This window comes from Sceloporus occidentalis, unplaced genomic scaffold (assembly GCF_023333645.1).
Source record: "Sceloporus occidentalis isolate IW3139 unplaced genomic scaffold, rSceOcc1.0.p SCAF_11, whole genome shotgun sequence".
In the NCBI taxonomy this organism is placed as follows: Eukaryota; Metazoa; Chordata; class Lepidosauria; order Squamata; family Phrynosomatidae; genus Sceloporus; species Sceloporus occidentalis.
Genome location: NW_028316991.1, coordinates 4,861,582 through 4,933,670, shown reverse-complemented (window position 1 = coordinate 4,933,670; position 72,089 = coordinate 4,861,582). Strand labels below are relative to the sequence as shown.

The window sequence follows — 72,089 nt, the reverse complement described above, 5'->3', positions numbered from 1 at the left end:
TACTACCTGCCTCTATTCACACCCTCTCTGCAGCTTTTGCCTGCCTATCCTCTTTCCCAGTTTGTTCCCAGCTGTCTCCCACCCCTGTATTTTGCAGCAGCATTCCTGTTTCCCCATGTGCTGGTGCCTTCTATTTTCCCCACATAGTCTGTTGCCGCCTGCTTGTTCCCCCCTACTATACTGCCACCTGACTGTTCCCCTCTGTCTGTTGCTACCATCTGCCTGTTCTCTTTTCCAGTCTGCTACTTGCTTGAACCCCCCCCCAGTCTTTGCTACCGCGTGTCTGAGTTCTTTACCAGTTTGCTGCCGACGACCTACCCCCCTCCCCCGGTCTACTGCCATCTAGATTTTTCCACAATTTCTGCTAAAAAAGCCTCCCTAGTCTATTATGCAGTCTGTTGCCCTCCCTGTCTGTTCCCCACCTTTCTACTTCTATGACCTGCCTGATCTCCTACCGAATCTGCTACAGTTTGCCTGCTCTACCTCTTTATTCTGCTGCCTGTCTGTTTCCTCCCCGTATGCTTCCTGCCAATTCCTTCCTACTTGTTCCTCCATCTGCTGTTGCCTGACTGTTCTCCTGCCAAGACTGCTACAGCCTGCCTGTTCCCCCCATTATTCTGCTGTCTGCCAGTTCCTCCCTCCATTTTGGTTCCCAGTCTGATGTGTGCCAGTCCCCCATCCAATTTTGCTGTCTGACAGCCTCCCTCAGTTTGCTGCTGGCTATTCACCTAATCCGCTGCTGCCCGCCTCTTCTCTCTCTCAATCCACAGCCGCCTGCATCTTCACCCTCCCAGACTACAGTCGCCTGCATGATCTCCCTCATCACTCTGCTGTTGAATGCCTGTTTCCCCCATGTCTGGTGCTTGCCTATTCCTTCTTGTACTCCCTCCTCATTCTGTTTCTTGCCCCCCCATGCCTATGTATTCCCACCTACCCCGTCGACTTCTCGTCTGTTCACCTTCCTAGTCTGCTACTGCCTCCCACCTTCACTTTCCCCTCTTAGTCTACTGTCCTCTGCCTATTTCCCCCTCCTAGTGTGCTGCCTATAACCCCCTCTTAGACTATTGCTGCTACTATTCCTGCCTACTCATGACCTGGTCTCATCCCTGAGTGTTTCTATACCCAGTTTACCATTGCCTGCCTCTTCCTTCTCCCAGTCTGCTGCCTGCCTATGCCCCCCTAGTAATTTGCCACCTTCCTTTTTCCATAGTCTGTTAATGATTGACTGTTCTATCCAGTCTAATACTACACCTCTCTCCCACTACCAGTCTGCTGCCCCCTGTCTGATTCTCCCTTGTCTGCTGCCTGCTTTTTTCTTTCTGTATGTTCTTCCAGTCTGCTGCCTTCTTGTCTCCCCTCCACAATGCTGCCTGCTTATTCCTGCTTTCCATGTTTCCTCCTGGTCTGCTGCTGTCTGCCTGCTTGCCCTTCTAGTCTGCTATCAACTGCGTTTTCCCCTTCCTACAGTTGCTGTCTGCCTTTCCCGCTTGCATGTTTCCCCAACTTTTGCCTGTTCTCCCCATTCTACTGCTAACTGCCTGTTCCTCACCTTTCTGCTGCTTCAACCCGCCTGTTCCCCCTACCAGTCTAATGCTGCGTGTCACCTACAGTTGCTGTCTGCCTTTCCCCCTTGCATGTTCCCAATCTTTTGCTGTCTGCTTTCACCCCAAAAGTGCTGCCTGCTTGTTCCTCTCCCTTGTCTGCTAACACCTGCCTATTCCCACATGCCATTCCCCCAGTTTGCTGTCTGCCCATTGCACCCCGTCTACTTCTCGTCTGTTCACCTTCCTAGTCTGCTACTGCCTGTTCACTGTCCAGTCTGGGGCAGCCTATTCCCATCTATTCCCACCACCTAGTCTGTTGCCACTTGCCAGTTTCCCCATCAGTATGCTGGTGTCTGATCCCCCAATCTTATAACACTTGCCTGTTCCTCCCAATCTGATACAGCCTTCTCTTCCCCCATATGCAGCCATCTGCCTCCCCTACTAAGTCAGCTGTTGCCTACGTCTTCCACTAACCAGTCTGCTGCTTTTTTCCCAACCATTTTACACCTTGGATGTTCTCCTCCCTTGTCTACTACCACCTGCATATTCCTACCTGCCATTCCCTCCATTTTTCTGTCTGACTGTTCTCCCTCCTAGTCTGCTTTCTCGTTCTTCCCATCTACTGCCATCTATTTTTGGTGCTACTGCCCGCTTTTTTATTTTCCTAGTCTACTACTGCCAGCCATTTCACTGCTTACTCTACTGCCAACTGTCTCTGTCTGCTTCCATCTGCCTGTTCACCGCCTAGTCTGTTGCAGCGCGCGCATTTCCTCCTGCCTGTTCACCCCTAGTCTGCTGTTTCTTGTCTTCTACTCTCTCCAAGTCTGCTACCAGCCTTTCCTCCCTCTCTTGTCTATTGCGGCTTTTCTGTCCCTCTACTCTGTTGTCAACTTCCTATACTCTAGAATGCTGCTGGCTGCATGTTCCCTCACCGACTCTGCTGCAGCCTGTTTGATCACCGCCTCTCTGTTCCCTCCAGTCATGCCATGCCATCTCCCTGTTCCCTTGTTTCTGCTGCTACCGCCTGCGTGCCACCTGCTTCTTCTCCCCAATCTATTGTCACCTGTCGGTTCCCTATCTTTTCACAATCCAATCCCGTCTTTCACCCTTAGTCTGTGCCTGCCTCCCTTACCCCCTTCCATAGTTTCCCGTCTGTTCCAGCCTGGCTGTTCACCCACAGTCTAGAGCCATCTGTCTGTTTCCTCTACCAGTGTTCTAACGCCTAGCTGTTCTCTTCCTGGTCTGCGTCTTGCCTGCCTGCCTGTCCCCTCAGTCTGATCTCGCTTGCCTGTGCGCCTCAGTTTGATACAGCCTGCCCTCTTCCCAGTATGCACCCATCTGCCTGCCTCTTTCCCGTCTCAGTCTGCTACCTGCCTGTTCTTGTCAGTCTGCTATCGCCTGCCTGTTTGTCCTAGTCTACTGCCAACAGCTTGTTCCCCCTTTTCTGCTGCTATTGCCTGTCTGCCCCCTCCCAGTCTGTTACCAACTGTTTTTTCTCCCCCTCTGATTCTGCCTAGTAGTTCTGCTACATAGTCTCCTGACACCTGCCTCTTCCCGCTTTCCAGTCTCCTACCATCCGCCTGTCCTCCCCCTTCCCTCTGCTGCCTTCCTGATTCCTCTCTGTCAGTTCCCTGCCTACTCCTTCCTATTTGTTCCGTGTGTTGTTGCCTCACTGTTCTTCCGCCTGCCGATTTATTCCTGCATATTTCCCCCTGTCTGCTGCCTGCCCCCCCACAGTATTTTTCTTGCCAGTTTCCCCCAGTTTGTTCTCAGCCTATTCCTGCCTTCCTTTTACACTCTTAGTTTGTTGCTGTCTGGTTTTCCCCACTTTCATTCTGCTGCCAACTGCCCCTTCCCTCTCCAATTTACAGCTGCCTGAGTGTTGCCTTACTCAGTCTACTATCGCCTGCCTTATCTTCCTCCCAGTCTTCTGCAGGCTATCTCTTCCCCTGTACCTTGGTACCGCCTGCCTGTTCCCCCAATCTTCTGCAGCCTGACTGTTCTCTAACTCAATGTAATGCCACCTATCTTTTCATCTTCCCAGTCTGCTGCAACCTGCCCAATTTCCCCTGTCTGCTGCCTGCCGGACTTAAAGTTTGCGCCTGTCTATTCCTGCCTTCCCTTTTCCTTACTGGTCTTCTGTTGTCTTCCCCCCCATTCCAACCTTCCATTTACCCTCTTAGTCTGCTGTTCTCTGCCTATTCCTCCTCGTGTGCTGCTACCTGGCTACCACCGTCTCTTGGCCTATTGCCATTTGTCCCGTACCTTGGTGCCACTTGCCTGTTCTCCCTGACTGTTCTCCTACTTACTTTAATGCTACATATCACTGCCTCTTCACATTCTACTGCTATCTGCCTAGTTCACACCAGTCTACTGCCGCCCGTCTGTTCCACACCTTCCTGCTTCTACAACTTCCCTGTTCAGTCTTCCTCATTAGTCTTGTGCTGCCTGCCTCTCACCCCCAACTACGTCTATTGCCGCCTACCTGTACCCCCCAAGACTGTTGCTGTCTGCTAGAAACCTGTTCCCCTACCCAGTCTGCTGCTGTCTATCTGCACCCCTACTCCTGCTGCCACCTGTCTGTTCCCATCCTACTCTGCTACAGCTGTCAGTTCTCCCCCTTTACTCTGCTGCTTGCTATTCCTTCCTGCATGTTCCACCCCGTCTGCTGTCTGCCAACCCTTTCCCCGTTCTGCTCCCTGCCAGTTCCTCCCAGTTTGCTGCCTGCGTATTAGTGCCTTCCTTATCCCCTGCCTATTCCTGCCCCACTTTATTTTCTGAGTGTTCTCCTACCTAATATACTAAATTGTCCTCCTCCCAGTCTGTTAAAGGCTATATATTTCCCATACCTTGGGAAGTGAACACCTTCCTGTTCACTCCCAGTCTGCTGCTTGACTGTTTTCCTACCGAGTCTAATGGCACCAATCTCTTACCCATCCCAGTATGCTGCCACCTGCCTGATTCGCCACAGACTGCTGCCTGAATATACATTCATGCATGCCTAGTCTGCTGCCCGCTGGCCACACCATTTCCTCTCTGCTAATTCCCACCTTCCCTTTTCCCACCTAGTCTGCTGCCTGCTTAATGACCCACGTCCCAGTCTGATGCCATCTGCCTGCTCCCACCAGTCTAGTACCACCTGCTTGTTACATACTTTTTTGCTGTTACTGCTTGCTTGTTCTCCCTTCCAGTCTAATGCCCGTTGTCACACCTAGTCTGCTGCCTGTCTTTTCTTTAATGCCTGTTTCCCCACCTGCTGCCTGCCTGTTCCCTCACAGTCTGATAACGCCTGCCTGTTTTCCTTCCAGTCTGTTCCCTGAGTTGTCGCTTGTCTGAGCCAATGAGACTATTTCTACCTTCTTATCTGTCACCAGTCTCACACCGCCTACCTTTCCCCGTATACAGACACCTGCCTGCTCCCCTAGCCAGTCTGTTGTCATCTGCCCCTTCTACTACCCAGTCTGCTCCTGACACCTGCTTCTTTCCTATCCCAGTTTGCTGCTGACCTGCTCTCCTCTACCTATTTCTTCCTGCATATTCCTCCCAAGTCTGCTGGCTACCTAATCCAGCCTGCCATTCCCCTACAGTTTGCTCCCTGACTGTTCCTTCTCCAAGTCTACATCGTCATTTATGATGCTACTGCCTGCCCCCCCCCCCACTGTGTCTGCTCTAATCTGCCACATTTCTTTCCCAGGTGGCTATTACCTGTATGTTTTCACCCTAGTCTGGTACTACCTGCCTCTATTCACACCCTCTCTGCAGCTTTTGCCTGCCTATCCTCTTTCCCAGTTTGTTCCCAGCTGTCTCCCACCCCTGTATTTTGCAGCAGCATTCCTGTTTCCCCATGTGCTGGTGCCTTCTATTTTCCCCACATAGTCTGTTGCCGCCTGCTTGTTCCCCCCTACTATACTGCCACCTGACTGTTCCCCTCTGTCTGTTGCTACCATCTGCCTGTTCCCTTTTCCAGTCTGCTACTTGCTTGAACCCCCCCCCACAGTCTTTGCTACCGCGTGTCTGAGTTCTTTACCAGTTTGCTGCCGACGACCACCCCCCTCCCCCGGTCTACTGCCATCTAGATTTTTCCACAATTTCTGCTAAAAAAGCCTCCCTAGTCTATTAAGCAGTCTGTTGCCCTCCCTGTCTGTTCCCCACCTTTCTACTTCTATAACCTGCCTGATCTCCTACCGAATCTGCTACAGTTTGCCTGCTCTACCTCTTTATTCTGCTGCCTGTCTGTTTCCTCCCCGTATGCTTCCTGCCAATTCCTTCCTACTTGTTCCTCCATCTGCTGTTGCCTGACTGTTCTCCTGCCAAGACTGCTACAGCCTGCCTGTTCCCCCCATTATTTTGCTGTCTGCCAGTTCCTCCCTCCATTTTGGTTCCCAGTCTGATGTGTGCCAGTCCCCCATCCAATTTTGCTGTCTGACAGCCTCCCTCAGTTTGCTGCTGGCTACAGACTACAGTCGCCTGCATGATCTCCCTCATCACTCTGCTGTTGAATGCCTGTTTCCCCCATGTCTGGTGCCTGCCTATTCCTTCTTGTACTCCCTCCCCATTCTGTTTCTTGCCCCCCCCCATGCCTATGTATTCCCACCTTCACTTTCCCCTCTTAGTCTACTGTCCTCTGCCTATTTCCCCCTCCTAGTGTGCTGCCTATAACCCCCTCTTAGACTATTCCTGCCTACTCATGACCTGGTCTCATCCCTGAGTGTTTCCATACCCAGTTTACCATTGCCTGCCTCTTCCTTCTCCCAGTCTGCTGCCTGCCTATGCCCCCCTAGTAATTTGCCACCTTCCTTTTTCCATAGTCTGTTAATGATTGACTGTTCTATCCAGTCTAATATACACCTCTCTCCCCCTACCAGTCTGCTGCCCCCTGTCTGATTCTCCCTTGTCTGCTGCCTACTTTTTTCTTTCTGTATGTTCTTCCAGTCTGCTGCCTTCTTGTCTCCCCTCCACAATGCTGCCTGCTTATTCCTGCTTTCCATGTTTCCTCCTGGTCTGCTGCTGTCTGCCTGCTTGCCCTTCTAGTCTGCTATCAACTGCGTTTTCCCCATCTTACAGTTGCTGTCTGCCTTTCCCCCTTGCATGTTTCCCCAACTTTTGCCTGTTCTCCCCATTCTACTGCTAACTGCCTGTTCCTCACCTTTCTGCTGCTTCAACCCGCCTGTTCCCCCTACCAGTCTAATGCCGCGTGTCACCTACAGTTGCTGTCTGCCTTTCCCCCTTGCATGTTCCCAATCTTTTGCTGTCTGCTTTCACCCCAAAAGTGCTGCCTGCTTGTTCCTCTCCCTTGTCTGCTAACACCTGCCTATTCCCACATGCCATTCCCCCAGTTTGCTGTCTGCCCATTGCACCCCGTCTACTTCTCGTCTGTTCACCTTCCTAGTCTGCTACTGCCTGTTCACTGTCCAGTCTGGTGCAGCCTATTCCCATCTATTCCCACCACCTAGTCTGTTGCCACTTGCCAGTTTCCCCATCAGTATGCTGGTGTCTGATCCCCCAATCTTATAACACTTGCCTGTTCCTCCCAATCTGATACAGCCTTCTCTTCCCCCATATGCAGCCATCTGCAGCCATCTGCCTGCCCTACTAAGTCAGCTGTTGCCTACGTCTTCCACAAACTAGTCTGCTGCTTTTTTCCCAACCATCTTACACCTTGGATGTTCTCCTCCCTTGTCTACAACCACCTACTTATTCCTACCTGCCATTCCCCCCCCATTTTTCTGCCTGACTGTTCTCCCTCCTAGTCTGCTTTCTCGTTCTTCCCATCTACTGCCACACCTTTTTGGTGCTACTTTTTTCCTAGTCTACTACTGCCAGTCATTTCACTGCATAGTCTACTTCCAACTGTCTCTGTCTGCTTCTATCTGCCTGTTCACCGCCTAGTCTGCTGCAGCGCGCGCATTTCCTCCTGCCTGTTCACCCCTAGTCTGCTGTTTCTTGTCTTTTACCTCCTCCAAGTCTGCTACCAGCCTTTCCTCCCTCTCTTGTCTATTGCTGCTTTTCTGTCTCTCCACTCTGTTGTCAACTTCCTATATTCTAGAATTCTGCTGGCTTCATGTCCCCTTACCGACTCTGCTGCAGCCTGTTTGATCACCGCCTCTCTGTTCCCTCCAGTCATGCCATGCCATCTCCCAGTTCCCTTGTTTCTGCTGCTACCGCCTGCGTGCTTCTCCCCAATCTATTGTCACCTGTCGGTTCCCTAACTTTTCTGCTGCTACAGCCTGCCCTATCTTCACAATCCAATCCCGTCTGTCACCCTTAGTCTTTGCCTGCCTTCCTTTCCCCCCCAGCCATCTGTCTGTTTCCTCTACCAGTGTGCTACCGCCTAGCTGTTCTCTTCCTGGTCTGCCTCTTACCTGCCTGTCCCCTCAGTCTGATCTCGCTTGCCTGTGCACCTCAGTTTGATACAGCCTCCACCCATCTGCCTGCCTCTTTCCCCTCTCAGTCTGCTACCTGCCTGTTCTTGTCAGTCTGCTATCGCTTGCCTGTTTGTCCTAGTCTACTGCCAACAGCGTGTTCCCCCTTTTCTGCTGCTATTGCCTGTCTGCCCCCTCCCAGTCTGTTACCAACTGCCTTTTCTCCCCCCCTCGGATTCTGCCTAGTAGTTCTGCTACCCAGTCTACTTACACCTGCCTCTTCCCCTTTTCCAGTCTCCTACCATCCCCCTTATCTCCCCCTTCCCTCTGCTGCCTTCCTGATTCCTTTCTGTCAGTTCCTGCCTACTCCTTCCTGTTTGTTCCCTGTCTGTTGTTGCCTGACTGTTCTTCCGCCTGCCGATTCATTCCTGCATGTTTCCCCCATTCTGCTGCCTGCAAGTACCCCCCACAGTATTTTTCTTGCCAGTTCCCCCCAGTTTGTTCTCAGCCTATTCCTGCCTTCCTTTTACACTCTTAGTTTGTTTTTGTCTGCTTGTCCCTATTTCCATTCTGCTGCCACCTGCTTCTTCCCTCTCCAATTGACAGCTGTGTTGCCTTACACCGTCTACTATCGCCTGCCTTATCTTACTCCCTGTCTGCTGCAGGCTAGCTCTTCCCCTTTACCTTGGTGCCGCCTGCCTGTCCCCCCAATCTTCTGCAGCCTGACTGTTCTCCTACTCAATGTAATGCCACCTATCTCTTCCCAGTCTGCTGCAACCTGCCGGACTTAAAGTTTGTGCCTCTCTATTCCTACCTTCCATTTACCCTTTTAGTCTGCTGTTCTCTGCCTATTCCTCCTACTGTGCTGCCACCTGCCTACCACCTTCTCTTGGCCTATTGCCATCTGTCTATTCCTGCCTCCATTTCCTCCCGGAATATTCCCTTATTATTGCCTCCATTATCCTCCTCCCGTACCTTGGTGCCACTTGCCTTTTGTCCCTAACTGTTCTACTTCTACTGCCATCTGCCTGATCCCCCCAAACCCTGTGTGCTGACTGCCTAATCCTTCCTGTATGTTTCTTCAAGTCTGCCACCTGCTCCCGTTTCTACTGCTACCTCCTGTGTGTTCTCCTTCCCGGTCTGGTTCTTCCTGCTAGTTCACACCAGCCTTCTGCCGCCAGTCTGTTCCCTGATTTGTCGCTCGCCTGAGCCCCTGAAACTATTTCTACCTTCTTATCTGTCACTAGTCTGATACTGCCTACCTTTCCCCATATACAGCCACTTGCCTGCTCCCCTAGCCAGTCTGTTGCCATCTGCTCCTTATGCTACCCAGTCTGCTCCTGACGCCTGCTTCTTACCCATCCCAGTTTGCTGCATACCTGTTCTCCCCGTCTACCTATTTCTTCCTGCATATTCCACCTAAATCTGCTGGCTACCTATTCCAGCCTGCCATTCCCCTACAGTATGCTCCCTGACTGTTCCCTCTACATGTCTCCACCCTCATTTATGATGGTACTGCCTCCCCCACTACTGTGTCTGCTCCAATCTGCTATAGTCTGTCACATTTCTTTCCCAGGTGGCTACTACCTGTTTGTTTTCACCCTAGTCTGGTACCACCTGCCTATTCACACCTTCTCTGCAGCTTTTGCCTGCCTATTCTTCTTCCCAGTTTGCTCCCAACTGCCTCCCACCCCCGAACTTTGCAGCAGCATTCCTGTGCTAGCGCCTTCTATTTTTCCCTATATATAGTCTGTTGCCGCCTGCCTGTTCCCCTTACTATACTGCCACCTGACTGTTCACCTCTGTCTGTTGCTACCATCAGCCTGTTCTCTTTTCCAGTCTACTACTTGCCTGTCCCCACCCCCGGTCTACTGCAACCGCCTGTCTGAGTTCTTTACCAGTTTGCTCCTCCAGTCTACTGCCGTCTAGATTTTTCCACCATTTCTGCTGATAAAGCCTCCCTAGTCTATTTAGCAGTCTGTTGCCCCTTGTCTATTCCCCACCTTTCTACTTTTATGACCTGCCTGTTCTCCTTCCTAGTCTTCTGCCTTCCTGTCAGTCTTGTGCCTCCTGCCTCTCCTCCACAAGACTGTTCCCACCTGCTATGAACCCCAGTCTGCTGCCACCTGTGTGTTTCCCACACTACTCTGCTTCAGCCCACATCCTTCAGTCTATAAACCCTTTGCCTGTTCCCCTACCAAGTCTGCTGCCTGTTCTCCTGCTTTCACTTTGATGCCTGCCTGTTTTCCTCCATCTGCCTATTTCTTCTTGCATGGTCCTCCCACTTCTGCCGCCTGCCTATTCTAGCAAGCATTTTCCTCCACAGTCTGCCGCCTGTCTATTCCAGCAAAAAAATCCCCCCACAATCTGCTGCCTGACTATTACTTCTCTTTTTATTATGCTGCTGCCTGCATGTCTTTCCCCCTCCTCGGTGTGTCTGGTGCAGTCTGCCACTATTGCCTGCCTCATCTCCTTCCCAGTCGGCTGCTACCCGTCTGTTCCTATCCTTGTCTGCTACCACCTGCCTATTCACACCCTCTCTGCAGCTATGGCCTGTTCTCCATCCACGTATGTGTTCCGTGTCGTCTTATACCCCTGTACTTTGCTGCCCCATTCCTGTTCCCCCATGTGCTAACGGCTTCTATTTGCTCGACATTTGTTCCTCCTACTCTACTGCCACCTGCCTGTTACCCATTATCGGTTGTTGTCTTTTGCCTGTTCTCATTTCCAGTCTGCTAGCTGCCTGTTCCCCCTGTCTACTGCCACTACCTGCCTGGGTTCTTTATCAGTTTCCTGCCGACTACCTACCGCCCTACTACAGTTTACTGCCATCTAGATTTTTTCACCATTTCTGCTGATAAAGCCTCCCTGGTCTCCTTAGCAGTCTGTTGCTCCCTGTCTGTTCCCCACCATTCCTCTTATATGACCTGCCAGTTCTCCTTCCTAGTCTGTTGTCTTCCTGTTCCCTGTCAGTTTTGTGCCACCTGCCTGTCTGCTCCCATTTTGTCTACTGCCACCTGTCTTCCCACCCTAGACTGCTTTCACCTACATCCCCCAGTTTCCTACCACTAGCCAGGTTCCTCCAGTCTGCTGCAGCCTGCCTATGCCCCCCTTGCTTCTTTCCCAACCTGCTGCCTGCCTGTTCCCCCACTTGCCTGTGCCCCTGAGACAGATTAATCCTCCCTATCTCTCACCAGTCGGATACTGCCTGCCTTCTCCCCTGTATACAGCAGCTTGCCTGCTCCCCTAGCCAGTCTGTTGCTGTCTGCCTTTTCCACTACCCAGTCTGATGCTGCCATCTGCTTCTTTCCTCTCCCAGCCTGCTGCCTGCCTGTTCTCCCCATTTACTTTGCTCTGTCTGTTTCCCCATCTGCTTATTTCTTCCTGCATCTTCCTCTCCAGTCTACTGAGCAGTCAGTTGCCCCATGCCTGTTCCCAACATTTCTGCTTCAATGACCTGAATGTTCTCTTTCCTAGTCTGCTGCCTTCCTGTTCCCTGTCAGTTTTGTGCTGCCGTCTGTCTGCTCCCTGTCTGTTCCCACCCTAGATTCCTTCAACCCACATCGCCATGTGTGCTACCACTTGCCGTGCCTGCCTGTTCCCCCAAAAACCTGAATCCAACAGCCTGTTTTCCTGCTAGCCTGTTACCGCTTGCCTCTCCTCCTGAGGCTGATTCTACCTGCCTATCTCTCACCAGTCTGATAACGCCTGCCTTTCCCCCCATATATCAGCCGCCTTCCTGCTCCGCTAACCAGTCTGTTGCTGTCTGCCTCTTCCACTACCTAGTCTGCTCCTGCCACCTGCGTTTTTTCCTTTCCCAGTCTGCTGCCTGACTGTTCAACCGCTTCAATTTGCTGCCTGTTTTCGTCATCTGCCTATTTATTACTGTATCTTCCTCCCCAGTCCGTTGCCTGCTTGCTCCCCCTGCTGTTTGCCTGTTTCTCCCCATCTGCTGCAGCCTGACTATTCCCCCCCACGCCTATTTCCCCCATCTGCCTATTTCTTCCTGAATGCCACCTGTCTGTCCACCTCCACCTTGTCTAGTGACCTCCTGGCTGTCCTCCATAAGACTGTTACCACCGGAAATAAATCCTTTGTCTGTTCCCCTAACTAGTCTGTTGCGACCTGCCTGTTCCCCACCTTTCTGCTACTACAACAAGCTTGTTCAACTTCCTAGTCTGATGCCTCCTTGTTCCCTGTCTTGTTCTGTCTGCTTGTCTGCCCCAGTTTGTCTACTGCTGTCTGCCTGTCCTTCACAAAACTGTTACCACCTGCTATAAGCTCCTTGCCTGCTCCCCTACACAATCTGCTACTGTCTGCCTGCTCCCTCAGTCAGCTGCCACCTGTCTGTTCCCATCCTAGTCTGCTTCCACCCACATCCCCTAGTCTGCTGCCACTTGCGAGTTCCCCTCCATTCTGCTGCAGCCTACCTATTTCTGCCATGCCTGTTTCCCAACTCGCGGCCTACCTATTCCCCCATAGTCTGATGCTTCCTGTCTGATTTTTTCCAAGTCTGTTATTGATTGCCTGTTTCCCTGAGGCTTAGTCTACATCCCTAACCCCCACCAGTCTGATACTGCCTGCTTTTTCCCCATATACAGCAGCCTGCCTGCTCCCTTAGCCAGTCTGTTGCTGTCTGCCACTTCCACTACCCAGTCTGATGCTGCCACCTGCTTTTCTCTCCCAGTCTGCCTCCTGCCTGTTCTGATGGTCTACCATCACTGAGATTGTTTCCCATTTCTGCTGATAACGCTTCCCTAGTCTCCTGAGCAGTCTTTTGACACCTGTCTACTGCCACCTTTCTGCTTCCACAACCTGCCTGTTCTCCTTCCTAGGTTGCTGCCTCCCTGTTCCCTGTCAGACTAGTGCCGCCTGCCTGTTTGCCCCTGTTTGTTCCCACCCTAGACTGCTTCCACCTGCATCCCTCAATTTGCTACCACTTTCCAGTTCCCCTCCAGTCTGCTACAGCCTCCCTAGTTCCCCACCTGCTGCCTGCCTATTCTCCCAGTCTGATGCCACCTGCTTGTTTTCCTCCCAGTTTGTTACCGCTTTCTTGTGCTACTGAAGTTGCCTATGTCTCAACAGTCTGATACCACCTGCCTTTCCCCCCATATATCAGCCACCTGCCTGCTCTCCAAGCCAGTCTGCTGCTGTTTGTCTCTTCCACTACCTAGTCTGTTGCTGCTGCCTGCTTCTTTCCTTTTCCAGTCTGCTGCCTGTCTGTCCCCCCTTCACTTTGCTGCATGCCTGTTTTTCCATCTGCATATTTCTTCCTGCGTGTTCCTCCCAAGTCTGCCTGTTCCCGCATGCTATTCCCCTAGTCTGCTGCCTCCCTCTCCTGGGCTGCCCCTCTATGCCCCTACCGGTCTTCTCCACCTCAGTGTGTCTGCTGCAATCTGCTGATGTCACCTGCATCATCTCCTTTCCAGTTGTCTGCTACCTATCTGTTCCCACCCTAGTCTGTTACCACCTGCCTATTCACACCCTCTCTGCAGGACGGCAACAGAGCCTACCTGTTCTCCTTCCCACTTTGTTCCCAGGAGTCTCCTAGCACTGTACTTCTATTTCCCCTTCATAGTCTGTTGCCGTCTGCTGCTGCCTGGCTGTTCCCAGTCGGTTGCTACCATCTGCCTGTTCTCTTTCCCAGACTGCTAACTGCTTGTTCCACCATGTCTACTGCCACCTAGCAACTCTGCTACCGCCTGCCTAGTTTATTAACAGTCTGTTACTGACTGACTGCCCTCCCAGTCTACCGCCACCTTCCCCCATTTATGCTGATAATGCCTTTCACTTTTTTTTACTTTAACAGCATACCTGTTCTGGTTCCTAGTTTGGTGCCTACTTGTTTCCTGACAATTTTGTGCTATCTGCCTGTCTACACCCTTTGTCTACTGCCAAATTACTGTCACCCACACGCCTGCTCCCCTACCCAGTATGCTGCTTTCTGACGGCTACTTCACAGTCTCCACAAAAGGTTACCCCTGGACTCACGAAGAGTCATCCTTCAGCACTCAGGAGAGGAAAAACCCCCTGTGGAGGAAACCTCTGAGGGACCATGGCATGAAGGACTGCCCTCCCTCTGGGCTTAAAGAGGCAAATTAAAATTAAAATAAAACTATTTTGTTTCCGTACCTGTCGAAGCAGCATTCACGAGGAGGGTAGTCATCCTCTTTGTGGAGTCACCAATCTTCAAGAAAGGGTACAGGAGTAGCTGCAATTTTTTCATAGCGAAAACCTCCAAAGCTCAAGGTCAGATTTCAGGTATTCAAGCTCCAAGTCTGCAGACAGATCCAAGTAAAAGCATTTGCCATTGTGACACCATATTATCCCATTATGATATTCAGTGTCCTATTTTCTGTTACTATGCCTGAGATTATTTTAATATACTTAAAAGGCATACTTATAATTCACAGTCTACATTTAGATCAAATGTATATCATTTTACTGTAGAAAGATTTTGCAGTACAATGCCAGGGTCTAACAACTCTCATGATGCATTTTGTATTATGAGTATTTTTTATCATATGTTCTAAATCAATGCAAAAACCATAATGTGACTTAAGATCTGAGTTACATTTTATATTTGACTAGAAAAGTACACGTCATGTAATAAGTTTACTGGTTGGTAGAAAGATGGCTATAATACAGACAATTACAAACAGAATAACCACAACGATATTTGCATAAAGTACAGCTTCTATCCAGGAGTGTAACACAATATGTTGCCCCCCCCAAAACAATTGTTTGAATGCTTGCTAAAGGATAATATTCAAGGATAAATGTGTTATGCGATTCTGGGTGTGTGTGTTCTAAAAAAGGAACATTATGGTATACTTAAAATGACAATATTAATAAGGCGAATGGAACACATTAGCGATGAGGAAAGGCTAGAAAAGCTGCATTTGTTTAGACTAGAAAAAAGGCATCCTAGAAGAGCTATGATATTATACCAATATATATACGGGGACAAGTCAAACTGCTCTCTGGTGATCTGCTTTACCTTTAACATTTAAATTACGTTTGAGCCCGTCTCAAAGCAGCATGCACGTGGAGGGTTGTCGTCTCCTTTCTGGAAGCACCAATCTTCAAGAAATGGTACAGGAGTAGCTGGACTCAGTTTCTTTCAAACCCCAATGTTAGATTTCAGGTATTCAAGGTCCAAGTCTGCATACACATCCTAGTAAGACTCTTTTTGTAATGATATGAATATCAAAACCGTTGTGCAGGTAAAGCTCTGTCACAGGCTTGGGCGTATCTGGGAGCAAATAGAACATTGCAGCAGTTATGAGTTTGCCAATGTGACATCACAATATTATTTCTTTATGATAGTCAATGTGCTATTTTTCATTACTATTCCTTAAACTATTTCAATATGCTTTAAAAGGCAAAATTATGATATTACTTGGCATAGTAAAAACTATATCACTATACTGTATTAACTGCTTTTGTTTCACACTACCAAATAAAACAGTTTTGCCTGGATTTGACTTGATTGAATTTTTTGTGTTGGCTGGATTTTGCAAACAGTACAATGTTAGGGTACAACAACTCATGATCATGATGCATTCTATATTAGCATATATAGTCTTCTCTTTGACCGTTATCATCTGTTCTAAATCAATGCAAAAACATAATGTAATTTAAGATCAGGGCAGTTTTAGATTTGAATAGAATAGTACACACAGCATGTAGTTTACTGGTTGGTAGAAAGATTCATGAAAACAGACAATTAATCCAGGTGTGCAACCCCAAAACAATTAAAATATTCAAGGATAAAACTTCATGAACAGTGTGAGATTAATTTAACTGCATTGTATGGAGAGGTGAAGAACAGCTCTGTGGAACACGATGGTACTTAACCCACCCACCACTCTGTGTAAATCAGTGGTTAAGACCGAAGTTTTCGATGCAATCATGGTTGCATGTTCCACAAAAAAACAACATTATGGTATACATTACAAAATTAATAAGGGTAACGGAACACATTAGCGATAAGGAAAAGCTGCATTTGTTGAGATTTGTGAAAAAAAGGCATCCTAGAAGAGATATGATCTTATACAATATATATGGGCGGGGGGGGTCCCTGATGACCTGTTCCTTAATATACAACCAACAAGAGGTCATCCATTCCCGTTCGAGAAAGAGAAATTTCGCCTAAAGCAGCAAAAATTGCTCTTTACAGTAAGACCTACACAGATCGTGCCGAGTGAGTTTTAGCAGAATATGCTGGGGTATAAACGGACAAACAATACAGTAGAGGCTGCATCAGCTGTGACGAAGTGCATATTGTGACATTAGGGGCTGCGTCACTACTTGTGGTGAATGGCGACCATCAGGGCTTGTGTTGAGGAGGTTCATATTGTTACATTATCGGCTGCATTCGTTGCAGGAATGCAGCCCCTGCTGGTTACCGGCAGTGTGCGCCGTTACGATGGTTACATGTGGGATAGTTTTAAATTAACAATAATCACGACTCGGAGTAAACCTCATAGACAATTCTGTCGGCAGACAGGCATCCATCTAACGTCTCTCTAAAAGTGCGCGCAGTATTACTCCAAGGGGAGGAGTTATGACCTGGCGGGATCTTGCGTCAACCCTACAAACCGGAAGTATGGTTGACGGGCTCTCGAATTAGAGGCTGCTAGTCGGTGCGAGTGCCGGTTATGGAGGGGTTAGTTCCACGTCATGGTTAACGAGTGTCGCTTATATGCTTGCAATTAATCCTCGAATGAAAGGAAGCAGGTGACCTGCTTTCTGCGCCAAGAGTGTGATCGGTGAAAAGCCTCTGGTAATGTCCCTACATATGCTGGGGCTCTGCATTTCTGGAAGCTCGTCAGTGGTCTGCCCCTGCTGCTAAGTCTCCTTTAGCCGCTGGATTAGTGTGGTAGGGGTTGGGGTAAACGGCATTCTAACTAAAATCCCGTTGAGCTTCTCTGGGACACCCCGCTTCATGTCCATTTGTGCTAACGAAAGAAAAGGACGAGTTACAGTGGTGTTAAATAAGTTTTAAGTTAAAATTGGCAGTTTTGGGTTAAAGATGTTACTGCAGATGGTGTGCTGACCCTGGAAAAAAAGGACAGTCGGCATGGAGCATCACGCGTATGAGGAGGAAAAACTCCAAAAATTACAGCAGCTTATTTTATGCCGGGATGCTCAGGTTTCCACACTCTTGTCGATATTTGGAGAGGTAAGAGATTTATCAAAATGTGACTTTTTGTGTTTAGAAATTATTAATCATTTAAAATACTGCAGTTCAAAAGTTTGGGTCACTTAGAAATTTCCTTGTTTTTGAATGAAAAGCAAATTCTGTCCATTAAAATAACATGAAATGGATGAGGAATCCAGCGCAGATGGGGTTAATGACTCACTGTTCCAATGGCACGTTGTGTTCGCTAATCCAAGTTTGCATTTAAAAAGTTAATTGGGCATTAGAAAACCATTTTGCAGATATGTTACTGTTAGAAATATCCCCAAAGAAGTGACCCCAAACTTTTGGAAGGTAATGTATATTGGGGGGGGGGGAATCTGCTTAAAGAAGCACAATATTGCCATCATAGTTGAGAATTCTCACAAACATCCGTGTTCGCTGCTTTCTTGTTAAACTGCAATCCGCTTTCTCCTTTACCCTTCGCGTTTAGTCACTCACCAAATATCTCTCGGATTCTCCTCAACCCTCATCTCCTGTTCTGTACTTTTTCTCTGTAACTCCATGCTTGGTCCTGTCGGATTCTCCTCCGCTTGTTCTAGCTATTAACACTCCCTGAAAACCCACCTGTTCAGTGTAGCATACAGTCCTTCCAAAACGTGCATTTTGGAAATAGATCTATTTTCCACACCATTAAGGGCTCCAAGCCACCGTTTTCTTCTTGTGACCTTTGCTGCAATAATGTTTTCCCTCTCCCAAGCAACCTCACCTTCTGTCCCATCCCTCCTCAACCTCCTAATAGACAAAAGCAGGGCCGGCTTCTCTCCCGTACCCATGTGTTTATACATGTTCATCTTTAATTACCGTATTTGCTCGATTATAAGACGACCCTGATTATAAGACGACCCCCCAAAATCTGAATATTAACTTAGGAAAAAAAGAAAAAGCCTGAATATAAGACGACCCTAAAGGAAAAAAGTTTTACCAGTAAATGTTAATTCATGTAAACTATTTTTTTAATAAAAGCTATGATTGAGAAAAATATTTTTTTTGTTTTTATTTCTTGTATTTTCCAACCTGTCCCCCAGTTACGCACATCTGCCCCCAGGCTTGCCACTCCAATATGGCACTGTGGCCCATGATATGCCTTTTAACCCTCTATATGCCACTGTGCCCCATGGTATGCCTTTTGACCCCCTATGTGCCACTCTGCCTCCAGAAATGCCTTATACCCCTATATGCCACTCTGCCTCCAGAAATGCCTTATACCCCTATATCCCATTCTGGCATTTAGGGGGTTAAAATGCATATTATGGGGCAGAGTGGCATATAGGGAGGTATAAGGCATTTCAGGAGGCAGAGTGGCATTAAGGGAGTTAAAAGGCATTGTATAGAGCACTCTGCCTCCAGAAATGCCTTATACCCCTATATGCCACTCTGGCATTTAGGGGGTTAAAATGCATATTATGGGGCAGAGTGGCATATAGGTGTATAAGGCATTTCAGGAGGCAGAGTGCTCTATTAAATGCCCCCTTAACGCCACTCCAGAAATGCCCTATGCCCCCATTTAACACACACACACACACACACACACACACACACACACACACACACACACACACACACACACACACACACACACACCCCCACACACACACACACACACACCCCCACACCCTATACCCCCATTTAACTAACACACACACACACACACACACTCTCCCCTCCCCTCCCCTCTCAGCCCCTCTCTTACCGGTGCTTCCAGCCGGGGCAGCGGGTTGACGTTGCCTTCTGCTGCAGCCGGAAGGAGGTGGAGTTGGCAGCGGGGGTTTGTATCCGTCCGTCGCGTATACTTTCCCCGGCTGTCAGAGATCAGAGTTCCCCGCACCGGTGCGGGGAACTCTGATCTCTGACAGTCGGGGAAGGTTTGCGCGACGGACGCAGACAACCCCCGCTGCTAGCCACACCTCCTTCCGGCTGCAGCGGACGTTGTCTACGCGGATCGCGTAGACGTCAACCCGCTGCCCCGGCAATACAGCAGGAAGCACCGGTAAGTGTGTATGATGGGGATGGGGATGGGGGGTGAGACAGGAGGATCCAGGTCCCCTGCAGCGGTGCGGGGGATCTGGATCTTAGTCTCCTAATCAGACTCTATTTGAGGTCTGATTAGAAGACGACCCCGATTAGAAGACGAGGGGTATTTTTCAGAGCATTTGCTCTGAAAAAAACCTCGTCTTATAATCGAGCAAATACGGTATGTATTCTTTAATATAGTAGTATTGTGCAATCTGCTGGTGCTGTATGAATGTCTAGTAATGATAATAAAAATGCTCTTCCACTTGACAGTACGTGCAATGAGTGTGATGCTGTACTGACTGACACTAAGATGAAATTTGCATGAGCGTTTTCTTTTCTGTCTACAGCGTCAGCACCTTAGCTTTCCCTCCATCTTTATTTATGGTCACACTGGCACTGGGAAGACGTACATCCTGGAGACTCTGCTGAGCACACTAGAGGTAAGTTCACAGACTTATTTAAAAATACTTTCTGCCTTGTTATGTATTATCACTGTTATTTACATGTTAACAGATATCAACATTGCATCATGTATTATTATTTATTGTTTTATATAGCGCCGTCAAATTCCGTAGCGCTGTACAGTGGGTAGACAGGACCTAACAAGTAGTATGTAACATAACAAATTGACTAACAGAGACAGGTGAGGAGGGCCCTGCTCAAACGAGATTACAGTCTAGAGGGCCATTTGATCTTATCACGTGTAATACATGTGCTTCTACGTATTGTAAAATGGGTATACAATTTGTTTTTGCTTTTTTCAGTTCTTTTCTCTTAGCTTTGCGTAGTATTTAACCCATTAACTACTACTATTGTGCCAGTCAGGTCACAGAAAAACAAGCAGTTAAGGACGATTAATATGCCAGTGGAGTTAATGGCACTCAGTAGGTGTTATAGCAATGCCTCAATACAGATATGGGTAACGCTCCAGGGTGATCACATTCACCATAATGAAAGGCTGCCTTTCAAATAGAGCGGTGCTGCCAGAAGGATCAATGCATTTAGCAAAACCACACAAAAAAACCCCCAGTGTGCCGTGTGATCACTCTCCAGAGAGATCCCAAGCCCCATAATGTAAGGAAGTGTGCCCTTAAAATATGACACTGTCCTTCTCCTGGCAAGAGCTTCAGAAGCGATCACTGATCTCTTCCATAGCTCAGGGGGTGTTGCTTCATCATGAACATTCAGTGAAATTGATTAGCATAGTCACTGATTAGGAAGAGAGGGTTTTTAACCCCTTCCTTGCCATTAATCACAGCATAGGCATTGATCTTGTTCAGTGGCAATTTTTAGGGGTGTATTTTTTTTATGTAACTTTTAATTCATTATTGTTTTTCGAATTAAATAATTTCAGATGCGCATTTCAGTTTTTCCACCCATGTCCTATTTGGGGCATATTTGAAGACCGCTAATTCGATTTACCTCCATTAAACCACTTTTTTATTATTAAACTAGACACCTTAAGGTATTTTAAATGGTATTTTAACACCAGCTGTTTAAATGTAGCAGACATGTTGACCTTGTTGGTGTTTTAATTTATGTGGAAGAGAATATCATGTTCTTTGTGCTTTAATTATATATTTTTTTCTTCTGTCATGTTTCTCCAGCTTCCCAGCGCTGTCATAAATTGCATTGAGTGTTTTTCACCAAGGCTGCTGTTCGAAGAAATACTGAATAAGCTCCACAACCACTGCCCTGCTCCAGAAAATGACTTTTCTTCTTATGAAAGATGTGATACTTTGAATGATTTTGTCAGATTGTTTAAAAAGGCTATTTCGTGTCAAGGTTTCGAAAAAGAGACAGTTTACATTGTGAGTATAAAACACATGATGTTACGAGGATGTTTACTTGTCACATTTATTACTGCTGTTAAATATGAGATTCCATAGATTTGTAATTAAGTTTTTAATTAACTGTAGTTTTAAATCCTATTGCAGCCCCCAATAAGTGACATGCATAACTGCACTAAATGTAAATATGGCCCTGCAGATAGTGCCAAAACTGGTGTGATATAGTTAGCTAAAATGATGCACATTTCTGGCTTAACCTTTGACAGAATCCATAACTAAAAAAAATAATACATATTTTGTTCCTTTTTTGGTGCAGCTGGTGCTAATCTATTTCTAGCAGGAACTGATCAGTTTACACATAGTGCAGACACTAATTGTGTTTTGCAGTTGTGCTGTTTTATGACAAGCATTATATATATATATATATATATATATATATATATATATATATATATATATATCCTATACATCCCTCAATGTGTGGATTTCAAACAAAGCCACACTGGCTGAAGCATGGTATAACCTGTACTGATGTAGAAACATGCTCTTAATTATTAGGTCTTGGATAAGGCTGAAATGCTTCGTGAAATGGATGCAAACCTCTTGCCTGGCTTTCTCAGGTTACAGGAACTGGTGAGTTCTGGTATTAAAGTGCATCACTAGTGCAATCAAGTTTTTATTAATATTGGAATACTAAAACAGGCACTGATTTCAACTGCAGTAAATCTTCATTTAAATGGAAAATAAATCGTCATAATTGCTATTTTCTGTCACTTGCTGACTAGTAAATACCAGGTCAGTGTGAATAAAATGTAAATCTATGTATTTTGTCCGTTCATGTTTTCAAAGCTGCTTCAGAGCAGTTCTTGCCTATTTTAAGCTTTATACTGTGATATCTTGATTCCCTTTGGGATGCGATCTTCAGATATGCATTAAAATGTATTCATGCTTTTTTTCCTTTTATATTTTAGACAGAGAGTTATGTGACAGTGATATTTCTAAGTGAAATTGTTTGGGAAACATTCCAGCCCAGCACTGGGTGCCTTGAACCACTGACCTTTTATTTTGCTGACTACAGTAAAGGTATTGATTTTATTATAAATATAATACTGTTTAATCATACTGTACCTTTTGAGATTCAGTTGCTTCATGTTAACAAAATTTCTATGCTGTAAACTGTGCCAGCCATGATACTAATGTGCTCACAGTGGGACCCGCACAGGGAAATATTAGTTATTCTCTACCAGCTCATCCTAGGGTTCTGGGTCGGCCACACTACCTTCAAAAACGCAAATATGAGTGCTGTCTAAACCGCTTGACGTTCCTTACCCCCCCCCCCCTTAATGTGGCAATTACATTTTTTATGTTTCTACAAATGTAGACACATTGAAGACTTTGTCTTCATTTTGAATGTTTATTGTGTTAGCCACAGCCCATACAACCTAAAGAAAATCCACTGTAGCCTGTAGTGAATGTAAAACCTTTTGGAGAGCTTGCCATGCATTGGAAGATTGGTGTTGTTTGCTATGGGATAAGCCACATTTGTAAAGCGTGTGCCATAGTGTGTATATTCAGCGATCTTGGTGGCAGCCTGGAATGAGGCTCCATTGTTGATGTTGGTGGTCTGCGTAATGTGAGACGCCCCCTTTTTGTTTTGCAGCGGAACTTCAAAGGATCCTAGCCAGCGACTATCCTCCAGAGTACTCTCCAGAATTCTATGCTTCATATATTAATATCCTCCTTGGCGTATTTTACACTGTCTGTAGAGACATAAAAGAGCTTAGGCATTTGGTAATGACATTATTTTTAAAATATATATTTTTAACTTTTTTTCCTGCATTCTGTATTGACTTTCATAGCTTCACAATTACATTGGGGTTGATTCACTAAAAGGGGGACTTTGCGGGAGGGTTGTGGTTTCAACTTTTATCTTCACGTTTTCTCCGCCTTTAGTGAATGAACCCTATTTGTGATGATGTAACATATTCATTTTTTTCACACAGGCTGCCCTGAATTTCCCAAAATACTGTGAACCTATAATTAAAGGGGAAGGTAGGTTTCAAGCATCAATTTTGTGTATGTGATGCACAGCAAAACATTGAGAAAACTTGAAACAATGCTATTAAGGCAACTTATCTGGTTTAAAAGTAAAAACACAAATATTGTATATAGAATGGTAGAATGTCTATCTGGTCAACCCTAAAAAGATGTTGTTCCATTGGTCCCAGAGGACATGGGAGATGTGCAGTACTATAATGGCTCAAACAATTAGTCTCTGAAGCCTGCACTGCGGAGGTTTTGTGAGCGTAAAAATCAACTGGCCCACTAAAATAAATGTAAAACTTCTAATGAAATAAAAGAAATCATGTCGGAAAAGAGCCCCGCAAAAAAACCTTGGATGACCTCGTCCTACCTGTCGTATTCTCTAAAAAAAAAAAAATTCAAAACTCTGCCACTTGAAAAACGGTTGGGCCTGGTGAACTGGCCACGGTTTAGTACGTCTTTAAAACTTCCACTACTGTTTGCAAAACTTCAGATGATATTTAAATGTATACATTTTTGTGATTTTGCTGGAGCAAAGTATATTTATAAGAGTTGCACTACTTTCATGAAGTGGACCCTTTTAAATACATTATTGTGTATGATAAACCGTTTGCAATATTATAATATACTTTGTTTGGTTTACATAATTTGTAACAATGCATAGGACTCTTATTAAGTGGAGCAATTGCAAGAAATATAAGTAACTTGGAATCTGCACAAGCCATGATTTTTATGTGTGTGTTGGACACAATTTCAAAAAAGATTTTTGGTCCTTGATTGCAAAGCCATTGTGTGCGTGTGTGTATGGGTACATGTATGTGTAATATGTGTATTTTTTTTTCTCTCTTCTATGTTTAGTAAAAGAAAATGACTCTCACAAACTGTTTAGAAACATTGAACCTCATTTGAAGAGAGCCATGCAGACTGTTTATCTCAGAGAGATATCGAGGTAAAATAATTATTTTCTGTTCTTTTGGATTATATTTTCTATATAATATATACGAATAATTGATTTCCCATTATTATGTAGTTTGTGTTTAATCTTCGTAGAAGCATTTTTTTTATTATTTTAATTCCTTATTGATATAAGTTGATCTCAAGACAAACTTGAATTTTTAATTTTTCCTAAAGTAATATTTTGATTAGTTAAGCACCTTATCACCGACGACATTCATGCTTGGAGGCCATCTTCACAAAGTAAAATACAGGAATATGTATTAAGCTACCATTTTGTGCAAGGATCTGAAATATTGCTGGGGGGTGAGAAATTTCTGAATGGCTACTCTGATTGTCCAGCCCTGGTCTTGCATTCTTGTTTATAACAATCTGTCCTCAGCTCACAGTGGGAGAAGATGCAGAATGAAGACCGAGAAGCCGCGCAACTCAAAGGTAGATCTCAAGTGACTTATTTTTCTCAAATATTCTAAAGCACACTTGACAAAAATCTTTATTAAATATATCTGTTCAATGTTTAATACGTGTTTGGTGTGTAATTATTGTTTAAAGCAAGGTATATTGATTGGGTCACAGGACCTTTGCAACATTATTTTAATGTTAAACAAGAAGCTGCAGTGAAATGACACTTTTGGTATTTAAGAGTAGAACGTTTTCTTTGCTCTTTAAAAAGTACAAGTTGGACCCAACAGACCTCTAGAATGTATTTTAATAATGCTTTCAGGATAAATTAAGTAGTTTAAAAACTGTGGGGTTCCTAAGTGGATATTGCTCATGTCCTACTTAATGTTGTCACTTGTTTTCGTCCATTGTTTTAGATATTTTGGGTATAGGGTAGCAATTTAACCCCTTGATGACAATTGCCGGTCCGGGCACGTCACGGAAATTCAAGTCGATAACGACAAATGATGTGCCAGGACCGGCACGTCATTAAACGGGTGCAGAAAGCGATCTATTTTCGTTTTCTGCACCGAAACGGCGTTGCTGTAATGCCTCGACCTTGAGGCATTCAGCAACGCCATTATCGGCAAAAAGGGGCCATCTCTGGCCCCTCCCCGGGCCGTCAACATCCGCCATACTTTGTATGGCGGCGGACCCAAGTTTTAAAAGCGTTTAGGAGGCGATCAGGAGGCATCCAGCGACACTAAACACTTACCTGGGGATGGACTGTGACCGCTCCGGAGAGCGGTCACAGCCGCAGCTGCCGGTGATCTTCGCCAGCAGCAAGATGGCGGCGGCCCGGGAAAATTCAATAAAGAAAAACAATAAAGTCTAAAAAGTTCGCTAGACGGTCTCCTGACCCACTAGAGAACTCTGGCTCTACTTGCAGGTTGAGTATAGGTACTGCATTCAACCATGCAAGTCAATGGAGCTCAGCTTTCTAATCACAGTGTGATTAGAAAAAATAAATTAAAAATAAAATAAAATTAATAATAATTAGAAAAAAAATAGTAAAAAAACAGTAAAATGTAAAAATTTCCCACTGATGTCACTATCAGGGGAACCTTCAAGTTGAAAAAAAATGTTAAAAAAATTAAAAAAAAAAAAAGCAAAAAAAAAATATATATAAAAAATATTTTTGTGAGCAAGTCCTAAAATTAGCATATTAGCTTAAAACAATTCTCGCATGGAAAGAGTTAAAATACTGGCATATTAAATGCCCATGGGGTGTCTACTTTTAAAAAATGTATGATTTGATGGGGTAAATTGAATTGGCCGGGTTCAACAAGGTCCCAATTAACACGGGGGGAAGGATTGCCACACATCTAATTTCCAATTAGAAAAATGCACACGTACCAAATGTGGCCTTTTAGTTCCCCCCAAAAATGACAAACCCATGCATGTGGGGTATCACTGTACTCAGGAGATGTTGCTGAACACATATTGGGGTGTCGTGTGACAGTGGCATATACCAGGAGCTGTAAATTCATACATAAAGTAGGTGTGTGTGGGAAAAATACACACACAAAAATACTACTGCAAAAATGCTGGTGGTAAAATGTGTGCATGCAAAGAGTTAAAATGCCAGCATTTAAAATACCCTGGGGTGTCTAGTTTTCAAAAATATATGGTTTTGTTGGGCACACTGAAATGGCCCGGCTCAAAGATGTATCAAATAGGGCATGGGCAGTGGATCCCCAAATGCCAAAGTTCAACATTGAAAAATGTGCACACTCCAAATGTGGCCCTTTTGCCCCCGAACAGCCAGGCAAAATCATTCATGTGGGGTATCACTGCGCTCAGGAGATGTTGCTGAACACATATTGGGGTGTTTTGTGATAGTGACATATACGAGAAATTTTTAATTCATACCTGAAGTAAAATGTGTGTGACAAAACAAATGCAAAAAAATGACTACCACAAAGTTTGACAAAGACTGGTAGTAGATATGGTGCATGGAAAGAGTTAAAATGCCAGCATTTAAAATACCCTGGGGTGTCTGGTTTTCAAAAATATATAGCTTTATTGGGCACACTGAAATGGCCCGGCTCAAAGATGTACCAAATAAGGCATGGGCAGTGGATCCCCAAATGCCAAAGTTCAACATTGAAAAATGTGCATGGCCCAAATGTGGCCCTTTTGCCCCCAAACAGCAAGGCAAAATCATTCATGTGAGGTATCGCTGTACTCAGGAGATGTTGCTAAACACATATTGGGGTGTTTTTTGATAGTGACATATACCAGAACCTGTTTTTCATACCTAAAGTAAAATGTGTGTGAAAAAACAAATGCAAAAAAATTACTACCATAAAGTTTGACAAAGGCTGATGGTAGAATTAGTGCTTGAAAAGGGTTAAAATACCAGCATTTGGAATACCCTGGGCTGTCTAGTTTTCAAAAATATATGATTTGATGGGGTAAATTGCATTGGCCGGCTTCAAAGATACCCGAAATGGCACATGGGGGGAAGAATTACCAGATTTGGAAAAAATGGCTTTGAAATAGCAAAACGCTACCTGTACTTATTGCTCCATAACGTGCAGAAAAAAGCAAAAAAACATAAAAACATTGGGTATTTCTAAACTCAGGACAAATAGTAGAATCTATTTAGCAGGTTTTTTTATTACCTTTTATAGATGAGTAAAAGATTTTTCAACTAAAAGTTAGAAACAGTCTTTTTTTTTTATTTTTTCACCATATTTTATACTTTTTTTAATAGTAAATAATATGATACAATCAAAACAATGTCATCTAAAGAAAGCCCTTCTTGTCCTGAAAAAAACAATATCTAATGTGTGTGGGTTCAGTAAACGGGAAAGAAGAAAATTACAGCTAAACACGAGCAGCGCAGAAATGTTAAAACGGCCATTGTCACGAAGGGTACAAAAAGTAAAATCAGCCTTTGTCACGAAGGGGTTAATGAAATATTCTTGTTTCACAGGATTATCTGCACACGCTCATGTAGAATTGCCATACTACTCCAAATTCCTGCTCATTGCGGCATACTTAGCCTCCTTCAATCCTGCGAGAACAGACAAACGATTCTTCCTAAAGGTACAAAGTCTGGTGTAGAGTAGTGTTTGAAATCTGTTTCAGAAGCTGCTTGATATGTTCTCCACGTGTGAATTGACAGAGGTTGGCACAGTAGGAAAGAAGCGAATTGTGGGACAACAAATACGGCATTAAGAGCAGGGATACAGGAAAACGCAGTTCTGTTGCGGACACTACACACACTGGCTGTAATAATGACATCACACCACGTTTCCTGAAACACTCAATTTGTCACATCTGTGACATTTACTAAGCACCAGCTGATTGTCCCTTTAACACCTCTATGTATAGGTACATAAAAAAGGTGGCAGCATGTACTGTACCTTAAGTCATTCCTCTATGGCATGATGTTCAGTAGTGGCAGTCACTGTCGGGCAGTCTGGCTTACTGCTGACAGATGTGTAATGGGGTGCTGATCCACAACTAGAATACGACTTCCCCGTCGCAGTAAGTAATGCTGACCCCTTGCGCAAGGTCTTTGGAGTAGAGAAAAGACCCACCAGAGTCTGTACCAACTTTGCTGGGATCTATGATTGCTCCTTTTGCTAGCTAATTGGGCACATTGCAATTGGCATTGCAGGGCTATATATCCATACCTGCTGATGAGTGTGATTAGGGCAGGGGAGATCAGATGGAGAAGCAAAGGTTCTCACCATTCCAAATTATGGGATTTTTTAAATGAAATTAAAATAAAATAAACTTAATATTGAACTGTGATGTCATTGGCATCCCTAAAGTATACCAGAGATCCCCAAAGGATAATTAGTAAGGGTACATCAAAAATGAATTATGGCTGAGCAAACACACTCCTGTCTTAGGGTATGAACAGGGCCGGCCCAAGGCAAAATGCCGCCTGGGGCGAATTTTAAAATGCCGCCCCCCTCCTTATGTACCCTTCCTCTCCCTCCATCCGTGCTGCCCCCCCTTCTTGCACTTACCTTTCAGCAGTCCTGCGGCGAGTCTCCCTGTTCGGTCTCGGTGCCGGCTTGTAATGCTGAGCGCCGGAAATCTTCCGGCACTCAGCATTACAAGCCGGCACCGAGACAGAACAGGGAGACTCGCCGCAGAGGAGAGAGCGAGGGGCACCGAGCGGGTACTGACACTGGCGCCCCTTTCTCTCTCTTTCGCTTTTTAAAAAAAAGGCTTGGGGCGGCGAAGTGCCGCCCCTTCAAGAGTGCCGCCTGGAGCGGTTGACCCACTCGGCTCCATTGTCGGGCCGGCCCTGGGTATGAAAAACGCCAGTCCTGAAAAGTGGAAGATGAGGCCCTGATGGGAATATGTGTTTCTCTGGCATTGTTTTTGTCTTGAATGACTTCTTAGAAACAATAATTGCTTTGTTATAAGGGGATTTTAATATATAAGACAAAAATTTTGTATTTCTATTTTCTTTTAGCACCATGGCAAAATTAAGAAGACAGATTTTCTGAAAAAGCATGAAAAGGTATGAAAAGTGAAAAATTTAATGTGAAGAAGGCAAACACCAGCATCCATTGCTCATGAAAGAGCAATGATTCACTCATGCCACACATAAGTGTTTCTGTTTTGAAAAAAATAAGTAGTGATCATTTAGACTAACTCGGTTTGCTTTCCTAATCCATGGTAAGAAAAGCATATGACATCCCTTTAGATGAGTTGCCATAACAGACAACAAATGTTAGCCTTTTATTGATTCAGTATGCATACTTTATCTATTTTTAATATGTTTACAATCCTTACTTGCAGACTACCAATCACCTACTTGGTCCCAAGCCGTTCCCCTTGGACAGACTGTTGGCCATTTTGTACAGCATCGTGGATAGTAGGGTAGCACCCACTGCAAATATCTTCTCCCAGGTAAACTTGATAAATGTACATACAAAAAAAATAGTTAAAGTAGCAACAGGATTCCACTGTGTACTGAAACTTAGTAACTAACTGAAAAGAGCATCCTATCTAATAAATCTTCAATTTTTAATAGGATCTGGCTAAAATTTGGATTATAGCTTGATAAACCTTCAAACTACTCCCACTTTAACCCTCACACTAAATAGTGACCATTATCGATGAACCCTCAACACGTTTAGTAAAACCGTTGTGGTCCTGTCCTCCTCGATATATCTGCCTAAGAACAGCCTAATATTCCTTCATGGATCAAAAAATAAAACCCAAACTATACTAACATAGACACGACACACGTCTCTTTGTAGTCATCCCTATGGCATCACCAGGGGATATACTATGAGCACAGAGAAGAACACTGGACACGCAGGGTCCTAATTGGCTAAACCGTTTACAGGAAAGGAGAAAAAAAAATCCAGATACATACATAATGTATACACACTCAAACTGATGTATATTACCTGTCCCTTCGAGTGTGTCACCAAAATATGGTTGGCCTGGATTATTCCAATTATGATCACTTCACAGGGGACTCCCACAGGATGGTCATATCTATGAACACACCTCGTGATCTAGAGCATGAATGTAGCTTATATATCCAACCATAAAATGTATCTTGGGTAATTTATGTCAGTTTGACTGCTATGACACTATATGTATCTAGCTTTCTTTTTTTTTTTATTTTTTTTTTGTCTCCACTTAACTGTTAAAACTATCGCGATCCACTAGTTTAGCCTTATGATCAGATGATGCAATGAATGCTTTTTAAAGCCCAGCATTCTTCTCTCTGTGCTCATAATACATCCCTTGGTGATACTGGGTATATGTTAGTTTTAGTTTTTTGGGGTTTTTTTTTTTTTTATATTATACATATCTTTGTCCCAGAAGGACTATTAGACAGTGGTTAGGCAAATATGTCAAAACAAAATCGGTCCTAATCAGTAGAGCATACTTATTGTGTTTGGTCTGTTTATCAGTTTACACGTTATGCGTAAGACAATTTAGCCGGTCTCTGAAGATTGTTTTAATGGTATGTCAATACTTGTTTGTGCAAAGTATCTGAAGATGCATAATCAGAAATAAGCTTCATATGGAATTCAGAAACGTATGTTTAGTGCAATTTAACAGCTTGTAGTGATAAATGCACCATTTAGAAATTATAAGGTGGTTGCAACATTGGATAAGTTTTTCATAAAACTGTCCTTTACGTGACTTAAATTGTCCAAATAGTGAATCGCCAGTCGCAAGGGTTGACCGTGTTGTTCATATAAGTTTATGGTAGCATACACAAACCTTATCCTGCCATTTGCATTATCTGCAGATGGTAATGGACATTCTAGATTTGTTTCCTTTTTTTCTTTTTTCTTTTTTTATTTTACAGTTAACAATAATGTATAACTAAAGGAGCCGTTATTTGCAATTTACATCCACTTCCAAGTCCTTTGGAGACTGAGCTAATGCTCTTGGGGATTAATAGGTTCAAAATTTAAACCCACATTTTCAGCTGAGCCAATGGTGTACAAATTGCTCTTTCTGAATACATTGTGGGCATTCTGTTCATCTTGCTGTAACTGTGTTAACCAATAATCTAATTCCTTTTTTTGATAGATTTCTTCTCTTGTGACACTGCAGCTTCTGACCACAGTTGGCCACGATGATCAACTTGATGCCCCAAAGTACAAATGTACAGTGTCATTAGATTTTATCAGAGCCATATCAAGGTTTGTTAAACTGTTCTATGGATATCAGAGATGTTGTCACACCCCTAAATCCTTCAAAGTTAACTGCCTGAGGTACAGCAATCATCCACAAATTATAGTACCGTATTGGCTCGAATATAGGCCGCACTTTTTTCCCCCCACTTTAAGTCTTTAAAGTGGGGGTGCGGCCTATATTCGGGGTCTAGCGCCCGACGCCCAGGACATGCAGTCCCAGGCGCCGGGCAGGCAGCGGGGTTAGGATACAGATCCCCCGCAGCGGTGCAGGGGACCTGCATCCTACTCCCCAATACGCTCAGACAGCCTCCCCTGCCAGCACTTTCCACGGGGGGGGGGGTGCCGGCACGGGAGGTTGTCTAAGCGCATCGTGCGGATGGTCACCGGCTGCGGAGGTTGTTTACCCGCATCGCCGCAGCCGGTGACCGTCCGCACGATGCGTTTTACCTCTGCCCCCAAGACTTACCAGAGGAGACTCCCGGGTGTCTTGTGGGGCCGGCGGGGGACATCTACGCAATACGCGTATACAACTTCCGGTGCCGGCACATCAGCTGAGTGCCTTCACCGGAAGTTGTGTACGCGTATTGCGTAGATGTCCCCCGCCGGCCCCGCAAGACACCCGGGAGTCTCCTCTGGTAAGTCGGGGGGGGGGGGGCAGAGTGGCAGCATATCTCGAGGGGGGAGGAGGACAGTGGCAGCATATCTCGGGCGGGGGGAGAGACAGAGTGGCAGCATATCTCGGGGGGGGGGGAGACAGAGTGGCAGCATGTTTTTTGGTGCTTTTTTTTAAAGAAAAAAACTTTCTTTAAAAAAAGCACCAAACTTTTAGGGTGCGGCCTATATACGGGGGCGGCCTATATCCAAGCCAATACGGTAATTGTAGCAGCCCTCTGCCTAGTACGTAGGCTCAATCCCTTCTTCTGATGTGTAAAACCCATTCTTGTATATATCCTCTTATCTTGTCGGACTCCTAGTTTCAGTCCTGCTCTCACATGGTGCCATATACCTTGCAACTACTGCAGGGTCACGTTATATATGGCTCTGCCTCCCTGAGCGTGACGGCCCTTTTGGACTGGTCCACAGGGTATAGTCAACTGCCCACCCCTGTTTTTAAGGAATTTCATTTTAAATTGTTTCACTGTAATGCATTTATTTTTGTTTCAGGACTGTGAATTTCGACATAATAAGGTATTTGTATGATTTTCTTTGAAAAAATTTTTGTGTCAACTTTGCAAGCACTTCATCTTTCAAGGATGTCAAGAATCCAAACTGAAAACAGACACGGAATGTTTTAAAAGGCAAGGCCTTTTCGGACACTGTCCCATCCTCATACCAATTATATGTAATAAAATAGTATCTTTGTAAGATGTGGCTGTTTTGTGTCCTACTTGGTTACTAATTCACTGAAATCTCCAACAGCAGTTTGTGTTATTTTAAGCATAAATCTGGGATTGACAATTTCCCCAAGCTATCATGGCATGTTGTTCAGTTGCCTACATATGTTTGCATTGAAGATTTCATTAATTTTGTGTATGTGGTTTCTGGAATCTCTGGGTTATTTTGGGCTCTTGTTTTCTCTGTATTTCCTATACTATAATAGAAATAAGGCATAGCAAATAGTGGCATCACGGTTTAGGGAGACACGGCTTTGCCTTGTATGAGTCTTTCCAGGTATCGTGGAGTGATGGGGGTTTCCAACATTTGAAGAGCAAAAAGCCTGTTTCAATAACATGTCACCTATTAGGTGACACCTTGTCATCTCTGTATGATAACACATACTTATTGTCTGCATAAAATCACACTACAGGTGCTGCTAATCAAATGCCCTTAATTATTTGGTCATCAGAGTGTGACCACCTCTTTAAATGCTGACATTTTATCATCATGCCAAGGGGGAAAGACATCAGCAATGATGTTAGAGAAGCAATTGTTGCTGCCCATCAAGCTGGGAAGGGTTATAAGGCCATTTCCAGACAATTTGAAGTCCATTATTCTACAGCGGGAAAAATTATTCAGAAGTGGACATTCAGGACAGTTGCCAATCTTCCCAGCAGTGGACGTCCCAGCAAATTCACCCCAAGGTCAGGCCATACAATTCATAGAGGAAATGCAAAAAAAACCCAAGGGTTATATTTCAGACTTTACAGGCTTACTCTAGAATGTTAAGTGTTAAAATTCATGAAAGTACAAAAAAGACTGAACAAGTATGGTTTGTTTGGAAGGGATGCCAGGAGGAAGCCTCTGAAGAAACCACAAGACTTCTGAAAAAATGTCCTTTGGACAGATGAGCCCAAAGTGGAGATGTTTGGTCATAATGCACAGCCCCGTGTTTGATGAAAACCAAACACAGCATATCAACACAAACACCTCATGCCAACTGTCAAGCATGGTGGTGGAGGGGTGATGATTTGGGCTTGTTTTGCAGCCGGAGGTCCTGGGAACCTTGGAGTCATTGAGTGTACCATGAACGCCTCTGTATGCCAAAGTATTCTAGAGTCAAATGTGAGGCCATCTGTCCGACAACTAAAGCTTGGTTAAAATTGGGTCATGTAACAGGACAATGGTCCCAAGAGCACCAGCAAATCTACAACAGAATGGCTGAAAAAAAAAAAAAGAGAAGAATCAAGGTGTTGTGGTGGCCATGTCAAAGTCCAGACCAATTGAAATGTTTGCTAGTGTACTTTCACATGACTGTATAGTGCGCAGTTTAATCTGTTAGCACTATTACATGAGCTTTGTTAAGTAGATTTGGGAAATTATGAGGGCCACTTTAAAGTTATGTCTGCAAATCATTATCCACAACCAGCCAAAAGAGGGAGACCAAAGACAACAGTTGAAGTACCAAGACATGAGTAAAAAATTGGTTGGACTTTTCAGCAAGCTGCTTTCACTGCTATCCAGCCAAGCAGTGATACACATGATCTTACTGGAGTATAAAATGTATCTGGGAAAAATGTTTGTATTAAGAATACGTTGGTATATGTCATAATACATCTGAAGGGTAAGAGGACATACATACATTGTTATTGCCTTATTCCTTGGCTATGGTTATAATATGTGACAGCAAATCTTGATTTCCCTTATTGTGACCAACCTCCAACATTGGAAAACCCAAACAAGATATAAACATAACAGTTCTTCTCTGTATTACATACCACCCAGCCCAGCTTTTGCAGTAGAGTCCTGAATATTAGGTGCTCATTATGCCGTCACCTGAGTTGGTCTTTCAAGACCATTTTTTGGAATATATTTAATCATTAGAAATACTGAAAACCGCATGCAAGGCTACCAAATCACACCAGCAAATCTAGTTCAATTGTTACATGGACTATACATATCCCCCTAATACCAATATCATGATCAGCTCTGGGAGACTCATAATTGCCCCAGCTGTGAGCAACTGATATGGATTTCTATCACTGTGTTGGATTTTTCCTGTCAATATCCCCTCAACTGCCAAATGAAGTTAGCCTCTGCGGGGGCAAAAAGTCGGACACACTAGTGCTTCCCACCTACCATTAGCATGTAGATGTGTAAAATATAGCCATACATGTGACTTATAGGCTCCTAGACTTAAATTACCAGGCCTGTTTTAACTCTGCAGACCGGTACTGCATTAAGTGGCTCTTAGGGACTGCCATCATATGTCTTCATTTACTTTTATGCAAGCGATGATGCCTTTACAAAAGCAAATGAAACTGAGCAGAGGCTGGTGTATCTGTGTACAATCAGTGAGAAATACATAAGTGTCCGTGGCGTAACAAACGGTGGAAAATGAGTTAATGCTATTATAGTGATTTGTGCCGTGTTAACCACAGCCTCTAGCAGTTTGTGGGAAAAAATCTAGGAGAGATACTAATTTCTTTCCTTCATCTTATATAAATTAAATAAATAAAAAGTGAGTGTTTTATGTGATTTACGATAGAATACCATAGAATAAGGCCCTGTGGCGGCAGCCTTTAACAGGTGAAACCAGCGAAATGTATGAATAACGCTTTTATTTTTGGTATCAATAGAATGGTGTTGCTGACTGGACAAGTCCATCATGGTGACAAGACTTTTGCACCAGAATCACTTTTTTTCCATGTAATCCCGTAATCTATTTATATATAAAATTCAAATTCAGTAATTTCTACTTGCGCTAATCGAAACCTGGTTAACCTCTTGTAACGCTGCCTCTCCTGCTGCTCTCTTCTATGGTGGCCTCCACCTCACTCCCAGAACCCATGACAGAAAGGGTGGTAGTGTAGGATTTCTACTCTTCCCAACTTGCATTTTTTAACCTATTACCTTTGTTTCATACACTCTATTTCTACTCATTTGAGGTCCATGGTCTCTGGCTATGTTATGTACCGTCCTCCTGCCCCTAACTCCCCTACTCATAATGATGGTCACGCCCTGGACCTTATTTTTTCTAGCATGAGCTTTTTCATTAACTTCTCGAATTCCCCTTTACCCCTCTCTGACCACCACTTCCTATCCTGCTCTCTCACATTGCCTCCTACTCCCCTCCAACGAGCTTGCTCGACTAGAGACCTTAGCTCTCTCAATCTTTTCTTACTCTCCTCTAACCCATTTCAAACATGTCTTTACCTTGCTAACCTCTCTCTATAAGTCCACCCTCGCAGAGCCGGCCTTAGGTGTTCTGGCGCCCTGTGCGGACTACTCCTCTGGCGCCCCCCCATCCCAAAAAAAGAAAGGAATAAAAACTTGTAACAAAACCCCAATCACTATATACTACGCCAAACATTGATGTGGTCTAGGCCTACCACTTAATTGTCTGGCTTAGTAGTAGGGATGCACCGAAACGAATTCTGGACTGAAACCGAAAGTGCAGCATTTACCTGGCCAAAACCGAATATGACCCCCCCCAACACCATAAAAAAATCTAACACTTTTATTTAAAGTAAGTAACACACCAAAATAGGACAAAACAATTAAATAATATTATATATATATATATATATATATATATATGTCCAAAAATAGTTACCGGCACTCCAGGGACTTTCCAAATAACCACACAAACAACTTCGGTTTTCAAGTCTATATATATCAAATATATATATATGATTACCAGCAATCACATTCCTATCATGCCCAGGCATACCCAGATTCCAGGATTTACTCGCAGACTTGGCATGATAGGAGTATGATTGCCCTATCTACCCCTTCTCACTCTCTTCTGCCGTATCTACCCCTTCTCACTCCCTTCTCCCTATCTACCCCCTTTCCCCTGTCTCACTCCCTTCTCCCTATATACGCCCACCTAACTATCTACCCTTTCCCTCTTTGAAGTTCACTTACCTTTCAGGAGTCCTGCGGTGGGGGTGCAAGGCCTCTGCCTCCCAGCTCTGCCACTGTATGGAACAGTATAGAGTGATGGGAGTTATGATGTACTTTTAGAGCATAATTAGATCATGAAAAAGACATTGGAAATGGTACAGCATAACACCCATCACTCTCACACACTTACCAATCCACACGCATACCAATCCACACGCATACCAATCCACACGCATACATACCAATCCACACACATACCAATCCACACGCATACCAATCCACACATATATACCAATCCACACATATATACCAATCCACACATATATACCAATCCACACATATACACTAATCCACACATATATACCAATCCACACATATATACACTAATCCACACATATATACCAATCCACTCTCACTGAATGCTTTCCTACCTTTCCTCTTTTCTCCTTACAGCTCCTTTTCCTCCTCTTCGTTCTTCTTCTTCAGTTCTTCTGTCTTCTTCCGGGTCAGAGGGCACGGACAGCGGTGGGCGCGGCTTCAGTGCTGTGCGCCGGGATCTGAAAACAAACCCCGGCGCACAGCAGCTGTTGCCGCGCGGATCACAAGGGAGCGGTATCGGAGGTCTTTAACAGACCTCCGGCTCCCTTGAGTGATGTTAAGCCGGGTTCAAGGAACCGGCTTAAAATCACTCAAGGGAGCCGGAGGTCTGTTAAAGACCTCCGATACCGCTCCCTTGCGAGCCTGCTCCTCCAGCGGCGGACATTACTGTCCGTCTGTGGAGGGGTGCCGGGTGCCGCTCGCCCCCCCCCCCCGCCGCTAGGTACGCTGCTGGCGGCAGCGGTACGCTATGGTGGCGGCGGCGCCCCCTGGAGTGTGGCGCCCTGTGCGGTCGCACAGGTCGCACACCCCAAAGGCCGGCCCTGCACCCTCGCATCTGGTCTTGAGGATGTAGATCTTGAGGATGTAGCTCCGACAAATACAGAACCATTGGCAGGTATGCTACCCTACTGCAGGTACACACACTGCGCCAGAATACCTCTAGAATCTTCTGGATAAATGGAAAAGCCGAAGTGGTAGAGGCTAATACAGTGAGATAATTTAAATATGCATATGATAGTCATTAAGCTATCCTAAATCTAAGACAAGACAAAAAGACTTTTTAATAGATTTGTGCATTCAGATTTGTAAAAATTGCAAATTTACTGAATTTTGTTAAATGTGATGATTCCTACGAGGCCCTGAAAACGAGACCCCCCTCCCCCCACAAATCAAACAAAAAATGAAGCAGAAAGCCGGCCTTCAATTCACATGAGGGCAAACGGAGATGGCGTTTGGCCCGTGTTAAATGCAATAGTAAAGACTAAGAAAAAAAAAACGAGTTGTCTATATGTAGGACTTTTGGACACTGGGGTTCCGTAACAAAAATGGGATTTTACAGGAGAAGAGCAGTTTTATTTCAATGGCTTCGTTATGTATTATGACAGGCCACCTCTGGCATGTTTTAGCTCCAAGCAGTTCCCATTGGTTTGTGTATCAGGAGTTTTTAATGCACACACTGCTTTACAGATGACAAAAGAAGCTTTAAAAAGCCATATATTATAAACGGTAGATCATGGCGGTGTTATGTAACCATGTATCTCTAGTTTGGCATTGCACAGACCCATGAAAGGAAAGAATAATAGTAATATTCACATGTGTAGGAGATCTGAGGTGGATGCTTGGATTAAATGGATCACATGGAATTGTGGTTATTGAACTTGCTGGCCAACAAAGACATTGAGTCAGTTAATGGTCATTACTGATATGTAATTATGATTACTAATGTTTGCAGCCCTTTGTTATCCCAGTTGATGAATTAGCCAAACAGAGGATAGACTCCGCAGGGCCTGTTGAAGGTAGGGCAATTGTTATATGAGGACACCAACAAGAGATGCTATTTTTCAAATAAATGGTACCCTGCAGGCTGTATAATGAGATTAGAATATAATAGGTATCATTGAATAGAAAACAAAAATCATATTTTATTCATATATTCTTGTTTTATTTACCATAACTCTATGTGTTCAGGTGTCGTATTATAATAGTAATTTTAGAGATTCTTTGTGAACCATGTGAAATCTGGCAATTTTTATAAATAAGACATCAAGATTAGAATGTATTCTGGGAAAGTAGAAGCAGTTATAATATAAACGCAAAATAATTCTGGGCAACTAATGTACCAATAAAAATATCATATGAAGTTCTGAATCTTGTTCCGAGTTGTTTTTCAGATTCATCATCCTGTTTTTGTCCTTCCAGGTGTAATCTTCTGCAAGGACTTCTTGTGATTATATCATAGTTTGGTCCAGCAGTGACAGGTTTTGGGCCACTTGAGTTCTGGGCCACTTGAGTTCTGTCATATGGTTAGTCCTGAAAATATGTTGTGTATTAGACCGTAACCTGTAGCAGGTAGGGTCATCTGAACATTTTTCTCTGTGATCTCTTCTCTCCAGAATATGTTGGTGTTAAATAAAAATATTAATACAAATCGTTAATTGCATCTCTAGATATCATTTTAATGTCTAAGCCCTAATGTTACCTTAACCACCTGTTTATGAAATGAAGCAAGTTTCCCTATTTTTTTAATCAAATTAATTCAGAATGACACCAGGAAATACCAGTCTATTTGCATCTGAGCTATCAGTCCAGAGCAGCAGTACCAACTGTATAAGGAAGCTAGTAATAGACGAAATGCGCTTGTTCTATATGTATGCTAAGAGTAAAAGAATAGTTCTGTCATTTAACTTAGTGTAACAATTTACTTCCGACAGCATCCAGCTGCTCTGTGTCCTCCAGGGTAGTGGGTTCTCACAACATATGACCGTATGACCCTGAATGACCCTGTATGACCTGGAATCGTCAAGCCTATATTAACTCAGGACCTGCACTACCACTTCACCCGTGGTTGGTGTAGCATCTCTGCAAAGTCTGAGTGACTCTGATGGTTTATCTTGTTTGACTCAGCTTGTCTTGACCTTGATCCCTGTTTACCGATTTGGCTGGATTTTTGATTACTCCTGGTTCTGACCCGGCAATGTTTTTTTACTCTTCTTTGTTTTGGCCCTCACATTCTGCTTGGCTACTGCTTAGACCATCATAGAAATTAAGTGCTTAATGTCAATCACGTTTAAATAGCATTATTTCTCATTATTATAGTATCATATGCAGATGACATTTTTAAGTAAAAGATCTCTAAGGTGCAAAAAGCTTATGAGATCCAGCATCTTCCTTTGTCTTAGGGGGTGTGACTTTGTTTAATTATCACTGGCGTAACTACAGGGGTGCGACCCCTTAATCCTGTCTCCTCCTACCAGTCCAAAATTGTTACGCACCGATCCAGGTGGGAAGGGCCCTTTCTAAACTATTTTGAACCGGCACGGGGAGACAGGAATGTATCTGGGTCACGTGACGTCATGTGACCCCTTGGTGAAACCGAGCTTGCTCACGCACAGTGTGCCAGAGGGAAAGCTGCAGGAAAGGTAAGGGGGAGATGGGATGTATGTATATGTGTGTGAGAGCATGGATGTGTACGTGTGTGTGAGAGCATGGATGTGTACGTGTGTGTGAAAGTATGGATGTGTACGTGTGTGTGAGAGCATGGATGTGTACTTGTGTGTGAGCATGAGTGGGGTGAGATGGAGTGTGTGTTAGTGAGTATAAGTATGTGTGTAATTTGTGTAAGTGTGTTTACATATGTTGTATGTTAGAAGGGGGCAAGGGACAAAGAAGGCACAGACCAGTTGTGTGGGAGAAATGGTGGCACAGACCAGCTGTTGGGGGGCCAGAGGCAATTTATTTCTTACCAGGGCCCTGTGGTTTCTAGTTACGCACCGTTACTTATGTAACAAGTAAGACAATTAGAAGAAGAAGAATGTATTTTTTTAGAACATTATAACACGTCATGCTTTTGCTGATACATTCCCAGATAATAGAAAAGAATGATGGGGAATTTAGGGCCAAAGCGGAACTTTCCCTCCGAAAAGGGGACACTTGGGAGATATGATATATATTTTTGTGTTGTGATCGCATGCATTAGATATAACAATGTGTGGTTAACTTTTTCTTTTAGTGCTGATATCTATAGTTCCTGACACAGGTTCCAGGTTTTTATATGTGGTTGCAGCACATTGCAAGCACTATTTGCTGCTGGTCCGTTTAAGGAGCGTGAGTAACTTTGCACAGATGGGTACCCCCTTGTTTTGTTTTTTTATCATTTCTAGCCAAAGCTGTCTGAAAGACAAGCTGGCTTATAGCAAGAACTGTGTGAAAGAAAGGCCTGAGGTGCCCCATGCTTTTTACAGCTGGACAGAGGGTGAATGCAGACATTACAATATGAAAGTAGTGAGCCTTTGCAAGAATGAAAGTCATTATGGAGGAACAGCTGCTGGGTCTGGGTCGTGGTGTTTCTTCAACGTTGTCAGGAGAAAACACATAATCTGGGAGTAAGCTGGCCGTTTCGTGTAGTGGATCAGGAATTCTGGAAGTCAGAAAATGAAAACAAGTGTAAACGGATTCAATTTTTGTAAAATGAAGCAAGCAAACATTTATAATTCACTTCAATAGTGAAAAAGCGTGTTTGGAAAAGCTTTTTTTTTACATGTTTCCAGTAGGAACGGTTTTAACCCTATTCTTCATGATGGCCGTTGGCTTTTGGAAGTGGTTAACACAAAAGATGAAAGCATCTGCTTTTACTGTGTCTGTAAGGAGGCCCCATGTGCGATGTTAATTATGCAGCTCCTGGTTTAACTGTATTCAGAACCTGTGCCCCAGGCTGCCCTCCTATCTGACAACAAATGATTTAAAGGAGAATCATTTTCTCTGCCCCACCAAAAGGTCTGAAGGAGCGTGGGCAAAATCCCGAGTGATCAAGTGACACTAACCCTTCGTGTTTCCAACATCCGGATAATCTAGATGTGCCTAATATGCCTAATAGAAGAATAGCAAGCAGACATGGTTTGCCAGTCTATAATGGTCCCTATGACTGCTAACTACCAAGGCACAAGTGTAATGTTGTCTTCACTGTTACCCAACCATCATGCTTAGAAGTGTGGATTTACACATTTCTAATTAACTCTTGCAGAGCCAGAGGGGGCTTGCCATGCACATAGTGGAAGAGATACTGTTTTACAATATAGTTTAAAACTTTTATATTGATTATTAATTGTAAAGCTTTTTAAAAACATAAAACTTTTATGGGGTTTTTGGCATAAATCCTTTGTGACAGGCCTACAGAAACATGCATTGTATCTGAACATATGCACATACCTGGGAACTCACAGAGCTTGACCCCGAGTGTCAGTTTTTACACCAATCTTAGGGTCTCAGGTTGAAGAGGTAGATTGTTAGGGTCACACAGTCTGGAACCGACTCTTTCCTATTCTACACTGCTGTAATCATATTTCACAATTGGTGCTTTTGCTGCCAATATGTTACAGTTGATATCTCTTCTTGAATGCAGGTGACTCAATTAAGTTTATCTTTAAATAATGACAAGTCAAAGTTTCCATGAGGGCTGATATTAGATCCATTTGGTTAACACATTTGGCAAGTCACTTCATGAGCTATTAAACAGTTAATGTTTTAAATCTCAGCCCTTCAATAGAGCTTTTAGGTAAGACTACACCTCCCAACATCCTTTGCCAACATTATCAACATTTTCATAATGTTTCTATCTTGCAGATAACTTAACAGTATAACAGGCATTAAGCCGGTAAACAGATAAAACTACAAACACATCCTCTCAACTCGCAATACTCATAAAAGTATAACGTTTTATATATATATATATATATATATATATATAGCTATATATATATATATATAGCTATATATATATACACATATATATATATATTCACATATATATATATATTCACATATATATATATATTCACATATATATATACACATATATATATATATATACATATATATATATATACACACACATATATATATATATATATATATATATATATATATATATATATACATATACACAAACACACATTTGCTAGTAATTATGATATTCTTAATATTGGGGATTCTGTCACACTATATGGCCATATACAGCGTAGCCAACCACAACGTCAAAGTTCCCGCAGCGATGCAGGGGAAGCGGATCCTCCTCTCTAACAGCCGGTGGGGGGAGTCTGTGCTACTGTCCTTCACTTCCGCCTGGGCTTCTATGATGGAGCACCAGCGTGATGTAGCCTTCTGGTGCTCCACCATAAAGGCCCCTGCGGAAGTATCGGCCAGCACAGTGGAGGTGGTCTGCGCGCATTGCGCAGCACTCGCTGGCTGCCAGAGAGGAGGATCTGCCGCAGCGCTGAAGGGGACCCGGATCATTCTCTCTGGCAGCCGGTGGGCGTCTGTGCGATTACCTTCCGGTGCTCAGTCATAGAAGCTCCAGCGAAAGTGCTGGCCAGAAGCAGAGGTTGTCTACACACATCGCGCAGACGCTCACCGGCTGCCCCTACTAGACACCAAGGAGTCTGGAGCACGGGGGCTAAGTCTGGGAGGGGCATATCAAGGACACAGTGCTATATAGGGGTATAAGGCATATCAGGGGCAGAGTGGCATATTTGGGGGGTATAAGGCATATCTGGGGGGCATATCAAGGGCACAGTGGTATATAGGGGTTATAAGGCATATTGGGGAGGTACAGTGGCATATCAGGGGGCGGGGGGGCAGAGGGGAATGTACAACGCTACGGAATTTGATAGCGCTATATAAAACAAGAAATAATAATGATATTTGGGGGTCATAGGGCATATCTGGGGGCAGAGTGGCATATAGGGGGCACAGTGGCATATATGGGGTATAAGGCATATAGGGTATATAAGGCATATGTGGGAGGCAGTGTGGCATATCTGGGGGTATGTGGCATATCTGGGAGGCAGTGTGGCAAGCCTGGGCTCAAATGTGCATAATTGGGGGGGGCAGGTTGGGAAATAAAGAAATGCATTTTTCTCAAAGTTTTTTATTCTTCTGTTTGTTTTAACATTCTGTTTGTTATTAAATTATTTTAAATAAATGAAAAATGTACATTTATTTTTTTATCCGATTCATTGAAAAAATAATTGGCCAACTAATCGATTATGAAAATAATCGTTAGTGCAGCCCTAATTTTAACCCAATTGCTGACAGTTATTTCCAAAATGTAAGTGGCTTTTCTGTTAAATCTACTGTCATACTTAGTAGGAACCAGTTTAAGTGTATCTTTTCTTCTTCGTGTAATTACAGGGTATAAAAATTCATGAAGTAATAATTGAGATAAATCGCAGGGTTACTTAAAACTGCCTTACTTAGCCCTATTGAGCAGCTGTCATGTTTAAAATAAAAAGCCATTGGATGTGACAAAATTGAATGCATTATGTTTAAATGAGATTGTGCTTTCAAGGCAACAATATTAATAGTTTTATTCCGAAACAAATTTTTATATATATGTTCCTTTGTGTTCATAGCAGCGTACGTGCATTGGATGGCTGGAGTGTCCTTTTACTTTATCTTCCTTCTGCTCATCTGCTATTGTAACCAATAAACAGTTTAGAACAAGTGCAGAGATAATTCAGTGTTGGAGGAATAATCTTGGATCCCAAGAGAACAGGATGTTATGGCGGTTTCTCTATCTTATATGCTACTGTTCAAAAGTTTGAGATTGCTTAGTTATTTTCATGGAAAACAATGAAAATTTCTAACTGTAACATTATTATAAATTATAATTATAATATAATATTTCTAATAATCAATTAACCTTTTAAACTTAAACTTGGATCAGCAAATACCACGTGTCTTCACAGGAGTGATGGAAGTAATAAAGGGCCTCTGTACACCTATGAAGATATTCCATAAAAAATCAGCTACAATAGTCATTTACAAAATTTCTGTATATATATATATATATATATATATATATATATATATATATATATATTATTTTTTTTTATTCCTTAAAGGGACACTATAGCCATCACATGCACATGTTAGGTGAGTGGTCCATTTAAATTTACATGCGGTCCCTGGTGCAAATACATAGGGGATTCTGCAGGACCTCCCCTCCCCCATGGCTACTTTTACCACTGTCCAGCTATTTGCTTCAACATAGATATAGTCAAAATAAAAATAAAAAACTTCAGGTTTTACAGAACAATTTCCCATTAGGAAAGAATGGGTTACTTTAGTTAAATGGGCAGTGTTTAGTACTGAGCAGATGCTCTGTGAATATGCTCTCTGAGGATTATCATCTGTGCCATAGCAATGTTTCTGGCCTAGCGGCAAAGTATAGGCACACCATCAGCGCCATCATCAGACATAGAGCCAAGTAGCAATTTAGCTTTTGTTAAACAAGTTGTCATAAAGAAAAGTTAATTTAGAAATCATGTAGAATACACACAGGAGTCATCAAAGATAGCAATTCACTATTGGGGTTTTCCTTGGCATGTCTAGGTACAAAAAATTGAATAAGACATACATGGTAAAAAAAAAAAAGAAAGAAATCAACTGGGAAAAAAAAAAAACAGTGCGCACTGCGAATCAATACGTTTATTGGATAAATTGGATGGATGTGTGGACATCAGGGTTTTATTTGAGAATCCGTTCAGGGTCAAATAAGGGACACACCATTTTTCTGTTTCTGGTTAAAAATCCTATAGTATCAGAACTACAGTGCTGGTTCCATCTGTTGTTGGATCTCTGGCCGTTTGATTGCTTGTAGCTTTGGCTGAAAAAGAGCATTTTTTAAAAATATATTTAACAGAGAATGCGAGGTATATGACTTATCCATGTAAGACGGCTTTGTAAAGGACATTATAGCATTGGCCACTGTATTTGTTAAGGAGAGTGGTTTGTATCATTTTAAAAAGAAAGGAATATTGAATCAATTGTTACATTAATACAGAAATGGATTTTCTGTATCTTTTTATTTATTCTCGTTATTCTTATGTCTCTTTACTGTTTACTTTCTGGTTATGAGCATGAAAGCCAGTATTAGGGTTCCATGTGTTCTAATTATTGAGAGGGGTGTAGACCAAATGAGCCCACAAAATAGGAAATTAATGTTTTTTTCTTTTTGTGGACCCCAGTTGAGGAATGTAGACATGCTGGGTCTATGTGAGTTGTAAAGACACAGGTGTACTATTATTTTCTCTTAAGTAGAAAGATAAAGTCCTAGTCTAATTACATGGAAAATTAAATACAATTAGAACTGTCACTTTTTGCATGGTAAATGCTACGTTATAAGTTAAACATCAAAACTCTAACTATGCAATAAAATTTGCATGAAGAACAATTAAAAAGCCTAAGTAACAAAAACTTCCAAATGATTTTAACATAAACATTATCAAAGCCAATAAAACCCACACAAATATTATGTCGGCTGAGCTATGGAAGATGTCTCAGGGAAGGTTAACATTCATTGTTGAAAGGGACACTCCAGCCATCATATGAACTTTAAAGCCTATGATAGCTGAGTGGCATTCGACTCTTTTCCAATCCCCAGGTATTTGCCATGAATGAGATGTGTTCAGCCCCCTGACACATGGTATACGTACTGCCAGTCAGGTCGGTGAGGATTTCTCATGTGTACACGGAGAACTATATCCCGCTAATTTCCTGCTACTGATTAGCTGCTTCAATGAGTGGCGTGAAACGTCAGACCACAGAAGCATTCTACAGCAGCTTTAATATGCCTTTAAGGAGGGTCCCTGGTACACTGGGATCTCTCATAAACCTACAATTCTGTCTAGTTGTCTTTAAAATATCTAGATTTGTAATTCCTTGGAGAAAGGTAAATTTGTGATGTATTTGTTTTCTGGCAGTCTCTGGTTAAGTGATGATGAGAAAGACTGCTGTAAATACACTTGTTATTCATTTTCCTGGCAGCTACCTGTTTGCATGGAGTTAAGAGTCTCTTATCCACTTCAAGCACAGTGCAGAGAGAATATGATCTCTGTGTGCAGTATTAATGGGTGTAAATGCATCAATCCGTCATCCCCGGCTCATTTGTCACATTCTGCTTTGCAATAAATGTGACTTTCTGAGGGTGCTAGCTGTGCTGTCCTTCAATTCTAAGAGTAGCAGCATCAATATGTACCCCTAGCTATAATGCACTTCTATTTACAAAGCATCCTGGAGTCCACAGTGGATAAATTGTGAAGATGCATATAGGCGCTGCTAGGCAATTTATTCTTTACTTGGAAGACATTGAAGATGCTTAAAATGCCTTTATACAGTGAATTCAAGTACATGGTAAGAACATTGTTCTTGCTTCTTTGTCGTTCTTGCACAAACTGATTTGATAGGTTTTGTAATAAAAAAAACAAAACAATGTAACAATACTCAAAGTAGGCTTGTTTTTCAGTGGTTATGTATATTTGTTTTTGCCTGCCAGGTAAGTGTATATTCAGCAGTGTCTCTGGATATTGATGATTGACAGATAAGTTATTATGCATTTCTTAATTCTTTATTTTTATTTTATTTCTAAATAAAGTACAGAGTTATATTGCCTAAGAGACATAAAAGAACAAAATATCAAAACGTTGAGACTTTTGCAAGTGGACTGCGATGGTTAAGTTGAGCTGGCATGGTATAGCACCTAAAGAGGGTATTTATGGGCGCTCTTTGTGAGTAATACAGATGCAGTGTGCAGTAGCTCCCTTTCCCATTTTAAAATATATGTTAGCAGTGGTACAGGAGACTGAGAAAGAAGACGGCCATAAATTTGGGATATAAATCGTCTTGGTGTCTCTCCATTTGAATATGCTACTGCAAGAAGGAAAAAGGTTTCAAGGCATGTGCCTTAACCTGATGTGATTGGTCAAAGCTCAGTAGCTGCATATCGAGAAATGTGTCAAAGGTGAATTGATAAGGAGGTTTGCAGGAAGGTGCTTATATATAGAATGCAATTGCTGTACAAATCCGCATGTCTAAGAATGACAAGGTTGAGTTAGAAAAGAGAGCAGGTTGCATACCCAGTGGTTGGAAATGCCCTGGAGTAAGGGGAGATGGGAGAGATACATTTTCCAAAGTAAACATATCTCAATGGAATTAAGAATAGAAGGGCAATTTGTTCCTAGGAAAGAACGGCAAGACTGGTTACATTACCGCATGTAATGAGAAGGATCACTTGGGCTCATCCAGGATCTTTCCAAGTATGTCTATGTCCAGGTGCCTGCCGGAGCATGCCATGCTTGGACTTGGGTGGCCTGGGCTGTTTGATAAGATAATTAGGCAGACCAAGGCTTTCCTAGAAGTAGGAGCGTACAAGGAATTTCTGGTCACTCTTTTCCTTTTATATAAAAGATAAAAATACCCTTTGAAGGATTTTAAAATCTTTTAGAGAGATATGGGAGGTTTGAAAAGGTATAATAAACTGGGGAGTACAGTCATTTTGACACTGTTGATCTTCCCCGATCACCCCAGAATTGCCCTAGTCTTTTTATATAGAAGGTGTAGTAAAGGGTTGTGGCAATACAGATCTTGGTGTCAGGAAGTTCACAAAGTACCTCATGTGTTTCTTAGAGGGGGTGAAGTAAAATTTTAGGGAAATTAGCTTTTGCTTGTTGAAGTTGTTTATTAATCACTAAAACCCATGTCTTGTCTCTCTCTCAAGCTCTCTAAATGGTTCCCTACCTTCTCTGCCAACCATTTCCACATCTTCTTGTTCTTCCTCTTCTATCATCTACCTTTCTTTTATCAGGGAAGAGGATGTCAGCGAAAGCAATTTGGGCACAAGTTAACGTTAGGCAAAATGTCAGCACTTCCATTGATGTCCTCTCCCCCAATTGGAGGATCAGGGAGAGAGCATCAGCAAAAGCACGTCAATTTGGGTGCAAGTTCACCTTAGGCCAAATGGTGGTGTATTCCGTGACATCCTCTCCAGCGCTTTTGGCAGAAGTTCACCTTAAGGGAATTGGAGGATTGGGAGAGAGGCCATCACCTGAAGCACTGCAACAGTTGAAGTGCTACTGGGCATGCGCAAGGCATTTAATAGTACTAATGCTTCCTGATTTTGGTAGCGGCAGCCATGTAGGGAGCCATGTTCCTTTACCTGCATTAACTTTTCATATGTATATTTTCTAACAAATAAGTAAGCCTTTACATTAGGCACATTCTCAAGGAATACACTTATTTTAATTGATCTCTCACTCAAGGTGATCACATTAGCCACATTTTCCAGGACACACATATTTGGTGTATATATAACTAACAGAACGGAACCAATTATTGTTGTACATCCCACACACAGCAGTAAGTAACATGAGCTTGTCAGTAATATAAGAAAATTATATATATATTGTGGAAAACATGGCCGATGTGGTCCCCCAATGAAAACTGTATGGATGAAATGATGATGAGCTTTGAATAATGTTAGTGAAATCAATCCCACATGTACTGTATATAACTGAGATATACTGACCTGAACTCTGGAATGATGGTGCGCGTGTGAGTGTATCCATTCTCTTTTTACTAGAAAAATAGCACAATTTATAGGCAAAGTATTTAATCGTCTTTATCAAGTGACACCTTGTCATCTGTATGAAGACATGTACATCTTAAAAAGCGTTGAACCACTTGAAACCTGGTGAGAGTCTATGGATTACTGTAATGTTGGGTTTTAATCTTAATGATTTATAATTGCGCCTTGGACTTCCTATCTATAACGCTCTGACTGGACTGTATGTTTTATGGCTTTGTAATGAGTTTCTGTTTCAAGGAGTGACAAATCCAACAAATAAAATTAGATGTGCATATACTACCCCACTCATTGCTGACCTCTGTGTAAGTTTAAGAAGAGGTTTACTTCGGAGGAGTGCGGCTGATAAGATGTGTAAGTAGGTTATTAAATTATTCTTCAGTGGCTTTTCCACCTGCTTCATTATTACAAAAAAGAAATGTCCATGTAATATACCTCCCAACATTTGAAATTGCCAAAGAGTGGTATTCAGGGGCGTGCTGGGCCGGGGGGCAATTGCCCCCCAGGCCGCCCTGAATCCGGGCCGGCGGGCTGGCCGGCAGACGAACATTCATGGCAGCCGCAAAGTTAAAAACTAAGCGGCTGCCACCGGGACTGTCCGCCTCCAAAAACGATGCGCGCGGCAACTGTGGCTGTGCGTCGGGACTTGATGTCAAATCCCGGCGCACAGCACTGAAGCCACGCCCACCGTCTTCCGCGCTCTCTGCACCGGAAGGACGGGACAAAGAAGAGGAAGAATGAAGAGGAGGAGGAAAAGTGCCAGAGGAAAGGTAGGAAAATATTAGTAAGTGTGTGAGAGTGATGGGTGTTATGCTATAGTTTATGATGAATGTTTATGAATGATGGTTTGAGATTGCATGGAAGTGTGGGGGGATAGCATGGCATAGGGAGGCTGTCTAGGCATGATAGGAGTGTGATTGTTGTTATCAATTTTTTTTTGTCCAACTGTGGTGTGTTAACAACACTTTTATTAAAAGTAAATTACATACCAAAATTGGACAGAAAAATTCAATAACAGTATTAATAGATATATATGATTGCAAACAGCAATCACACGCCTATCATGCTAAGTCAGCGAGTACATGCTAGAACCTGGGCATGATAGGATTGTGATTGCTGTTAATTATATATATATGTATATATATGTATATATATATGTATATATATATTAATATTGTTATTGATTTTTTTTTTTGTCTAATTTTGGTGTGTTACTTTTAATACATTTTTTTTTGTTGTTTTTTGCCAAATGAATGCAGAATTTTCAGTTTCGGTCCAGAATTTTCATTTCGGTGCATCCCTACTATGTACTAAGTGTCACTGTTTCGCTGGACTATTAAGGAAGGTCGTCCCCGCAGAAGTTCTTCTGCCCAAACTACCGCTACTGAGAGGGGAGTTCCAGGCAGCAGCAGTCCAGGACTTAGACGATCCCAACAGTGGACAACCTCCCACCAGCTGGACCTCGGGCGGAGGATCGTCCGCTGCCCGGGGAGATGTTCTCCCGGGACCCGCAGACAACCCTTCGCCCGCTACTAATCCCTGTGCCCAAGCGGTGGACCGCCCGCCGTCCCGAACGGCCGGCGTTCGAGAACCGCGGCCAGTCCTCCTCCCGGCGGCGTCCGGAGCCGGGATGGTGACACTCCCGGCAGCGTCCGGAGCCGGGATGGTGACACTAAGCCAGTCACTGAAGTGTTAGGCCTACACCACATCAATGTTTGGCTTAGTATATAGTGATAGGATTTGTACTGCAGTATTGTCAGTGTTTGGCTCAAAGCATAGGCACACATTGACGGCGGTACAGCGTAATCCCTAAGTATATAATGATAGCAGTTATGCTGTACCACCGTCAATGTGTACCTCAGTATATAATAACAATTTTGCTGTACCCCTGTCAGTGTTTGCCTAACCATAGAAACTATGCAGTTTTAAAGTGTGTGTGTGGGTGGGGGTGCCACATACAGGATCTGCCACAGGTGCCAAATACTCTAGGTACGCCCCTGCAAAGTGCGGCAGTCAGGCCCAATGGTCATTCCTCAGCTCTTCGTCCCACGTCTTAAAAGGGGTGGGATAAAGAGCTGAGGCACGGCTATTGGGCGGCGCGGTGCGTGCACGCCGGCTGCTTTAATTTCATTAGGCGCCGGTGGAGTGACTGCCACACGACGGCCGCTTTAAATGACGCTCGCAGCCGCTTTGGTGGCGCAATGGGCCGCTTGACTAGACTTGCTCCCCAGGCCTTAGGCTGCCAGCCCTCCCCTGGTGGTATTTTTGCTAAAGGGAATATTTGATTTCTTCTGTTTCTATACCTTGATACCCTTATACCAAACCATCACTTGCAGCTTTTATAAAAGAGGGACATCAGGAAAGAAACAAGTACTTGGGTCTCAAAGTACCTAAAGAGGGACACTTGGTAGCTATGGCACATTATAGCCCTTTACAATACCATTCTTCCTAATTATTCAACATGCAACTTCCTATAAGATTATTATTATTTTATGTTTTTTTCTGTGTAACCTGTTGAATATCTCTCTAGCCTACGTTGTACACTTTTTCATTCACGGATATTTCTTGTTGTCACAAGACAATTTATTTTTTGGTGCAGTCGTGACATTCAAACTTTTCACCATTCTGTCCGCCTGTGACACATTTTCATCCACACTGAATTTCTACATTTTAACAAAACTATTTTTGGTACTGCTGCATCCTGACACAGGAATTAGGTGTATGTGAAAACTGTTGCAGAAAGAGAAGCCCAGGTTTTCAGAAAGCATCTGTTTAGCGCAACAAGCACCTGTGAAGAACTGCCATTAGAGAAATTAACATTTTGGGGAAAAATACTAACCCATTAACCCACTGTGGTGAGTTTCTTAGTATATTGGAGATTAAATTATTAAAGGGACAGTTTAATCTTTCAGGAAGATATCCCAAAGAATAATTTATATTAAAGTACTTTCTGAGTACTTTAATACACATTGTTAAAAATTTGAAAAAGTACTTATCTTGGGGAGAAGTTGCTGGAAATAGCCAATCAGTCCCAGAAAAAAAGGAGCATTTTCCATACATGTGCATGGGGTGTCCCATTAGGCTCCACCACCACAATGTTCATGAAGCCAGTGCTAGAGCGGACTGGGAATAATTATATTACTTGCCAGGAGATTTGTTTGGCCAAATCTCCTGCATGGAAAATAGCAAGGGGTGGGTGAAGGAGGAGGACTTTGCAGAATACACCTATACTTTTGCAAGGGAAACATCATACAAATTGGGACCCTTCTGCTATCATATGGAATAAAGGATGGAGTATCCCTTTAAAGTAAATTATTTCTTCCTTTGTGTCTCATGAATGCATAGTTTGTATAGGAGGAGGGTGTTACTGTAACAGCCTGATCTGGTGTCTTGTGATGCATCACATTCACACAATCCTACTGCTTAACCTTCCTTTTTTGCTACTAATTTAAATGCTGTTAAGACAAAGGCCTTTAGCATTGTAGCATAAATAACAAAACTAAATTAATCTTCTTCCCCCTTCTACTGTTTAGATGTAATAGATGTCATTATCTGAGTGTACCTTTAATGTAAGCCAAAGGTTAGAATTCTGTAGAGTCAAAGAAAGCCATACTGGTTTTAAGTGGTCTTTGGGACCGGGCATTTAGGAATAGCTTACCTGTCCTGGCAATATATAGTTTTTCCTAGGCAGAAAATGGGCAGGGAGCGGGACGTGTCAAGACCCCGCAACCTGGGGGATTCGGTTCTTGATGCGGAGAACCGGAGAAGCGGTGCTTTAACCCGACAATTTCCGGGTAAAACCTGGAGAGTTCCCAGGTATGATTACAAGGGAGATCCCATTAACACACTCAATTAACAACCCATTAAGGACTACAGTCTCTGTTGTACACTACATCTGCCTAAGAGGACGAGAGCTGGGATATGACATGTGACATAACAAATCCCAGTGCTCAGCAGTAACGATGGCAGCTGTGAAGGGATGAGACGTAACTTCTGCAAGGCTAAGAGCTGAGTGGGCTCCTTCTCACTAATCCCTCTACATACGTGGATTTTAAAAACGCTAAACTATATGGCGAATGTCAGACTTTCATGTTATGAGTTTTCATGGGCAAGCAGGTGCACAAAAGCCACAGATCACTATGCCCAACTAAAGCGCACCACCACTGGAGCAGTGGAAAGTACTTTCTGGAGTGATGAATCTCGCTTCCCTAACTTGAAGTCTGAGTTTGGAGGATGCCAGGAAAACACTATCTAGCAGAATGTATATTGCCCTACAAAGACATTTTGGACGATGCTATGCTTCCATATTTGTGAGAACAGTTTGAGGAAGACCCTTTTCTATTCCAGCATGACTGTGCCCCAGTGCACAAGGCCAGGCCCACAAAGACATGGTTAGATGAGTTTGGTGAAGAGGAACTCGAGTGGCCTCCATAGACATCTGACCTCAACCCCGCTGAATAACTTTGGGGTGAATTGGAACACTGATTGAAAGCCAGGCCTTCTCGCCAAACATCAGTGCCTGACCTCACAACTGCTCTTTTGGATCAATGGGAAGAAAATCCCACACGCTCCAAAATCAAAAAATGTCCATGGTTTTTTACGGACATGTCCAACAAGCTCATACAATACTTTTTAAGTACTTTAATATGCATTCTTCATACACATAGGGAAAATAATTAGCACTGCGTTCAGGAGATACTGAAGCACAGATAAGCTATTTGAATTTGATTTTAATGAGATAGGTTTGCGCTCATGGGCACAAGGGTCTCATTAGACCCTGGTATTGACTGCTTATCCAGCAGTGAGTATATCACATTTAAGGAATTGTGTTTGGCTAAAAAACATCTCCAGAGAGGTAAAAAACTGGGCTTAAGGAACGGGGCAAATGCATATTGAGGAATTCTGCAGAATCCCCCCATACATTTACAGGCTTTATAATTGGTTATACGGTATTCTATGCCTGTTATTATCTATGCATTGTTGTCTGGTTATTTGGGTTGAGTGATTGACATGGTGGGGTAGACAGGTCCTTGGGATAGCACAGTCCCTACTTCCTTCGTTCAAGGAAGCCTGGTTAGAGGACCATCATTAAGTTAAGTAGTTATAATTAAGCACCACTGGCGTATCTAACGGTACATAGCCCAGCTCAAACGCTATGACCCTTGCACTGCCCATACCCAGGAGGTTCCCCATTTCCCAAACCCGAAATAAGAGACAGACACCAGCAGGATTGGATTTAGAAAAGGCCGAGACATTTATTTAACAAATGTCTCGACATAACTTTATTTAACATCTTATAAATTATTGTAAAAACACTTTAATAATAACTTCTGTATAAATACTATACAGTCTTCTGTACACCTGTGTACAAACAGCTAAGGGTTCCCAACCTAAACACAAAACAATGGCTTCACACTACGCCCAAGCGACCGCGGGTCGGATAGGGGAGCTCCACCTTAACGCTTTGGTTAATCCTGTACAGGGAGGGCATTAACTCTAACCTCTAACCAAAACCATCAACTTGCCACTCCCATTATCATTCAAACTTCTCCAGGGAACTCCTCCTCCACAGCAAAGAAAACAGATCCTGCAAAAAGAAAGAGGGAAAGGGGGAAAGAAAAAACAAAAAGCCAACACAGAAACACAAAGCCAAAAGACAAAAAAGGGGGAGGGCAGGCGGGAAACTGCTCCTGTGGTGTTCAGTAATTGCCCCTTGCACGTGTGCTTAGAGGGGCTTTATAGCCCTGTCCCCTTCCCCCTACAGTCACGTTCCTTGTGACTTCCCCCTCGTTCCCTGTGCATTCTCACCTCGTGCTAACCCTTGCTGAGTTAACCCTTTCCTGCCCTAATACCATGTGCACCATCCTGTAGTGCTGGCAGGGTCATGTTCCCCTTACGCCTATGACTCCAGGGTTTCTTTCTTATCAATAACCAATATCAGTGTTTCCTATTCACAGAGCACCTCTGTAGTCACTAATCACCTGCTACTTACATGGCTGTTATTTACAAAGCTATTGCAGCTGCTTGTGTAAACACCCTAAAGTCAAATTCAGTATTTAACCTTTGTGGTGCCAGCGCTTTCTGTGACACTGCTAAGCCTACAGCAGTCCTTATGGTGTATTGGAAAGACTTCCTTATTGCTAACTTGTACATTGTGTGCACTGCGCTTTGCTTTTTTAGACCCCTATGAATGGTGCTGCCCGCATTTTGTATCAATTTACCATTTATTAATGACAGGTGAGTGATTATCTCATTAGAATTAATTGTTTCCAGGTTTGACAGGAAGTGCTTTTATTGCTTGTGAATAATTTGTGTCTGAAGATGAAGTAGTTACCAAAGGATTATTCATTTTTTAAAGAAACTGTTTTTCAACCCCTTTTTCAGATTACCGGTATTTGTTTGTTTTTCGATTTTACCTAGTAAACCATATTTTTGTAATCAGGTTTTGTATGTTCTGTAAAACATTACTAGATTTTGACAAATTGTGATAACGCAGAGATACGTTATGGAAAGCTTTCTGAACTATACTATGTTTTGGAGCAGATTTTTGTTCCCATTACACCAACATGAAAAGATCTTGCATGTACATTAATATTTCTAAACAAAGCTGCTAAAACAAAGGCGACATATAGAGCACTGTTAGGTCACCCGCTACTCTGCAAGGGACATCACAGGCTTTGGGTGAAAGCATTATTGATGTAAATGCTCTTTAGTTATATACGTGATGTTTCCTCTTGGCAGTTGAAAACTTCCTTTGTAGCAGGATGTAGCGACGCTAAATGTCACTTGCTATTTTAGAGCATCTAAGCACTTCACAGGCGAGCCTAACACTCTTAGGTCTCTGTATGCGGGGAAGCCTTCTTGCTCTTCCAGGGTAATTGAAACTAATGTATAGTTTTTGTCAGCACATATGTACATCGGTTGGACCAATGATACAGCTCAGGGAACCTGCAGTTTTGGACTTAAACAGAAATAGAAATCCTGTACCCTGTAATAGTACTGCATTTAATTATTAAAACAATAGAGGACTGAGATGTATTGCTCTCGGACAAGTCTCATCCTTTTCTCTGTGGTAGTTAGGGACAAGTTAACAGCACAAGAATAAGCCTACTCTGACTTGTAGTACCATGCATTTCAGAAGAATGGGCTGAAGAGGGACTTCAACCACCCGCCTTACAAACTACCATTGTAAGGAGGCGAAGTGGCACATAAAGCAACAACGCAGACATCCAGCGGATCTCCCCAATCGGCCCATGCGCCTCGCAAATACAGCTACATGGGATGGAAGGACAGTGCCTGAACTGTTGACAAATTGTGATAATAGCATATTTTAGCTGACCAGTGCCCTTGACTTAACCAGGCGCAGGACCTGGCCAACCCCCACCACATACCTCCTTTGCCACCATACCTGGGAACTCTCTTGTTGTGGATACCTAGACCTAGCCTTGTGGGATGTGAGTAGGCAGTGCCAATGACATCTATGGATGGTCCCGCCACACCAGTGGACGGTCCTGCTGACATCGTTTGTGGAAGGGAAGTGGGGGGGAATGGGTTGTGCCACAACGCAGCTCCTGCGACCTGGAGTATCCCTACAGTGACCTGAAGAAGCGGTGAAACCCAAAGAGTTGCTGGCCAGTGTCCACCAGCATACGACATACGAAACAGTACACTGCATTATAAAGATACCGTGCTGAGTAAGTTTGGAGAAAACCTGAAATCAATCATTAAAAAAATAACAAAAGGACATAATCATAATGCACTATTTATTTTAAGTGGAGCAAGTCAGTAAAATATTTTTATTACGATGGTCAAGCAGTGTACAAGGGCACTGACCAAATTCTTATTGCTAAAATGCTAAACAAAGAAAAATCTAAATATATTTCTAACTCTTAAATAAACAACTATAAAGAGTTTTGCAAATTGGAACGTATGGGGAACTCGAGTTCCCTTCTGTTTTATTTTTCTTGGGGCTTCACATATGTGAAACATAATGAAGGAAATTAGTGTTATTTGGATGTTGGGAAGCCACTTTTAATGTAAGTTAAATGAAGATTTTGCACAAGAAGAGAGCCCTTCTAATTACTAGTGATTAATTGCTAACGTACTGAGCCAAGTGCTTTTGGCTCTGCCACATTAGAATGGATTTGTTATAAGGCAGTGGCTTTTCCAATCTGAGGTTAACGTATGAGAGACATTCTGCTTTAGAGAAATAAATCTGTGTGTGACCTGAGCTTGATATTAAACAATTCTGTGTTACAATCCCCATGTGGTAAAATATTACATGAAAATCAGGATGGTGATTTGCAAGTGAAGCCTCTAAACAGCCCATACAGTAAACAAATTCTGAAATGACTCCAAATCAACTGTACAATGGATCTTTTAATTGGGTTTCAAGGCTAATTAGTGAAAGAGGTTTTATCTCTTCCAAAGCCTTAGAGCTTACATTAGCTAGTAAGAGCTGAAGACATTAATTAATCATTAATCAGAGCAAAGGATATAATTCAACTTTTCAGAGTATCAGTGAAACCGGTTCCAAGGTCAATACATTACGGGAATATTGAGGGTTGTAGCAATACACTGTTGTGCCAAATGGTATTCTTAACCCTGTACATCCAATTAAATAATTATCTTAGTTATTAAACAGTGCTATAAAAGCATACATTGGCTTTACAAATTGAGGGAATTCATACAGTAATCAGAATTGCTTTGTACAGGGACAGTAATACCTAAAAATTATTCAAATTAATTAACATTAAACTATTATGCACTCTGAGCTAATGTCTTTATTAATTTAACTAGAGCCTGTCATAAAGGTGGTCGTCCCACAATGTGCACAGACCAAAATGACACAATTATACTTGCAGGATATGCTTTCTTGTCCTGTTTTATGTGGGAGATCCTTTGCCCTCCCAAGGGTTCCTTCATCATTCTCTATGTGCAACGACATGTAGAATTATTATACCAAGAGCTCCTTCCTCACTTCACCTATATGATTTGGGATTAATCTTGCATTTATCCACATTAAACATGAGGTGCCACAGCTCTTAACATTTTCCTAATTTACCTAAATCATTTGCCATTTGGTTTATCCCTCCAGGAACATCAATATACCAAAAAACAATCCTCGTGTGTGGTAGGGTTAATATAAAAAGAGCTATTCCCCATGTACCGAGGGATTAATAAACCAAGAGCTCCACACCATGTACAGTGGCATTAATATACCAAGTCCTCCTCCCATTTTAAAGTGGCATTGCTTGGGCAGGGCCAGAGGGGTCCATGCCCCCCCTACATAATATTGTGCCCCCAACTGACACGGCATCTGCAACTGCCACCCAGCCCCGCTAGAGGATCAGGTCCAGTCGAGATGATCATAGATCTCCCTCTTAGCGGCCCAAAATAAAAGGAGCATGAGGAGGAGAGATAAACAGAAAGGGGAGAAATAGGACAGGTAAAGAGAAAGGGAGAGAGAAAGATGATAGATAAAGAGAAAGGGTTGGGAATAAAGAGAACAAACAGTATATAAAGAGAAAGGCGAGAGATATAAAGGAGAGAAAAAGAGAAAGATAATGAGAAGGGGATCAAAGTGAAGGGGGAGAGATAAATAGAAAGTGGAGAGATATAAAGGAGAGCAAAGGAGAAGGATAATGAGAAGGGGATCAAAGAGAAGTGGGATAGAGAAAGGAGAGATAAAGAGAAAGGGGAGAGATAAATAGAATGGGGGAAGATAAAAGGGGACAATAAGAAATTAGAGAAATGGACAGAAAGGGAAGCAATAATTAGAAATTATCTAGAAATAGATAATGAGAGGATAAATTATGAGACAGGGCAGAAAGAGAGAATGTATGTTTTAAAAGATTGTACGTAGGGCAACCATGTGTATTCATACAAGGACAAGTGTAAGCCAGAATGTTTATGTGTAATGGCAAGTATAAGTGTGCATGTGTATGTATGTGTGTATGGGCAGGTATTTGTAAGGGTAGAGTATATGTGTGTATTTTATCAGCCTATCCATTACTCTTACTCTGTTGGTCCTAAAGGTCATATAATGAATAAAGGGCCAGTTTAAGAGGAGACCAGAGACTCTGAGAGGAGACCACAGTGTGTGCAATCTGGGTGCTGGGTAAATCCAGTGGGCTTAATTTACCAAGTGGGATTAATATACAAAGAGCTCCTCCTCATTTATAGTGGGATTTTTTAAACCCATAGCTCCTTCCCATGTACAGTGGAGTAAATATACCAAGAGCTCCTCCACATGTTCAGTGGGATTAATATACCAAGAGTTACTCCTCGTGTATAATCCATGGACAATCTGAATAATATACCAAAAGTCCTACTCGTGGCTGGTGGGGGTTAATATGAAGAGCAAATAAGGGGAAAATTGTATTTATTTTCTAACCTTTTGATGTTTTCTTTAAACAATACACAAAAATACTCTGCCCTCGTGGATATCAAACAATTGCAAGCACAACACAGGTTTATCCCAAATAAATACAAATTGTAAAATATATAGTTGAAGTATATTCCTCATGATATTATACATTTTGTAGTACACCTGGGTGACTAAGAACAGGAAATTGTTTAACTGTGACTTCCTGCTTCATAGGGGTATAAATATCGGGTAACACTCAGGCCACACAATGGGTAAAACCAAGGAATATAGCTGTGACGTGCAGCAAAAGGTTGTTGAAATTCACAAAATTGGAAGTGGCTATAAGAAAATAGCAAAAGCATTCAATATACTCAATTCCAGAATCAGTGCAATAATTAAGTCAACTGAAAGAGGACATGTCTATATTGTCTCAAGGCACTATGAAGAGAATGGTTTGATTGGCCAAAAGATCTTCAAGGATTACAGCCGGAGAATTGCAGAAGTTAGTTGCGGTCAAAAAGTCTCCAGAAATACAATCCCACGTCACCTACATCACCACAAGTTGTTTGGAAAGGTTTCAAGTAAAAAGCCTCTACTCTCATCCAAAAACAAACTCAAACGCCTTTAGCAAGCCACTACTGAAACTTCTATGGTCTGATAAAGCCAAAATAGAGCTTTTCAGCATTAAACACCAGAGGTGTTTGGCGCACACAGAGAGGTAACCATATGTACAAATAACTCATGAACCGAAGAGGAGAGCCCATCAGCGTTGACCTTGAGATTTTAAGGATCTAGGAAGTAGCACAAATTATCAACTAAAAGGGAGCCAATACTTGTGCCACACATATATTTAACAGTTTTCTTTTTGGGATAAACATGTGTTGTGTTTGCAATTGTTTGAGATCAGAGTATGAGCAGAGTATTTTTATGTGTCGTTTATGTGTCGTGAAAAGGTTAAACAATATTCACAATTTTTCACAGCCTTCTTTGATCATATTGACCAAGGGTTCAATTTGTTGAGGGCACTGTATAGAGTGACCACATTATATTTCTGCGATTCAGGGACATACTATGAAGTGTGAGATTACACACGCAGGCGCATATTATATTATATATATATATATACACACACCGTCACATACACATAAAATCTATTTTATAATATATATATATATATATCACATATACTATTATATATTAATAATAGGAAACCTTGGAAACTGTGTGGATTTCAGATTTAATAATATACATACAATTATTACAGACATAAGTAGATTCAGAGTATTACCAGGCATGAGCAGATTCATGGAATTAACTCTTCTATTACCAGACATAACACACAAAGCCACACAAACAAACAGTCGCATACACACAGTCAAATAAACATACCTGGTGCTGGCTGCAGCTTGGTGTGAAGGAGTGACTCAGCCTATCAGATGCTTCTGAACTCTCAGGCAATCAGGAGAGTTGAGAATTCTCTCCTGATTGGCTGAGACCTTCTTCACTCAGACTTCATTCGGGACAATGTATTGTCCTGAATTGAGGCTGCTCGGGACCTGGGAATTAAAGTCCCATTGCGGGACTATTTACAAAAATGTGAGGGGTGTACTCACTTTTGTGAGATACTGTATACACACACATATATATACTAGACTTGCGCATTCGTCTTCGGGCGAACATGAAAACGAGCACGAAGAGGCCGTTTTTTGTTCGTTCCGAAGACACACCGAAGAGAATACAGTGCCGGCAAAACGTAGGAGAAGACGAAGACTCACAACCACGAAGAATCGAAGAATCAAACAGGAGTGAGCTGATCTCGTCTGTCCAATCAGCTCACTCTTGTGACGTCACGCTAAGGGTCTCGTCCAATGCCTGTGCTGCTGTTTTTTGAATTCTGAAGGCGCCTTTATAAGACCAGAGCTTGCCTGAGAGATCCATTCATTTTTCGCTGTGACTGCTTTGGCAACACTGCTGTGCTGCATCCGAGCATTACAGAGAGATTGTTCTGTTCTGTGTGAGACTGGTAAGCCTTAGCCTGCCATTTCTCACAGTGTACTGTGTTCAGTTCTACTGAATTAATAATTTTATTAATTTAATCATTTTTTTATTTAATTTGTCATCAACTGTGTAGTGCTGTTGAGTTGACAGTGCACTCAGTGCCTCACTGGCACTGGAGTGCCCTTGCCCTGGGCTGGCACTAGTGCCTACTGCCTGTCCTGATTAAATAAATTAAATAATAGAATTTATAAGTAATTTAATAGAATATATTATTGATAATTGAATACATATAAAATTATATATATATTTGTCAGTTATATATACTATAGTTAGTATAGTAATTAAATTAGTAATAGTATACTAGTGTAGAGTGCACTGTAGACATTCAAGACATCTACTAGTGTCTAATCTAAAATCAGTAATGTTAATAATTAATAATTGAATACATTATAAAATTATATATATATTTGTCAGTTATATATACTATAGTTAGTAATAGTATACTAGTGTAGAGTGTACTGTAGACATTCAAGACATCTACTAGTGTCTAATCCAAAATCATTCAGTAATATCAATAATTCTATAATTCATTTTAGCTAGCTTAATAGTTAATTAGCTATAAATAAAATTAATAATTAATTACTACTATCTTATAGTTCAGCTAATCTTATTAGTACTGGTGCTGCAGCTCTTTAGTTTGTGCTTTGTTTTAGCAACAGCAAGAGACCAAGTCAATTTTTCTTAATTAATAATATTTCATTTTATTTCATTTGTTTTGCTCACCTCAGTCCATCAGTGAAGTGAACTTGTTGGGCTAGTGAGTGCAGCCGCATAAGTGCTGTGTTCTTTTTTGATCAGCAAGCAGTGACGTTAACTGTTTTGCAAAGATTTTCTCATTTATTTTACATTTTATTTTAATTTTATTTAAAGTACCCTTAGTGTTTTGCTCACCTCAGTCCATCAGTGAAGTGAATGGGCTAGTGAGTGCAGCCGCATAAGTGCTGTGCAGTGAAGCTAGCTGTTTTGCTGTGACATTTTATTTTATTTCTAATTTCTTTTCAAGAAAGATTGACTGTGTGACGACAACAACTAGCTGTAGTACTAAAATAATTCTAATCTTTAATCTTAATCTATAATATATTATATAACATCATATATCTAATTCATAATCTATATTCTTCTATCTATAATCCATAATATAAGTAATTATTCTAATATTAATTATTATATAACATAATATAATAAATTCTAATTCATAATCTATAATATATATAAGTAATTCTTTCTAATTCATAATCTATATTCTATCTATAATCCATAATATAAATAATTCTAATCTATTAATAATATAATATTATATATAATTTAACCTCACTTTAGTTTAGTGGGCTTGAGAGCGTCTGCCTAGAGTTAGACTAGAATACTAAGAAATATATTAATAGAAAGTCATACATTTTTTTATCCCCCTTTTTTTTTTAAAGTTTTTTTAAACACTACACTACACACACACAACACAAAATTTGAAATGGATCCTCCTTTTGGGACTAAGGAGGGACAAGCTCCATCTACCACCACCACCACCACCAGCACCACCACCAGTTCTAAGATGCAGCCTTTGCGTCAGTCTAGTCAGCCAAGTAGGCCAAGCTCTCGCTTATCATTTGGGGAAGCATTGCTTGAAGGATCATCAAGTAAAGGAAAGGCACCAAAAGCAGGCAGTAGTAGTGCTGCTAGGCCCACAAGCTCTATGGTTTTTTACGGAAAGCCTAAAGCACCAGAAGCACGTTCAAAGTTAAAGGGTAGCACAACTAGTACTTCTACTAGCCCAGTGAGTAAAAAGAAGTGTCTTTTGCCCCAAGCAGCATCTTCCCCATCCACAAGCAGCATGCAAGGTACCAAGCAGAGCCAAATTAGCAGCAAGACTCAGAGAGGTTTTCCCAAACCAAAGCGATCTCATTCCTTCGTAGGGAAAACCACCACCACCACCACCCCCACCTCTACCGCCTCTACCACCACTAGTGCTGCGCCTACTGTTCCCACCGGTACCGCCACGCCATGTCCTCCTAGTACCTCTAGCAAGCCACCAAGTCCTTACAATATTTTTGTAAAGACAGTTAGAGAGAGGGCTACATATAGTGGAACTCCACCTAGCGAGGTAGAGGAGCCTGAGACTGAGAGGCCAAGTGCAGAGTCTGTTCTTCCTGCTCGCACTACTACTAGTCACGAGTCTCACGACGATATCAGTCTTAGCTCCAGCCTAGCAGGAATTCCATTCGATCTGGCTAATGAAGAACTAGACTATGAGCCAGAGGAAGTAGAGGGGATGAGTGGTCAGGAATCAGATTCCTCAGGGAGCAGTGTCCAAATGACTAGTGCACAATTTTCCCCTGAGCCTCCACCTTCTCCACTACGATCATCACCACCACCAGCAGCAGCAGCAAAACCTACCAAATCTAGAGTTAAAGCAATTAGCAGTCCCACTATGGCCAGTACTGTTACCACCAGTCCCACCACCACTAGTTCTGCCTCTGTTCATCCACCCCGAGCAGTAGGAGCAGCACCCAAGGCACACTCCAAGGCTATGCGCGCCCCAATTTGGGAGCACTTTGAAAATGTTGAAGAAGGGCGCTATGGAAAGTGCAAACATTGTGGGAAGCTAATAAGCAGAGGGAAAGTGTCTGGCCATTTTACCAGTGCTAGCATGAAGCATCACCTCAGCACTCAACACAACGCTGTGCTATTGGGGAAAGATGCAGAAGTAAAACTTAGTGCAGGCAGCATAGCTGGTGGCCGTGGAAAAACCCCAACACCTGCTTCTGAGCCAATAGCAGCAGCAGCAGCAGCAGCAACAGCAGCTTGTGCTGGCAGCCAGTCCACCCTGGAACAATTTGTGGCATTCCACTCCAAGAGAACAATGCCCAAACAGCAGGCCAATAAAGAAACGCAACTTATTGGTCAGTTCATTGCTATGATTGAAGGGGAGCCTTTCAAACAATTGATGGCGGCTGTGGCTCCACAATATACAGCTCCACTTTCAGCAGGAACATTGTCCCCTCATTGTATCGGTCCTGTGTTTCAGCAGTGAAAGAGGAGCTTTCCAAGGCTGCTGGTCAGTCTGTTCATTTCACAACAGATTTGTGGAGTGCACCTAGCGGCCAGCATGCCTTTCTTTCTTTGACAGCACACTGGTGGCAGCCCGGTGTGCCCAAGGAAGCTGCTGCAGCAGGCTACCGATTATTCCTTCTCCATGCAGAAGTGATGGATGAAAAGCACACTTCCCAAAATATTCTGCATGCGATGAGGAAAATGTTTAGCCTTTGGGTGGGAGCAGAGGCAGACACCAATGTTGAAGTTGGTTTTGTGGTAACTGACGGAGGTGCCAATATGGTGAAAGCGCTGCGAGATGGTCATATTGTAGGTGTGCGCTGTGCAGCCCACATCATCCATCTTGTAGTGAAGGCAGCAATGTCAGAAGGAACTAATGTGGCAGCAGTAGTTCTGTCCCACTGCAGAAAGATCGCTGGGCACTTTCATCATAGTGTTAAGGCTAGCCAACTTTTGAGGGAAGAGCAAGAGAGGTCAGGTCTTCCCGTACACTGCCTACGTCAGGATGTCAGTACACGGTGGAACTCCACGTTAGACATGCTGGAGAGGATTTTGGAGCAGAAGAGGGCAATCCATAATCTTGCCTCAGAGCATAATATTGGGATTACATCTCCATTGAATAGGGAGGATTGGACAGTGATCGCCCAGCTAGTGGCAGTCCTTAAACCATTCAGGGATGCCACTGAAAATTTAAGATCAAACACTGCCAGTCTGGCCCAGGTAATCCCAGTGTTCTCCCATCTAGGCAGCAAGATGGATGTGTTCCTTGAAAACCGTGAGGCTGTTCAAGGTGGCACTCTACATTCTGATGTAGCAGCCATAGTCAGGAAGCTGAAGGATCTGCTAAAAGTACACCTTCGCAAATGCATGGAAGAGAGTCCCGAAATGATGTTAGTGTGCCTTTGCGATCCAAGAATTAAGGGAGCAATTGGTCAACAAGGTGCGTGACTGGCAGCGTAAAATGGGAATGCTGTCCGAGGAGGGAGAGGTGCAGGAGGAGGAAGAGATGATGTGGTCTGCTACTCCTAGCAGCAGCATCAGCAGCAGTGCCACAAGCATCACAACACAGCTGAGTGGAGCAGCTGCGTTTTGGGAAGAGGCACTTGGGAGTATAGTTGGACCATCTGACAGAGCTAGCAGCAGAAAGGAGAGTAGTGCTGCTGAAATGGTCAAACTTTACCTCTGTGAAGTTCCTTCTGCACCTAATGTTGATCCTCTTAGCTACTGGGATGAAAAGAAGAGTGTGTGGCACTCTCATGGGTTGCGCAGCAGCTTATATCATGTCCGCCAACCACTGTTCAAAGTGAGCGCGTGTTTTCTATGACTGGAAACATACTGTGTCCACAGCGCTCACGCATAGCACCTCATCTGATGGAGCAGATTGCCTTTCTTAAATTCAATCTGCCCAAGTTGGGTTACCTCGTTTTGCACATCGGACCCCCCCTCATTTTGCACATCAGACCCCCCCTTCGTTTTGCACATCAGACCCCCCCTCGTTTTGCACATCAGACCCCCCCTCGTTTTGCACATCAGACCCCCCCTTCGTTTTGCACATCAGACCCCCCCTCGTTTTGCACATCAGTCCCCCCCGTTTTGCACATCAGACCCCCCCTCGTTTTCCACTTCAACCCCCCCCCATTTTCCACTTCAAACCCCCCCTCGTTCTTCACATCTCTTACCTTTCTCTTCTTCCTTTCTGCTTTCTCTTCATCCTCTCCTTCTGGTTTGCCGCTCACTCTCAGTGCAGTGCGGCTGCGCACAGCTGTTTATGCTGAGCGCCGGGGCTGGGATATAAACGTCATATCCCATCGCCCGGCGCTCAGTGACAGAGAGCACACTGATCTCCCCAACCAGTCCTGCACGCTGCAGCTGCTGATCGGGCAGCTGTGCACCACTTACAGCCCTGGGGGGGATTTCTCTATTATCGGTCCCCCCCACATGATTTCCTGGAGGGGATCCATCCCCCCCGGTTCCTATGCCCGTGGCCAATTGCCCACTCGTTCGCCTTTTCCATTTCCTTTTCCATTTCATTTTTTTCCGTCTGATACACAACCTACCAAACATAACACACACAATAACACATATAACACAATCACATAACACATAACATACATAACACATATAACACAGTGACATAACACATAACACACACATGTACAATTCACAAATCACAAGGACCTTTCCTCCTGTTATTTGTCCTGGCCTTCACTTCTACACTCACTAGCATTAACGCTATAACTCACACTTCATCCTATAACATTTTTCCATCCACATACCAGCCAACAGACCCAACTTTTTCAGGGACAGTCCTGCTTTTTTCCTGTCCCATCAAATTTAGCTAAACTAGATATGCTAGTGCACATAGGTATAGCTGGGTAGGGTAGCACTACAACATTAAATAAATATAATAAAGTAAATAATAATAAATATAACGTTAAAATAAAATTAAATAAACCCATTAAAATTAAATTATATTTAGACATAATAATACATCTTTAACCAAAACTGCACTGCTAATAATCTTAAACATAAGCGTACATTAACCCTAAGCTATTTTTTAGTTCTTGTCCAACATTTTTCCATTCGCATACCTGCCAACACACCCAACATTTTCGTGGACAGTCCTGCTTTTTTCCAGTCCTGTCCAGTAAAAGTTGGGTTGTTGCAAAGTATGCCATTATAAATAGGTAGAAAATGTTAGGCATGTATTTACAAGTGGTCCAAAATCAATTTAAAAATGTAAAATAATCCCTATTCTTTTATTAAACATCTATGGATGTGTGACTGTATATGATAAAAAGGAGGCCAAGTTCCTTGGAGCATTTGTCTAGGTCTCAGACAAGACAACTGCTCGGAGGAACTTGGCCCTCAGTTTCGGGCAATGTGTATTGTGTACAGTACACCTCGGTACGTGTGTGAAACTCTATTGGTCGTTTCGGCAGGGGGCTCGCCTGCCATCAACGAATTCTGCAGTTCTGCAATTCATTTGTTGATGCCAGACCAGCCCCCTTCCGGCGACCAATAGAGTCGCACACACGTACCTTCACGGCGCGAACGCATCTGCTGCTGCTGCTGCTGCTGCTCCGATGTGTTCTTAACCCCGTATTAACCCCTGCTACGGAGCCGGGAGAAAACGAAGATGAAACGAGCACGAAGAATGTCCACGAATATTCGCCCAAAAAGAAGACAGGAACGGGCGAATATTCGCGGAATACGAAGGTTTTTTTTTCTCCGAAGACGAGTACGAAGACGAACACGAAGAGCCCCCTGGTGCCCAAGTCTAATATATACCGTATTTGCTCGATTATAAGACGAGGTTTTTTCCAGAAAAATACCCCTCGTCTTATAATCGGGGTCGTCTTATAATCAGACCTCAACTAGGTCTGACTATGAGACTAAGATCCAGATCCCCCGCAGCGATGCAGGGGACCTGGATCCTCCTGGTGCTTAGTCCGGGCAGCGTGTAGAGCTCTGCGCGATTCGCGTAGACAACTTCCGCTGCAGCCGGGAGGAGGTGCGGCTAGCAGAGGGGGTTGTCTGCGTCCATCGCACCGCTACTAACCGCACCTCCTCCCGGCTGCAGCGGAAGTTGTCTACGCGAATCGCGTAGAGCTCTACACGCTACGCAGACTACGCACCGGGGACTCAGAAGCTCAGAAGTTTGGAGGAGGGAGTGTTAAATGGTGTTATAAGGCATTTCTGGAGGCAGAGTGCTCTGTGAAATGCCTTTTAACCCCCTTAATGCCACTCTGCCTCCAGGAATGCCTTTTAACCCTCTATACGCCACTCTGCCTCCTGAAATGCCTTATACCTCCCTATATGCCACTCTGCCCCATAATATGCCTTTTAACCCCCTAAATGCCAGAGTGGCATATAGGGGTAAAAGGCAATTCTGGAGGCAGAGTGGCACATAGGGGGTCAAAAGGCATATCATGGGGCACAGTGGCATTTAGAGGGTTAAAAGGCATATCATGGGGCACAGTGGCATATAGGGGGTATAAGGCATTTCTGGCGCAGAGTGGCAAGCCTGGGGGCAGATGTGCATAACTGGGGGGGGCAGGTTGAAAAAAAAAAGGAAATAAAAATAAAATATTTTTATCAATCATAGCTTTTATAAAAAAAAAATTGTTCACATAGTTTACATGAATTAACAATTACTGGTAAAACTTTTTTCCTATAGGGTCGTCTTATATTCAGGCTTTTTTTCATAAATTAATATTCAGATTTTGGGGGTTGTCTTATAATCGAGCAAATACGGTGTGTGTGTGTGTGTATATATATATATATATATATATATATATATATATATATACACACATATATATATATACACATACACACACAATAACAGTGTTAGTTTGTAATGGCTTCTGATCCTAACAGTTGTTAGTTGGTATCCTAGTCTGATCCAGCTATATACATTTGTACTGCTAGTGGTAGATTTTCCTTGTGGATTTCTATGTAAACAAGAGTATGACAAATCATGTCTACTTGTGTGTCATTACTACGTATCTCACTCCAGTGCTTCTGATTTACTGCTCTGATTTATGACATTATATCACATGACTGATGACGCACATGCCTACATGCTGCACTGAGCATTTTGCTGCAGCGATTGTGTCTGAAAACTATTCTGGCAGGCAAAAGGGTACACAAAATACATTTTGCTCTAATTGCATAAAGCAACCTATGGAAGAAGAATAAATATAGTTCATGCACAGCTCCATTCACTTAATATGGTGAATATTTTACTACCTGCTGTTTTAATTTTTTTAACATTGTAATTCTAAAGAAGATTTCCTTTTAATTGTATGGGTAAAATGTTTTAATGTCGTGTTTGAATGAAACTGAATTACACATAATTACATATTATGGTAAAAATATTTAATAATAGACAATAAAGGCACATAAAGGTAAAATTATATCTGCTGTGACTGTGGGTAATGGCAGGCAAGTTTTAGAAAATGGGGGCCAAGCTGAACAAGAGATTGGCCAGATCCCAATGTAGTCCTCCTCTGCTTTCCTTTGAAAGAGTTAATGGCATAGCCCTGCATGTCAAATTGGGCCTATTGTTTGCTTCAGTGGGGATGTAAAATAGTATCTGTACTTTCAAATGTATTATTATATCAGAATACCTCATCTCTATAATAAGACAGACTTGAGTAACTAACTAAGCAACACAAGGCGGAGCCAAGGAAGGGGACGAGGACAATATATAATCGCATTGTTTTCAAACAGAAGAGCTCTGTAATGGCTTTAACCCCTTCATGACAATGGCTGATTTGTTTTGTACCCTTAGTGACAATGGCTGTTTTAACATTTCTGCGGTTCTCGTGTTTAACGGTAATATTCTTCTTTCCCTTTTACTGAACCCACACAAGTTATATATTGTTTTTTCATGACAAGAAGGGCTTTTGATTGTAGCATATACCATATATTTTTTAAAAAATTTGACACCTCAGGCTATTTCAAATGCTAGTATTTTAACTTTTTCCATGCACACATTTTAATACCAGCCTTTGTCAAAGTTTTCAGTAGTATTTTTTTGTGTGTATTTCTCCCACACGCATTGTACTTTAGGTATAAATTTACAGCTCCTGGTATAAGTCACTGTCAAACAACCCCTGCTGTTCAGTAACATCTTCTGAGTATAGCGATACCTCCCACTCATGGGTTTGCCTGGCTGTTTGTAAAAGGCCACTTTTTTGGAATTTAGACATCTGGTCAGTCTGTGCCCATGTCCAATTTTTGGGACCAATTCAATCTACCCCATCAAATCATACATTTTTTTAAACTAGACACCCCATGGGCAGCATTTAACATGTCTTTTAAGTATTTTAAATCTTTCCATGCAAGATTTCTTTGTGAAGATAAAGTGCTAATTTTAGGACTTGCTCATAAAAATAAACTTTTATATATATATATATATATATATTTGACTATTTTTATTTTTTTAATTTACACACATTGTGTGTAAATTAGATCACATTGTGATTAGAAAGCTGGGCTCCATTGACTTGCATGGTTGAAAAGGTACGTAAAATGTAATTAATTAATTGTTTTTTCGTGGCGTGTCTGGCACATTAACCCCTTCGCGACCTTTGCCGGTTCATGACATGAAGGTCACTAAATGACCTTTGACGGTCCTGAACCGTCAAAAAGTAAAATAAACTTAGAAAGTGATCAACGATCACTTTCTTCGCTTAAACGGCGTTACTGTAATGCCTCGATGTCGAGGCATTCAGCAAGGCCGAGATCGGCATCGGGGGCCATGTCTGGCCCCTCCCCGAGGCATCAACAGCCGCCATACATTGTATGGCGGCGGACGCCCCTTTTTAAAAGCCGTTTCAAATACCCAAGGGGTGTCTAATATAAAAAAAAAATGGCTGATGGGGTAAATTGGAGTGGCTGAGCTCAAAGATAGGGCATAGGTACAGACTTTCCAAAATGGACAAAAAAAGCGCACTTCCCAAATGTGGCATTTTAAATGTCGGGTATCACTGCACTTAGGAGATGTTCCTGAACACACATTGGGGTGTTGTTTGACAGTGACATATACCAGAACCTGTATATCTATAACTAAAGTACAATTTGTGTGGAAAAAAAAAAAATTACTATTACAAAGTTTGACAAAGTGTAGTTGTATAATTGGTGCATGGAAAGGGTTAAAATAACAGCATTTGGAATACCCTGGGGTGTCTAGTTTTCAAAAATATATGGTTTGAATGGGTTAAATTGAGTTAACCAGCTTCAAAGATGTTCCAAAGAGGAGATGGAGGCAGACTGACCAGATTTGTTAAAAAAGATTTGGAAATCATAAAACGCTGCTTGTACTTATTGCCCTATAACTTACAAAAAACAGCAAAAAAACATAAAAACATTGGGTATTTCTAAACTCAGGACAAGTAGTAGAATCTATTTTGCTTTTTTAGGTGAGTAAAAGATTTTTCAAATAAAAGTCATAAAATGTGTTTTTTTCAATTTTTCACCATGTTTTTTTTATTTTTTTATAGTAAATAAGATTATACGATCAAAATAATGGTATCTGAAGAAAGCCCATCTTGTCCTGAAAAAAACAATATATAACTTATGTGGGTACACTAAATGGGTGAGGAGAAAATTACAGCTGAACACAAGCACCACAAAAGTATTAAAACAGCCTCGGTCCCACAGGGTACAAAACGAAAAATGAGCCCGGTCCTTAAGGGGTTAATTGTTTTCAAGGGGTTAAAGACTTTTTAAAGCCAAATTAACAGCAAACACGAATTACCTTCAAAGTAAAATACACTGTGGAACATAACTGATTGATAACCTTAGAGGCAATTTTACTGGCATTTTGGCCTTACATCCTTGAGCCATTTTTACTGGCATTATAACACGATTAGCCCATTAAGCTAAAAATATTTGGCTCTAAGTACATACTGTGCAGTGTTGCAAATGTCAGGTAATCTAAATGTTACAGAACTTATGGCTGGTGACACTGTTGTTTACAGTAGCATAGATATAACGTCGCTTTGGCATTTCATTTGCTTTTATTTTGAAACAAAGGCAATTTCCAGTATGTTTAAGTTTTGCAATGAGCAAACAAAAGTTGGAATATATACTATATGGAAAAAAGTATTGGGGCCTATAATATGTAGTTGCCCCCTTTTGCAACTATAACAGCTTCCACTCATCTGGGAAGGCTTTCCATAAGATGTTCGAGTGTTTCTGTGGAAATTTTTGCCCATTCATCCAGTAGAGCATTTGTGAGATCAGGCACTGACATTAGACGAGAAGGCCTGGCAATCCTATGCTTTCAACCTTGTGGGAACAGTT

The 72,089-nt window shown here is 42.7% G+C and overlaps 1 protein-coding gene across 1 annotated transcript; it reads left to right on the top strand.

Annotated features, from left to right (window-relative positions):
• Positions 1-16,991: 16,991 nt before the first annotated feature.
• Positions 16,992-32,209, top strand: LOC149305466 (origin recognition complex subunit 5-like). The gene is made up of 14 exons (XM_089477447.1): positions 16,992-17,093; positions 19,475-19,567; positions 20,735-20,938; positions 21,476-21,550; positions 21,889-22,000; positions 22,578-22,708; positions 22,921-22,969; positions 23,819-23,909; positions 24,297-24,349; positions 27,297-27,409; positions 28,800-28,847; positions 29,129-29,239; positions 30,893-31,005; positions 32,164-32,209. The coding sequence occupies exons 1-14, from the start codon at positions 16,992-16,994 to the stop codon at positions 32,207-32,209; spliced, it is 1,341 nt and encodes a 446-aa protein (XP_089333573.1).
• The last annotated feature ends 39,880 nt before the right edge of the window (positions 32,210-72,089 follow it).

Coding starts and splice junctions, on each gene's coding strand:
- LOC149305466 (XM_089477447.1), top strand. CDS start 16,992: ATGGAGCATCACGCGTATGAGGAGGAAAAACTCCAAAAATTACAGCAG. Junction 21,551..21,888: donor TTCTCAGGTTACAGGAACTG/GTGAGTTCTGGT, acceptor TTTATATTTTAG/ACAGAGAGTTATGTGACAGT. Junction 31,006..32,163: donor TTTATCAGAGCCATATCAAG/GTTTGTTAAACT, acceptor TTTTTGTTTCAG/GACTGTGAATTTCGACATAA.